Source organism: Amphiura filiformis, chromosome 15 (assembly GCF_039555335.1).
Source record: "Amphiura filiformis chromosome 15, Afil_fr2py, whole genome shotgun sequence".
Classification (NCBI taxonomy): domain Eukaryota; kingdom Metazoa; phylum Echinodermata; class Ophiuroidea; order Amphilepidida; family Amphiuridae; genus Amphiura; species Amphiura filiformis.
The window spans coordinates 34,313,960-34,386,048 of record NC_092642.1 but is presented as its reverse complement, the minus strand read 5'-3'; the positions used below and the strand labels follow the sequence as shown (position 1 = coordinate 34,386,048).

General features: G+C 37.3%; 1 protein-coding gene across 1 annotated transcript; it reads left to right on the top strand.

The window, feature by feature from the left end:
* The first annotated feature begins 15,887 nt into the window (after nucleotides 1–15,887).
* LOC140170909 (uncharacterized) lies at nucleotides 15,888–61,231 on the top strand. The gene is made up of 29 exons (XM_072194109.1): nucleotides 15,888–15,906; nucleotides 17,194–17,254; nucleotides 20,743–20,803; nucleotides 21,061–21,138; nucleotides 22,341–22,430; nucleotides 24,300–24,365; nucleotides 33,386–33,484; nucleotides 34,468–34,504; nucleotides 35,134–35,226; nucleotides 36,303–36,465; nucleotides 37,391–37,491; nucleotides 38,150–38,280; nucleotides 39,649–39,703; nucleotides 41,454–41,650; nucleotides 43,437–43,499; nucleotides 44,146–44,337; nucleotides 45,067–45,174; nucleotides 47,346–47,489; nucleotides 48,394–48,597; nucleotides 50,759–50,872; nucleotides 51,086–51,154; nucleotides 51,844–51,982; nucleotides 53,551–53,705; nucleotides 54,095–54,172; nucleotides 54,887–55,130; nucleotides 55,942–56,232; nucleotides 57,058–57,210; nucleotides 58,297–58,437; nucleotides 59,451–61,231. Exons 1-29 carry the CDS (start codon nucleotides 15,888–15,890, stop codon nucleotides 60,068–60,070), a joined length of 3,966 nt encoding a protein of 1,321 aa, XP_072050210.1. The 3' UTR covers nucleotides 60,071–61,231.
* Nucleotides 61,232–72,089: the final 10,858 nt, after the last annotated feature.

Here is a 72,089-nt window from a genome sequence, read left to right as displayed (position 1 = left end):
AAAAAAATCAAAGCGGAACTTGCTAAAACGAAGGGCTTGGAAGGATCCTTCACAGAGCCCCCCAGTGAAAGGAAGAAGCTCGTAGAAGAACGAGAAAAAGCAGCGCACAATGGGAAAGTCGAGGTCGTGTTCACTTTTGTGTGGATGGCTTGTCTCGCGGCAAAATTTTGGTGGTTGAAGTAGGGAGCAATTTTTTTACACCCATGCAGATTGCCGAGGTTTTTTTTTTGTCGTAAATTTACTTCGCAGAAGTGTACAAAATTCCACCGACGGCAAGGGCAAATACCCAAAGGTGCTCGCCCAAAAATCCTGCTGCTGATCCGGCTGCTTTCAAAACAAAGTTCACGACGGCTCCGATGATTGCCGGCAACGCGACCAACGCTTTGTCCCCGAGTTTTGCGAGAAGATTTTTGATTTTTCGCAGCTGATCTTTGAACCAATCTGCCCAAGTTTTTGGCTCTGGCGGCTTTGGAGACGGACCTGGTTCTGGCGAAGGACCGGGACCAGGGTCTGGCTTTGGAGGCGCTGGCTTTGGCGCGGCTGAAACTGCCGATAAAAACCCAGTACAACGGAAAAAGCAACATCGTGTACGACAGAGTCGTTAGACACAGCAAGGAAAGCCTGAACAAATCGGACACCATTTGGAATATCAACATGGCCCGCGCCCCTATCCATGAAGGGCATACTCATTCTTTTTGAGGATCCTGCCGACGGTGGAGTGAGTTACGCTCGGGACTCCAAAATCAAAAAATCAAAAAAGTTTCCGCGATGATTGATGGAGTCCCGAACCAATTATCGACGCGACGATTGGGGATATTGCCAGTCCGATGGCTGTGATCAAAGATGCGATGGTGACTCCCTCTCGTCTAAACAACGCGCTGATTCGATCGTGCAAACTATCGTCGCTTTCGATGAAATTTTCGACCGATTGCCGCAAACGCACGAGGGAATTTCTGACTTTGGCATCTTGGTCGGCTATGGCCTGGTCAAATTTTTCAATTTCCTCTTCCAGTTCTCTAGCTTTCTCGGCATCTTTTTCGCTTACGGGTAGAATGGGTTCCCCTTCGTCGCCTTCGTAGGTTGGGTTAACGAAGCTAACTGAACTGCGACCTTGGGATTTCAGATTTGCTAACTCTTTCGCTTTTTCGTCTCTTCTTTTCACCAAGTGCTCGTAAACATCGGAGAGTTTTTTGAGCCGTCCCTCTTGCTGCGTCCAAAAATTCCTGACTTCCTCTTGGTTAGCAACGGGATCGCTCGCAAGGTCTACTCCCAGCCCCTCCATGTCAGCATTCGCCATTTGAAGCCCTAGTAACGCTCGAGCCGTGCCTGGTCTCCCTGTTGGAGTTGTCTGCAAGGCGTCTCTCACACTCATCGACGCCCTCACTGCTTGTTGTTGCGTTTTCTTACTGGTACTTTTGTAATCCGCAACTCCTAGCGTCTCCCGTAAAAACGAAGAAGCTCCCTGTCCATATCTTCCTTTAATAGTTTGAAGAGCGAGAAATTTTTGCGGATTTCCTTCTACGGTAAGCCTAGTTCTTTTACCCTCGCGTTCAACAAAAATAGTATCATCCTCAAGCAACCAGTTTGTGTCCTTGCGAAATGTGCGCCCTTCTATCGCAACGTCGTCGAGAGCGAATTTTTTCCCTTGACTCTCGACATATTCTTTCCAACGCGTGGAAAGTTTCGCGTTAATATCTACCTGTGTTTTAATGTATATTGACGACTCTGGAATTCCTCTTTTAATATCACTGGCGCGAATAGATTTGAGTCGGCGTTCTAAACCTGCCACGCTGTTGATGTCATCTTCAGTAAGATTATTTTCCCATTCGACACTTCCTCTGCGTCTGGTTTCGATCCTCCCACCTCCATAGTCCGACTCTTCCTGCGTCTGCCCACCAACTGCTCCAGTTGTACCGTCAACCGTTGACTCAAACGAGTCTTCTTCTTCGTCAACGCGATCCATCGGTATTTCTTCGCCGAAGTCCGCCATTTTTGATTTCTTTTTTTATTGAAGCGCATTGTAAATAAAGAATGGCAAGTAATTACGGTTACAAATTGGATCCTCACCGCCAACTTCGCAAAACACGGGGGGTCAAAGGAATTCGGAGAACGATGCGAAATACGCATGTTCCCAGCGAGATCGATGAGAACGACATTCTCACAGTGCGATTCCCTAATCTCGGAAGCAACGATGTTATCGTGCCCGGGACCAGCAAGCTCTCTTTCAAGGTGGACCTGTCTTCGACCGGTGGAAACGCGGACGTGAACAGGAAGATCGTAAATAACCTCGGAAGAGCGATCGTGAGCAAGATAGAAGTGAAGCTCGAGGGACAAAGCGTTTTTAGTCTGAACGACGCGGATATCTTCTTGTGCTACCAGGACCTCTGGAAAACTTCCAAAGAGCGGGAGAATGCGGCTTACCAAGGCATCCAGTCGGAGGCCGTGCGAAAAATCAGGATCAACGCGGGGACAAGGGGACAAACGCCGCCCGACGTCAGCGATCGGAACCGCTCTGGGCAACATGTTCTTCATCCCTCTTGACTTCGAAATGCTCTCCTCGCACAACCCCTTTTTCCAGTATGAATTGAAAGCCCGACTCTCCTACGAGCTCACTTTCAATCGCTACGGACGGGTTGTCACGAGCACCGACACGGATGCTTCGATTCGGTGAGCAACATCCATCTGGAGTTCGAGGTAGTGAGCTCTTCTGAGCTGACCACAGCGATAAAAACCCAGTACAACGGAAAAAGCAACATCGCAGTATGCGACAGAGTCGTTAGACACAGCAAGGAAAGCCTGAACAAATCGGACACCATTTGGAATATCAACATGGCCCGCGTGCCCTATCCATGAAGGGCATACTCATTCTTTTGAGGATCCTGCCGACGGTGGAGTGAGTTACGCTCGGGACTCCAAAATCAAAAAATCAAAAAAGTTTCCGCGATGATTGATGGAGTCCCGAACCAAATCTTCGCTAGTGGGATGCTTCCTCATCAGCACTTCGAGGAAATTCAAAAACATTTTGCCGATTGGAAGCATCGCACGACCCCGCACTTCATCAAGGAAGCCGAGCTGTCGGACGTGACCTTCCCGAGTACCTCACCACGAAATCACGGGCTCTGGATCGACTTGCGCTCGATCGATGATGATTCCCTGCATGGGTCCGGTAGAAAGGTTGAAGGAGTCAGCCAAAGCATCCAAATCGAGATGGAGAGGGATGCCGAGACTGCCGGCGCGCTGAATGCCTACGTTTTCTACGTCCAAGATGCCCAGCTGAACTTTGAGAATGGTCGGCTGATGAAATGCGTGTTCTAGTGGGGGGGCAAGCCCCCATTCAGGACGCGTGCTTGGGCATTGAAAATGGGAGACTGGTCGACGTGGCATTCTAGCGGTAAAAATAAAAATGTTTCCTCAGAAAGCGCACTCGCGATAATTTGCGGAGCTACCGGCTGCGGCAAATCCGAATTCGTTTTGGACTTGCTCGAAACGGAGTACAAAGGATTCTGCGAGTATATAATCGTTATCTGCCCCACTTGGATGCACAACAAAGCCTATTTGAATAGACCTTGGTTTTCCAAGGATGATTGCGTCATTCCGATGGATCCCAGCTGGTCTACCGGAGACGATTGGTTGAACGATTCTTTGACATTTGCTTACAAAACGTTTGGGATTCAAGACGGTCACGTTCTTTTCATCATCGACGACTGCAGCGCCGACCGCTCGATGACCAAAAAAAACCAGATGCTGTCGGAACTGGCTTTTTCTGGCAGGCACATGGATTGCTCCATTTGGGTTCTCACTCAAAAGTACAATTCCGTCCTGACCGATCTCCGAGAGCAAACCAAATGGACGGCGTTGTTTTACACAAAGGATCGCGACAGTTTCATCGAAACTCTGAGAGAAAATGACGTGATCTCAACTTCGGATGTCTTCCTCGAGGCGCTCCACAAAAATCTGAGCCACGTCCTCGTCTTCCGATCTTTTGGTATACACGACCGGGTCTTGCCTGTACAGCGAGTCATCGAAGCATTTGATGTAGTAGCAAAATCCCGAAGGGTCGTGCTTCTGGTACTTTTGCGTGTAGCTGCCGTTGGGATCGGGCTGACGGGTGTGGATGGACTTCGTGAAGGACTCGAAGTCGGCGTAGACGACAAAGGGAACATTTTGCGATCTGTGATGGTTCTTAAACTCCTGAACGGAGTCCTTTTTAGACATCTCGATCCTCACCGATTCGTGCAACCGGCAGAGATCCGTGTGCACAGCCAGTCGCTCCTTAGAGGTGTAGGACGCGTAGCACCGCTGGCAAAAGTGGCGAGCGTGTCCCTTTTTTGACACTTGAGTGCTCAACAATCTGCTCAAACTTTTCACGACGCAGTAGTGTTGCTTTTCTTCGTCGGATATGAGAAGCAAATCAACCTCGCGTTGACAATCAAGATCGCTGATCCGAAGAGGGTAAACTTTCTTTCCGTCAAAACCGTGCACGTTCACCGAAATGGTCGGATTCCTTCTCTCGAATTTGCCGATGTCAGAAAGGGGAGTCGGAAATGTCACACCGTCCCAATTCAGCTCGGTGGCTTTTTCTCGAAGGGCCTTGTCGATTCGTTCCAGATTCACGCCAACCATGTGCGTCGCCCTTGTGACGGCCCACTTGAAGCATGCGTCGTCATCATTTTTGAGATTGACGATCGCTTTCTTTTTCGCTAAAAACTCCGGGAGAGGGATGTACGAGGAGCCGCCCAACGGCTCGTACTCCACCGTGTGAAGCTCAAGGCTCTGAATCGACTCAAACACCCACCCGCTTCCTATGTTTATAAAGGTAAAAATGTTCTCGAGAATTCTGGCCGACCAGGTATCGTAGACCTCGCCAAGGTCGGTGGCCTCTAGAATAATCGTTTGTTCAGAATGAAATACGGCTTCCTTTCTGACTTCTAGCCCAGTCACAAGTCTGGTCTTCACCATCCAGCAGCGAAGAATCATCTTCGCTTTTATCCCGCGGTTTTCTACAAGGACACCAAGGACAATTAGTACCCGAGCCTCTTGCAAAAATATCTCCGGCGCAAAGCCAGGCAGCCCCGGCACCGTGTACTGAATCGCAAACTGTCTTAGCGCGGACTCCGATTCTTCAATACTGGATAAGTCAAAAAACTCCTGCTCTGGGTTTAAAAGCTCCGGCGCTGGGTGGAGACTCCGATATATCGCGTACTCGATAGGCTCCTGATCCAAGTCAAAAAGCTCCTGCTCTTGGCGTAAAAGCTCTGGATCTGGGTGTACAGGCACCCAATCTATCTGGTAGTCGAAGGGCTCCTGCTCCAAGTCAAAAAGCTCCTGCGCTGGGTGTAAAGGCTCCCGCTCTATCGCGTAGTTATCTCGCAAAAATTGAACCAACTCCGCTTTCCGCAAGCGAGAATAACCTCGAAGGCCGGCATCCCTCGCCTGTTTCCGCAGATCTTGAACCGTAGGGGGGTTGGGTCCAAAACGTCTCGGACGCATTTCCCTTCTCCGCTGATTAATTTGAGCTCGCTGCTCCTGAATTCGCCAACGCCGTCGCTCCTCGGAGGTCGGAAACGGAAAATGATTCTCGTCCATTTCTTAGATGTTTCAATTTTTTTAAACCAATTTTTTCTAGGCTCGCGAAAATCTTAAGCCAATTTTTTTTGCGGAGTGCGGGCGTTTTTCTAGGCTCTCGCAAATCCTAAGCCAATTTTTTCGCGGGGCGCGACAACCTCCGCAGCTGCTGCCGCAGGGGCTTCCGACGGGAATGCTTTCCGACGGAATTTTCCCGTTTGGTCGGGAAAAAGTGTCGGGCACGTTTTTTCGCAAAGGAGGTGTTAGGCGGGGCTCCTGAGTAAAGATGCTTCTGACAGGGATTTCCCGTTAGTCGAGGTAAATGAGCTGGGTGCTTCTGACAGGGATTTCCCGTTAGTCGAGGTAAAATGAGCTGGGTGCTTCTGACAGGGATTTCCCGTTAGTCGAGGTAAAATGAGCTAGAATCGGCCTTATACAACTACTCGTTCCAATGAATGCACGGGAATATTTAACAAATTTCTGTGGGTGTGTGTGTGTGGGGGGGGGTATGTGTGTGCGTTTTGATAAAATTGAGGCCCCTACCGTCCGCGTCCCGGTGTAGATTATGTTCGGTTTTTAACACACCGTGCTGATGTGATTATAACAATATTTTTAAATATTTTAATATGTGTATCTTGAAACATTTTTTCAACATGCATTTTAATAATTTGATAACTTCGTGTTAAAGTGTGTTATACGTGAATTTTATGAAGATAATTAAAATATGACAGTCTTAATTTTCTTAATACCATTGATTGTTAAAACTTTCATCCTCTTTTAATAACTTGATAACGTGATAAAGTGTTTAAAATAAATTTCGGCCATTTTCAGCGAGCAGGGCCTGTGCTGTGCGTTTCGCCCCTTTTTACACCGCAGGTATTTGCTGCCGACGATTGCTTGACAAGTCCCCTGCGTGACCGCCAGCCAAACCACGGAATGGCCCGGAAATGGAATATATTGGATACGTTGCGTGCTACGGTGACAGTGCCATTGATTTACCCATGTCATACCCGGCGATTTCGCGGAAGTCTTTACTTGCCAGCGTGTTGGAGGGCGGGTAGTGTGCGCAAACAAAAATTTGTAATTGCGGGCGTGTTAAAACATGTTTGTGCTTGTAAGTCCGTACCATGCACACGAAGACGAAGGAAAGCCATTGAATTATGATACAAAATCATAAGGGTAATGAAAGTTGATTCCAAGTTTCCCATCATCGGCATCACTTTTTTACATTACATGTATATTAGCTTATATTTTCACGAACAATAATTAATTTAATATGTCCGTAATTTAGGCCTTATAAATGTATTTTTATGTTAAATCCTTAGGCCTATGTATTTTATTTTTACAGGTATGTTTTCATGAACAAAAGAATCAATTAGGCCCTATTATATTTATATGTGTTATTTTATTTTACAAATTATGTTTATACTACATTATAAGTTCATACTTTTTAGTGTTAAATTAATTATGGCCAGTATGGCCTAATAATTTATATAATATGGCCAAAAAAAAAAGCGCTTACGAGTTTTGTGTATTTTTATTTAATTAACCTAATCATTCATTTTACCGGCTCAAACTCACTTAAAATAAAGTTTGAGATGTTCAAAACTTTTAAAACTTGCAGTCCTATAATATAAAAGATATTTGCAGTCCTATAAAAGATATTAGAGAGCTTGCGGAATGAAGTTACTGGAACTTTAACGGCAACTTCAAAAATATCGATTCGATTTCTTGCTCAACTTCACTTCAACGCTAACGTCAGATTGGTTTCTGTACCAACAGCGTCTTGTTGTTTAAACTAGGGAAGTGTATCAATGGGTGATCAAAAGAAGGGTATGTAAAAGCGACTGCATCACATTTCTCCTTTTGTTTGCTGGCGTGGTTTGTTGGTAACAATTATTACAATAGGCGCTTAGTTTGAATAAACATGGATTACATCTCTTGGCGATGGCCAATGCAATGGGAATTAGGCCTATGTTATGAGCTATACGCTAATATTATACTTCTAAACATGTTTCAATTAAATATTCTTGTGGTATGCCTATATTATTGTCCCGGATTATTATAATAAAAGCTCAATTATTATTCCAGTAAACGTCAGCTTTGTCAATTTTATCATGATTTCCATCAGGACACAAGCCCATTTTATCTGTTTGCTCTCCCTAGCCCCCCCCCCCCACCATCACCACCTCTCCATATCATCACCTCCCTCCATCTATTCATCTATCCTCACTTTCCCACTCCCCAGTGGCGTTGCCAGGAGTTTTCTTTTAGGAGGGCAAGGACTCCTCTTTGCATTCTGATCGAATTAAATATATCTCCCCAAATGATCCTCATTTTGTTCTTTAAAAACTCCCAGAATTTTGAATTTCAACCAACATATTTCTGGATGCTCCTTTTCTGACCTTCTTATTTTTTGTAACAAATAGGCCTCCTCTTTTAATAATGAATAATTTAGTTGACATACAATACCCATAGGCCTATAATATGCGTATAATAGCGTGGCACATGTTAGACCAGCTTTCTGCTGAATTGGGGTACATAATGTAGGCCTAAATGAATAAAATAATAATTAAATAAAATACCTGAACAGTACAAACATATTTGGTTATATAGAGGTGTAATTATAAGACACGCAACGTTGAAAAAAAATGTTCACAGTAGCTGCAATTACAGAAGTTCACTACACTGCTGGGTCCCGTAAAATCAGTCCATTTTACTGGAACTTAATCCCCTTAGCGTTGAAGTCAAGCCAAAAACTTGGTTCCGCAAGCTGATTTGGTGTACGTCATGAGCACACACAAATGTATATATCAAGTGTGACGTTTGGAACAAAATTTATTTTGATCTAATTCAATCAGTAATTTTAGCATCATGTGGCATGTTTTTTACCCAAACCAAATTAGATTTCCAATAATTGGTCTATTAACTAGACAATACATAAGTGGTAATTATGTAGTCTATGAGGAAATATGCAAACCATTGTTTTAATTATGACGTATTTTCATCATAATTTACGGCACACTATAGATTCTGGCGTTAACTTTAACTTCAAGCGGCTTTAATGGCAGAGTGGTTTTGAATACATAATCCTCTATAATCCTCTAGACGTTAAAGTTAAAGTTAAAGTAACTTCATTCCGCAAGCTCTCTATTAAATCAGAGGTCTTCTTTGACATATAGCCTAATGAAACAATTAAGGGGAAAAAATATTTGCCAAATTTTTCAAAGACAAATGCGCACAACTAGCAAAACAAACGCCAGCAGCATGCAGCTTTGAGATATTTTGTGGGGTGCTGTGCATTTTTGCACCGCGTGTTAACGGCGGATATTAGCTACCACTTCATACACGAAAACGCCGGGTGTGATTATGTTCAATCAATGGTACCGTGATCCAAGCACGCAAAAATGCCAGAATACACCGATGTACCTTCCTTGACAAGGCCGGGCCATGGCATACACACTGATGTACGATCGATTGCTTGACAAGTCCCAGGTCAAGTATGCTCTCAGTTTGGTTAAGACCCCGAGAATTATATGGGCCGTGTTTTGTCTGTGCTTGCGACGTAGGCCTATCGGAGGCACTCGAAGAAGAAAGAGTAGCAAATGTTTGCAAAACTGGTTAATACTAAATACGATTTCGGTAAAATTTTAATTTGGGGTTATTCTTAATCAAATATTATAATTAACGTGCTCCCTTATAGGTCTACACATCCAAAGACCCATCATTTTCTTATTGTTTTCACGCAAAAGGCCAGAAGTCCTAAGTTTTAGAATATGGCCCAGAAAGAACTCTTTTTTTTTGGAGGGGGGTCTTCCTCGAAAGGCCTCATTTGTTAGCAACTGCCCTCGAAAGACCTCTTTTTGGATCCTACTCCTATTTATTGCACAATTTTGCCCCGAAATACCTTATGGTAGCGAAAATTAAAATGTTACTTTTATGCCGCATAAAACTGAATCTGGAATCTGTGTTTTGTTTTCTTTCTCCTATAATTCTATAATGACTTTGGTTTGTTTATTTGCTCTATGTCCACTCACCCCTCGCATACACACCCCACCTAACACTCCATACACACCCCTTCCTGATCACATCTCGAAGAATCAAGCACGGAAATTGAAAATGTTACTTTTGCGCGCATAAATCCGAATTTGAATTTTTTGTTTTGTTTGACGGTGGTGTTTGTTAGAAATCAGTAAAGAAATATGATGTGTAAATGAATAATATACAAGAAGGTATACACATGATAAATGAAAGAAAGATAATAATTATAATAATAGAATCAAGGAAAGAATTATTTTAGACAAGTGTTAATTGTATGTATACGACATCCGAGTAATCCGAGCTTCCAAATCTAGGTGTTTGATAAGCCTAGATAGGGAAGACCTATTCGTAGACGGTGTGCACATGAACAGGCAAAATACGGGGCAAAATAATGATTTATATGAAGTTTAAAATGAAATCATGCATGGTATTTGATAGACCTAGAAGACGCGGTGCGCGTGTTAACAGCATCTAGGACAAATAACGAGTTATATGAAGTTTAAAAACGAATCATACCTGTATATAAAGCCAAACAACCTACATCTTCCAAATCTGGGGAAAATAACGAGTTACGTGAAGTTTCAAATTAAATCACAGCTCGTATATCAATAAACACATTTACTGCACAAAATGTTTCCATTTATTTGAAATTTTTATGTAGCTCCGATGTCTTACAAACATAATGAATTTGATTCCAATGTATACTCAGTGGACATGTTAAAACATCACAATACCAAAAAATCAGCATGATCAGGGTTGAAACGTTTTATGTAAAACGATCGAAGGCCTACACTATATGGTTTTATCTCATGGCCCCGGCTCTTGACAATTCAGTTTCGGCACACTAAATTAATACTAGGAGAAACTTAAGAAATAAGCGGAAGGATTCGACTTTGAGCTTGTCACCAAGAAATTTAAGAAAGAAGGACTCCGGGAAGGCCCGAATAGACTTTGAGCATTGGTCATCAAAAGGCCCTTCCATCATGAGACGACCATCTACATGTATATACATGTTGCGTAGAGAAACGTAACACTTGCAGCTGTAAATGCGTAGGTCTTTTAGTTTTATAGCTTAGTCTTTCACATGTCATTTCAGTGCACCATCATAATCATTTTTTCTCTTTCCCGTCCAATTATGCTTGTTTTGTACTCCGTCGGTAATCACATGGTTCAAACTATAAACGAATACCGTATTAGATTGTTAAACCCGGTTTCCTCCTTCAGGCATAAGGCCAAAGTCTTTCTTTCCTTATGTCCTTAATTTTTCTTTATTCAATCCTGTTCTTTCTTGATGCCTATGCCTAATTCTTTTTCCCCTTTGATACGTTATTGTATTGTCAATGGTCATGTCATATACATAAATAATTCGAACTTTCTGACTTTGGTTTAAGCTGAGACTAAAATACGTAAAGCCTTACTTGCATTTGAATCAAATAAATATATTACCGGTATATAGGATACATGCTAAATACTTGAAGCCAAAGCAATTAAGTATCAGATCATGCTGACGGTGTTTATGCTACATCATATGCGCAGGTGCTCCTTTGTTAAAAGGGAAATCCCTGATGAGGAACGGTCAAAGAGTAGTTCTCGCCAGTCAAGAAAGATAAACTGTGAAAGTCCACTAACCGCCCCACCCGAAAAGGAACTTTCACCAGTTCGTCTACATGGTCTTTCTTACGCCATGTGAGATACTAGTAGTGATCATATATTCTGAGCTAAGCATAGCCTAGTTTGGTAACTATAAAGGAAAAAAGCCCCACTCGTCCGAATGTCAAAAAGCTTAGACTGTTAAATAATAGCATTGCATGAGTACGACACTCATAGAATACTAGCTTAAACATATAAATCATCATTATCAGTTTGTTTTATAAAGTTTCAACACCCGTATAAATTATACGACATGCATGAATAAAGTGCACATGACATATATAGGCCTACGTATCTTCCAAATAGGTTTATCAAACTCCCAGATTTGGAAGTTATATGAAGGACAAAACACAAATAACTTAAGACAAAAAGATAGAAAGAATAAAAAACAACATACACAACACAAATACAAAAGCATCTCTAACATTATAATATATGACTAGTAAATATTAATGCATATTTTTAAATTCGTTTTATACTTCGTTTGTCCGTGGGCACACGAGAAAGACAATAATATGTTATATTTATGTAATTACTAATTTTCTTACACAAAACATTCCCATTTCATACGAAGTGGTCCTTCAATAATGTGTGATTTGCATAAAAAATAGCTTCCTATTTAAATGATAGTTTTCACTGATAGCTCTTATATATTAGCTCGTACTGATCGCAATATCCCCTTTTAATTTCGAGCCAAACAAATGAGGTAAATTTAAAACGAAGAAAATTGCTATTTCATTCCAGCACCTACAATCTGTGTGACCGCTCGCGGTTATTCCTTCATGTAATTTTACACGAAATTAGGGTTAGGGTTAGGGTTAAGGTTAGGGTTAGTTTGTTTGTTTGTTTGTTTGTTTGTTTTATTTCTTCTTTTGCCTGGGTTACTCATTCAGTGGATGTTTTAAGGTATCCTCTGTTCTTCCATGAGGCCCAGGGGTCACATAAAATATACATTAAAATACATCAAAATAATGAAACAAAATATTTAAATACATAGGATACATAAATATATAAGCATACACAATCATAAATTTAAAATGGGGAAACTAACCCATATTTTACATATTATAAAATACATAATTATAAAATACATAACCAACACAGCGCATCAAATTTAACAACAAATTGTTTTTATCAAAATATAGAATTCAGAATTCAGAATTTTTTCAAGAAAGAAATTTAAGATTTCAGATTTCCATTATACTTGCCAAAATACAGCATAAAAGACATGTTTTGGAAACTAAATAATTTACACGGTTTCAGATTTGTGACACAATAGAATTTACATAACAAGAAAATTTAGTATTTGAATTAAATAAACATATTTCTCAAATTATAAAACAGTTTAGGGTTAGGATTAATGTTAGGATTAGGGTTAGGGTTATGATTATGATTAGGGTTAGGGTTAGGATTAGGGTTAGAGTTAGGATTAGATTACACGAAATAATTACATGAAGGATCGACCTAGCTCGCCGATCCTATTATTATCGGGCGGGAGCTAAAGGAAAATTATAAAAGACCAACTTGGACCCAAACCATACCGATCAGATAGGGCCTACCGCGAGTCAGACTCAGATGCCAACAACAACCCACCAGGAACCACGGAAATCCATCCAAAAGTGGCAATATAATAATAAGAAGTTAAGAACACATGCAGTAAAACATAAAATCAGACCAAATAAAAGAGGCGAATAAAAGTAAAACAAAATTGTGACTAAAAATTTTTTTTTTTTTTTATAACCATAACAAAACAATAACATAACACATAACAAAAAGTAGAAAAACAAACATAAAAATAGAACAAAAAGGCCTAAATCCAAAAGAAAGCATGACCAAAGAAAAGCATATGCAAAAAAAATAATAATAATAAATTAAAGAAAAACATAAAAATGGAAAAACAAAAATAGGACAAAAAAAAACCCAACCCCAAACATGTCAGAAAACAATACCAAATAAACAAAATCAAAAGGAAACAGTACAAAATACAGACAGACAGAATATATTAATTGATACAGACAAAATAAAACAAACAAAAACGCATAATATACAAAAAACAATACGATCGTACCAAATTAGTATGTAGTAGGCTACAAAACATTACAAAATAAAGAAAAGGATAACCAAACCAAAACGAGCCAAAATATAACTAGAAACGTAACAAAAACAAGCAAAAAGCCATAGACCTATCCCAAACAAAGAAAAGAGCATAAACAATACACTAATTAAAGGAAAAAAACTAAATTGAAAATATGATATAACCAAAAACCCACTCAGACAAAGCTCTAATAAATCCAAATGAAGAAAAACAAATAAACATTAAACAACATAACAAATTATAACAAGAACCAAGAACAACAACAAAGCCAAACACTAAAAAAACATTATGAAATATAAAAGAAGAATATTACAAATTACCCAATAAAGAAAACATGCAAAAGTCCAAAAGACTATTAAAAAAACGGTACCATAGGAAACGTAGGCCTATTACATTTTGATGCACTATACTTTCCTTATTTCGGAAACGCAAATTAGGTGAGGGGAAATACAACTATACTTCTCAACTTCAAATCACCACAGCACCTAGTCCGAATAATCAGACCCAGAACAAAATATTAATTTCTGACATGATCGTGTACTTGGTCTGAACTGTTTCCATATGAAATCTTGATGGCAAATTGGACAATAGAAGCACATGGTTCTACGTGACAGCTTTTTAATCCCTATTCAGGTTACGTGAATCACGCTATTGTGGACCATCCTTCTGATACTTGAGTGTTTGGACAAGCGGAACGGTTTTTTGTCTACCTCTCTGTTTGTAAACAAACCAGGAGGTCGAAATCGTCCTCCTCGCCAATCACGAAAGTCAGCGTAATAGTACGGCACTGCACAGCACCATCATCAAAAACAATCCCCGGAAACAATCATCACCTATCGACACCGGGCTATTCTCAAGACTACAACAGGACGTGGTCACTATATTCTCGTCCATTCAATGGGGGCGATTTAATGAATACATTATTGATAGTACGATCTGAATACACACACATAAAGTGCGCATCAATCGTATACATCCACGATGCCATTGCGTTGCATTGCCGCAATAGCTAATTAGGGGCGAGATGGCACGTAGGCGAAATGGCGTGTAGGCGAAGTACATTGTGGGCGAAGTGTCCTGTATTCCTTAGTGCCGTACTATTACGCTGACTTTCGTATTCGGCGAGGAGGACGATTTCGACCTCCTGGTTTGTTTACAAACAGAGAGGTAGACAAAAGACCCCGCAAAAGACCGTTCTGCTTGTCCAAACACTGTATCAGAAGGATGGTCCACAATAGCGTGATTCACGTAACATGAATAGGGATTAAAAAGCTGTCACGTAGAACCATGTGCTTCTATTGTCCAAGTTGCCATCAAGATTTCATATGGAAACAGTTCAGACCCAGTACACGATCATGTCAGAAATTAATATTTTGTTCTGGGTCTGATTATTCGGACTATGAAGGTCTGAGACTCCTGAGCCTACCTGGTCCAGGGTACACATAAAATTCCACTTTTTCTCATAAATACCACTTCCTACCATTCCTCACGTGAAGATGAGACTTAAACAAAACATATTTGGTGCATGTTCGTGAATTTTGAGCACATTTAAGGATGTAAAAGACCAGACTTGTGACTGTTATCGTCGCCGTGTTTTGAATTCTTAAATATAGATGCCGTCAGTGTGACGTCATCACTGCGACGTGAGTTCACGGTGCCCCGTTTCTACGTTTCGAACAGCGCCCTCACGATTTGACTTTTAAGCCTTCCAAATTTGGCACATTTGCAGTACATGCAATCATAAGAAAATGGTCAACTTTGGGCTTGTCGTTTTATATGAAGTCAACCTAGACAATTACTGGGACTTAGCAAAGTATATATATATAAGACTAGTAGTCATATAAAAGTGATGTTTTATAAATTTTGAAGGTGGACCACATCGACTTTGGGGCCCCTGAAAATGTTGAATTTGGAATAAATTTCATCTTCGTGAGGGCGCTGTTTGAAATGTAAATGAATTGTGAGCTCAATTTTTTTGGGTATGCATTGTATTTATCCTATATATAGCATCAGTGACAACAAAAATTATTAATCTGACAACAAATGTAAATTTAGGGGGCTAAACTTGCCAGTTTACAAAACATTAATTTTTTTTTTTTTTTTTTAATGACCCCGTGACACAACGAGCAATTACTGGAATTTTGTATTTTTTTACTTTTTGACAGATTGGGCATGCAGTTAGTGTGTATGCAAGGTTTCAGACATCTCTCTCTTTTTATAAAGAAGACACAGACTCCCAAAGATGAAATTTATTTAAAGGGCAACTTTTGGGTCCAAATTTAGCCTCCCCTTCTCCAACTTTAAATGGCTCACCCCTGCCACAGAAAATCTGTACGAGGGCTAAGAGCTACAGACCTCAAACTTGCAGGTTTTTAATATTTTTCAGGTACAACATATGAGTAAAATATGAAGCAAATCTGGGGGGGTCAGGTGGGGAGCCTCCTTGATATGATATGGAGTGACCCAAAAGGCTATTAAAGTATGATCATATCGCGACCTCTCTCGGTATAGGGTATGTCACCGGTTGGATAGTACCATGTCACAGTATGTCCACGGTAAGGCGACTCACTGCTGAAACTTGGTGTCCTCGGCAGTGGCGTAACCAGTGGGGGACAGGGGGGATGGAGCCCCCCATTTTGAACCCTTGCCCCTGTTTGCCCCCCCAAATGAAAAAAGTTAAAGTAGGCCTACTTTTGAGAGTTATTAATTAACCTCATATCTGGTAATTTTAACCTTAAAAAACACCAATTTTGCGCGCATTTATTCCACTTTTTTACCTTAAATTAATATCACCAGTTTAGCTTCATTATATGCCAAAAAATTTCGCGCACTTCGCACGCATTTGTACCATAAACTTCTTTTGTCGCCAAAAGGTGCTGGATTCCTGCCCCTCATTTATTGTCTCACCTGATAAGGCAGGAGAATATATAATCACGTTTCCGTATGTAAGTGTGTGGGGTGTGCGCGCTTGTTTTCACCTGCAAACATGGACTTTGAGTCCACACTTATGTAGTGAAAAACCATAAACTGCGAAACGTGGACGTCCACAGTCGTAGGACAGCAGCAGAGGGTGCTATATACAGCATAACTTTGCATATGGGGTAGGGTTAGTGGTGAAATATCAAAGAAGTCCACGATTGGATTATGATAATGTCTGTGTGTGTGGGTCCACGGTTTCACTGTTAACAACCACACACACATTAAGGGTCCACGGTTGTCGGTGAAGGCGTGTAGGGGTGTGTGTGTGTGTGTATGTGACAAATTTGGTGAAAGTTTTGGTTAAAGTTTGCTTTCCACCTATTTTCTCGGAGACTATGAGTCGCACGTTCCTCAAACTTGGTGGGTGGGTGCATCTTGATCCGAGGTCACTTAGGTCATCTAGGGGTCATCTGAGGTCAAATTAGTAAAAACTGTTGTATGGCCATGAAACTTCGTGGGTCCAGTCAACATTTAAAGCCAAATTTTTGGCCCGGGATTTTTGGAAGGTCATTTCGAGGTCACCAGAGGTCATCTGAGGTCAAATTAGTAAAAACTGTCATATGGGCATGAAACTTGGTGCGTACAGTCAACATTTAAAGCCAAATTTTCGGAAGGTCATTTCGAACTGGACCTCTGTGCAAATTAAAGCTCAATGACCTTTTCCCACTAAAAATTGAGGAACTGTGAAATGCCTCCATATATAGTCTAGATGAATTATAAAAAAGTAATTTAGCATTTTATTTTTCTCTGGGGTTAGAAATAATTTTTCCTATTAAAACAACCCCTTCATTTTTGCATTGCAGGCATTAAAATTTGATACAGATATAAATTGTGTTATTTTTTTTCCTATTATTATATTGCAGGAGTTGATTTCAAAATCATAACAATTGAAATAGATGGTAAAATCGTTAAATTGCAGATATGGTAAGTCGATCTTCTTTGTTATTATTTCTGTCTCCAATGTACTGCACTTGTAATGTTTTGTGCTTGGCTAATTTTGAACTGTTTCAATTGTTTTTAAATGTGCAATTCTAATGCTGGTTTCATACTTTCCTGCCGCTTTTAGCTCTGACACAATTTTGCTTCACTGCGCAGTCGCACTAGAAATGGTAGTGGTGACCAGTGGCAAGCCGATATATATCGATCACTCCACTGCTTTGCCCAAAGCGGCAGATGATCCGCAGATGGCTAGTAACTCGGGAGCGGCGCCGCTCTGATGTATGAGAACATGAAAATATTTTTGGCGGTGCTGTGCGGCAACATTGGCTTTCATAGTCATGCCACTGCCCACAGTGGCGGCGCTACTGGGGGGGCAAGGGGCATTTTCCCCAAATATTTTTTTTGCCCCCCACTTTTGAGGTAAAACCCCAAAAATCACGATTTGCACTTTTTGCGGCAATTTTGCACAAAATTTGCCAATTTTGCCCCCTGAAAAACACTTTGCCCCCCCCGAAAAAAATTCCTGGCTCTGCCACTGGCTGCCCAAGGAAAGAGATACGAAAAGCGAACGTCTAGAGTCATTTAAATTAAATTCTGTCCTCCATACACGGTAACACTGGGCAATTCGCATGATAATACAATAAAACAGGTGATAAGTATGAATGGTTGTGGAATCGATCTAGAGACCTGTCTCTCTGTCAGTATCTTAGAACTGTCCTCCAACATGCCTGCCACTTCAATTGTTATACCATTGGTTTAGTACATACACTCTATATGTGACCATCCAGCACAACTGAGCCCTCAAGTCGCCAATCATCATTTTTGAGATATTCAACCAAAATATTCTGCTTGAAATTAGCTTTAAAATGATGTATATCATGTCTATAGTACTTGACATTTAAGTAGTGAAAAATCAATAAAACAGTCAATAAATCCTTTGTTTCCTATTGTTTATTGTTAAGTTCAATGGAGCATATCTCAATAGTGGCACTGGCGACATCCAGGCTCAGTTGTGCTGGATGGTCACATATTATAATATCAGCATGATCATATGCAGTGCAGCTAGGGTAAATGCATTGTAATGGCATACCAGACCAAGTAAGCTTAAATTAAGGTGGTTATGGAGGCATTATAAAAGTGCTCTAAGCATGTTTTAAACAGATTAATTGAGTAGAGCAAAGTACACTGATCAATATGCCTTTTGTTTCTTATTGTTTTTATCAATAATCAATAAAGTTAATGAGCTAAAATGACTGGAGAAACTCATTAACATATAATTTTTGCCAATATTTTGCAAAAAATCCATGCATAAATGTTCAAGGTACTTTTATTTTGCATACTTTTGCCCTGAAACTTGGTCAAAGTGTTTCTAATATGTTCTAATGTATTATGTAGTGAAACCACCCCCTAATTTGCATATTTGCATAATTAATTAGCATTTATGCAAATTAGCTCATTAATTATACAGATATGCAAATTAGAGGGTGGCTTCACTACATAATACATTAGAACATATTAGAAACACTTTGACCAAGTTTCAGGGCAAAAGTATGCAAAATAAAAGTACCCTGAACATTTATGCATTGATTTTAGCAAAATATTGGCAAAATTACATATTAATGAGCCTTTCCAGTCCTCGAGCTCATTAACTATATTGATTATTGACAAAAACAATAGGATACAAAGAAAATATAAATTAATGTATTATGGAAACCGTATGTCCGATTTGCTCCAAACAAAAGGCATATCGCTCATTCTACAAAATCCGGTGCCAATAGCCTTTTTTCCATTCTTTGGTCCACAAAAACTTTGTTGAGCATTTAGGGCATCAAATATGTTGTTTTTCTGGTAGAACTCAACAAGATCTACACGGACATATATAGTTTTCCATACTTTAAATGCTTTCTTCAGCCTGATTAACCCTTGCAAAGGCTCAAAAATCGCTAAAAATGTGTTTCCACAGCTCAAGTGTCACATCTAACCCTAAATATTTTCTTTGAATAAATGCGATTTCTTTACATATTTGTTGTTTTTTAATTAGATAACGCACCATCATATTGTTTATCAACATTATTTTTTAGTGATTAAAATGTCTTTGTGTAATTCTAAAATAAATTGCACTTTCCACCAAAACGCTGTGAGCTACGTTACCCCTTTTCAACACACGTTATTGGAAAGAAGTAAAACAGAGGTATCAATGTAATTTGTGGTTTTGAAAGGAAACACTCATAGGTTTTTAAAAATCACAGTAGAAATCGTGATGCTGTAGCATTTTTGGCATAGAAATGTTGTAAACATTGAAATTTCGACCGACCATGTTAAGATTGGTGAGCTACGTTACCAGGATTCTATAGTATGCACTTGTATTACATGTACTTCCTAATAATATGTGAAAGCTACCAGTGGTCGAACCCCATTTATATTAGAATTAACCGACATAACGTTCTAACGTTCAAAAATCACATTAAAAACATTAAAAACCAGTGAACTACGTTACTGTGAGCTACGTTACACACTCATTTACGCATCTTCAAAACTTCTATGGAATGGTGAAATCTGTTTTACATTTCACTCAAGTGATCTTTAATTTGCTTTTATGACCTTGGATTGTGTAAAAACAGCCCATTTTATAGTCGGTAACGTAGCTCACATTACATTGAGTTTTAGTGTTAAAAAACATCATGACTTCCTGAAAGAAAAATATGCAAGTGGTGTTGGCAATTTTTACATCTGAAAGTAGTGATACATTTACTTTTAAAAAACACAAAAAGCAGGTCTTTTTGAACAACTTTTATTTTTTCAATTTTTTTAGTGGATTGGCACCGGATTTTGTAGAATGAGCGATATTGATCAGTGTACTTTACCCTACTCAATTAATCTGTTTAATGCATGCTCAAAGCATTTTCTAATTTCTAGAAAATGCATCCAATACCACCTTAATTTGCACTACCTTCTCCAACTTCATCATGCCAAACATGAAAAGTTCATTGCATCACAGTATGACACAATAATTACATAACTATCAAAAAATCAGCTCTTACCTTCAAGAATGGGGGAAATTTCCTCTAATCACCAGCGAGATAACAGATCATACAATTCCGCCATGCTTGCAACTCGGCTGGTATACGCATGGGTCGACAAAGGACCGGTGCATACGATTGTAATTGATGCGAAGTACCTCTTCCTGTCACTGCGTCAAAGTGCCAGTTAACGCAGCGTTGAGCTAGACTTTACTCGAAACATGATTTTCACGGCTTTGCTCGGGTGATGGGTTATACGTAATTTGTGTTTTACTCTTTGTTGACTAAATATTTACTCAACATATTACTCAACACGCTTTACTCCCCACTCTGAGTAAAATAATCTTTAGAGTGTACTTGTTTGTTCATTGAAAACAATTCCTAGTGCCACTATATACTGGCCTTGGTTGTTCATTGTTTTGCATCTTGGGACATGTTTCTCTTTTTATGCAGGGACACTAATGGCCTTGAATCGTTCCGACCCATCACAAGACCTTACTACAGAGGGGCATCGGTGAGTTGGAAATGTAAATGGTCGTGTGTCTTATATTGAGCGGAGTGACATTTTTCTTGAAAAGATTGTACATTATTTGTAGCAACTAAATAATTATGTACTTTGTGTAATCTCATTAATTAGACTAACAATAGGCATGTCCAATAAAAATTGAAGTATGTTTAAATTGATTCAGACCTAACTTATTGGCTGGGACTTGATGAAAGAAACATTTTGGTGTTTAAATAATCGTAATCGGGCGTTCCATTCCATTGCAGGGTGTTATGATGGTATACAATATTACAGAGGAGAAAACATTTGAGCACATCACAAGCTGGCATGAGGACGTTTTGAAGGTATGTATGGGTGGGTCTACTCAAATGCCCCGCCAAATGCACGGTGGCTGTGACGGTGGCAATGAACCTTGTGTTGCATTATTTCACGTAAACACGTAAACCTTGTGTTGCATTATTTCACGTAAACAGCTTGCTCAGGAATTGGCATTCGAAGGGGTACTAGTAGAGGGTACATAGATTATGTCATGAAAAGGATATTTATATTAAAACATTAACTTAGATTATTATCAAAAAGCTATGTGTAACCTTTTTTTGCGACACCCGGTTAAGCCTATGATGACAAGCTGTAAACAAGCTAGACGACAAGAGATGATGATAACGATGGTCAAAGGGTCAGTGTCCCCTTAATTTATTTTTTAGAGACACTATTTAGTATTAGCATGGTAGGTATTATAGAAGGAGGTTCCACAGAAAAATCCTAATCCACTCAATAGGGTTAAGCCGATTACGCTATTCAATGCGAGTCATCACTTGAATGGATTTAATCAGTGCATTCCCTCACACACTTTGATGTTTATGATCGTTATGCGACAATTTCGATCATCTATTTAAAAATTTAATTTAAACAGACCCCCAGGTGACCCGGTACCGGAAATGGATGGTATTAGTGCCCTTTTGCATCGGTCACATGATCTTCCATTGCGTCATTGTGTTTCCGAGTTCAAGTTGATTTACTAGCGAATACCTGATCGAATTCCCTCATTTCCTTCCAAAGTTACGGTGAATTTATGTATTTTTTCTGTCTGCGGGACTTTTAAACCAGTGGAAATGATTTGGAAAGGTTTTCCAAGACTGGCAATGTTGTTTCTATGATCCGCCAAGCTTGGCCATTAGAAATATTAGCGTTATAAAATTACCGAAGTAAATTGTTTTCCTTTGTTTATGGTCACGGCCACAATGCTTTGTGGGTAAAAATGGCGTCATTGTGCTTAGAAGTCGCAATAACGGTGGTTCATAACCGGCCAAGCTCAATAGATAAGAAGCGTATCAAATCGATAGTGCACCATTCATACCTGATTGCTCAGTATCGACTCATAACGATCATAGTACAAAGGGAACTGGGTTCGTGAATTCTCCTTCTATAATACCTACCATGGTATTAGTAACTAAACATTATTAAAATAATAATACAGTATTGGTACAATTACTTCAAAGCATAATTTAATTAGGTTATCATACTGCGTGTTTATGTTATATTGCAGTATGCCAATCCTGGTACCATGGTGATGCTAATAGGAAATTGGTGCGACATGGAGGACAGGAGGATGGTTTCAAAACTTCAAGCAGAACAAGTAAGGAATTGAAACAGAAAACAGATATATCTTCAGCACTGAAAGGTTGCTGTTCTAGACATTTTAAAGCTAAAGGGGTAATGTTGTGAATACTCTCAATCATCTGGGAATCGTAAACGAGAAATTTAGATTCAATCTAGTCAACCAGATTTGTCCGCATACCTCGGAGCAACCAACATTGCAACCAGTACCACTGACCTTCAGCTGGGTTGTGATGTTTTAAAAACACCTTGACTCCAATGTGACATCATTTATTGGGGAGGTAGAGTTCTGATGGTTCTGTCCCAGGCATGTGAGAGATTGTTTCTGAGGTAAATTATTAAAACCTTGTTATTTCAGCTTAAAATGGACAGAAATCCTTCCCAACAGTTATTACTAGTATTATTTCAGCATTTTGAATATAGAATAACAAATTTGGAATTGTGAAGAATATCATACATTAGGCCTATGGCTTTTTCAGACGCAGAGTGGATTAATGAAAATGTAGGCAAAATATGCAAAGCTCATTTCATGACACACAAAACTATACATCACATCAGACCACCACATCCTATCACCATAGCATGTTTGAAGTTGATTGGTTATTGCGTTTAAACTGCAGAGTGTATTAAGGTTTTGCTTCCGTCCGGACAAACAAACAAAGAACCGGACACTTTGAATAAGTTCATCAGGATTGTTTGGAATCAATTAATGGTAAATTGTGCTTTACAAATCCACTTGTATGTCCCTTCATCGCGGTTGATAACGTTGGCCCCCCGTTTCCTGATCCACATGGCTTCTCTGATCCGTCTAGTTTGCTTGCAAGAGTCTTTGTCAATTACTTTGGCTCCATCCCAATCAATAACATGATTTTCTTGTGACACTCAATCATGTATATGACCAGCTACTGCAAAGAACTGTGCACTCTGGAGATGAGAGTAGGAGTGTTGCTGGTTCATCACATTACTGATGAAGTCTTCCGTAGGAAGATGAAACGTCTAAAAACGTGAGTAATCAAGTGGATTTGTAAAGCACAATTTACCATTAAAAGAACCGGACAGCCAAACAAACAATCATTTGGATAACATATATAAGTCCCACATATGTGTGTGGGCAAAAAACCCCCTTACATGTACAACTGATCCTGAATTTCGAGCTTTAAGGGGTGGGGTATGAACGTTTGGACAGTATTTATTAATTGTGAGACATTAGAGCACATCAGACATATCGAATTGAATTCTGAATACGAAAAATGTCCTTCTGATATCAAATAATTTTGATTTTTGAAATTTGCAATGTAATACACATTTTATGGCAAATGATTAAAAATTGATATTTTTGATATTTAACAGTACTCGGTAAACTTTATAAATCTGATGATTTATACTTAAAGTGTATGTAGGTGGGATGAAAAGCCGACGATCAATTGAAAATTCTGACCTTTCGAAGATATGGATTTTTTCGCAAAACACCAAAAAAAATTAGGTCTTTTGGGAAAAAAAATCCATATCTTCAATATAAAAGGTCAAAATTTTCAATTGATCGTCGGCCTTTTCCTCCCAGCTACATACACTTTAAGAATATATCATTAGATTTATGAAATTTACTTTGAAGACTGTTATATATCAAAATGTGAAAAATATCAAATTTTAATAATTTGTCATAAAATTGTATTAAATCGTGAATTTCCAAAAATGAAAATTATTTGATATCAGAAAGACATTCTTCGTATTCAGAATGCAATTCGATACGTCTGAGGTGCTCTCATGTCCCACAAAAAATACTGTCGAAACACAATAAACGCTCAAAACGCTCATTCCAGATCCCTATAAGGGCAATACAAACTTTTTTATGCCTTACACCTTATGCATATTCATATTTATTTTACAGTTTGCCAATGAACACGGTATGAAGTATATAGAGACAAGTGCCACACGTAACATAAATGTGGCAATGGTAAGTAAACATTTTTGTACATTTTATTTTTGGGAGCAATTTTACCATATTTAGTTTTTATTTGTTAATTAAATCCAGAAAAAATTATATTTCCAAGCAAAAAATGATGAAACATTTTTCAAAATATTTTTTTTGTCATACATATTGTTTATAAGCATTATGAAATCATTAAATATCCAATGAAAATCAATGTATAATTTTCCTAAAACTTTGTGGCTCACATACATTTTATAGACTGGTTCTATTTTGGAAATATGTGGTTATTTAAGCATCAAGCTGGCAACTAATTCGCATATGCTGAATTCACAAATTTGTTTGCCAAAATATTGGCATGTCCAGGATCTGTTCCTGCGGGGGTCAGAGTTATGCGGGGGGCTTAATGGCTAAAATCGCCAAAAAACGACTGATTTTACATGATTTTTAACAAAGTGCTTGGGGCTTCAGCCCCCAAAGCACCCCCTGGAAACGATCCCTGTGACCCTAAAAAAAACCCAACCCCTACATGATCATACAGGGGGCAAGAATTAAACATGCTCCAAATTCACTAAAAAACATGTCAAATTATTCATCTGAGCCTAAGGATCACAAAAATGTAATATATTTGCACGTAAGACATATATCTGCTAAGTTATGAGGCTCAACAGGTTCAAATTAAATAGTTGCATGATATATAGCATGCTTTAGGCATGCTATTTGGGCACAAATAATTATATGGGTAAAGAAAATTTTTATGGGATTTGGATTCTTCAGTCGGGTATTCACTGTAGAACAGAAATTTTTACTTTTATCTTGGAATTCCATGAGGATTTGTATTAATTTTCCCCTGGATTTGCTTTGGGATTCAGATTCCTCAGTAGTGTTACTGTGGAACAGAAATTGGGTTGAGCATTTTGCTTTCATCTTGGAATCTCAAATATCCTTGTTGATATAAAATAGCAAATAAATGATAAGCTCCCGACATGCGCGGTCAAAATTCATTATAATGCTATTGTTTATATATAATATAGCAGCATAAAATTTAACTGCAGCTTATTGCATTATTACAACATCTAACATAGAAAGGAGTCCTCACAGAAGACAGACTTATTGATCAAGAGTTAAACATGTCATGTTTAATTACATATAATACTTAGAGGACAAGTTATATACATGTATTAAACAAGGAGATGTTTGTTTTCTTTTATCTTGCATCTTCCACTTATATGCACCTGTATCTCTATATTTCATATTAATATCAGTTAATACTGTATGCACTAATTATATAATGAAAAACTGATAGAGTGGAAAGTTTCAGCCATTATAAAAATCCCTTTGTCGGGTTATTTGTGGGCTCCACATTCCTCAGTAATGCTTACTGTAGAATAGAAATTGGGTTGAGCAGCTTTGCTCTTATTCTGGAGTTCCCCTTTGAATTTGCGATTGGGATTCATGATTCCTCAGTTGGTTTACTGTCGAACAGAAATTGGGTTGAGTATTTTTACTTTGATCTTGGAATCCCATCCTTTTGATTTTTCCCTTTTTGAACTTGCTTGATTTGGGAGTCATGATTCCTCAGTTGGTTTACTGTCGAACAGAAATTGGGTTGAGTATTTTACTTTTATCTTGGAATCCCATCCTTTCTGATTTCATTCCAGGGTTGTGTACAAACCCTTTGCTTGTAATGATATAATGGCTGAAATCTTTGTTTATGAAAATAAAATTATTGTCTATCCTGATGGCCAATAAGTATTGCCAAAAATTGCTGTTGCCGTGTGTCATTGTCTCCGTCTGGGGTTAATTAGCTGGTTTTACACAATTAACACAATTTTCCCAAAATAGAACCAGTTTATCCCTAACAAAAATAATTTAGCTCTTGTTCCATGTTCCGGACTAATGCCAGAGTTCATACAGAGTTTGTCCAGAGCAGTATCCTCTGGAAACTCAGGTTTCCAGCAAGAGAGGCATAATTTCAAAAGAAAACTCAGGCATACTCAGGCATATTCACTGGAAACTCAGGCCAGAGTCCTACCTGAGCTCAGGTAAACACCAGAGCCTACCAAAATGTCAATCATTAAATGCTTAACAATAAGCTCAGTAACACATGCTGTCAATCACTGGTCTCAAGTACTATCAATAAAGGTCTGTGGATGCTTTAACCATGGAAATAGTACATGAAACTATTTCAATGCTTTAAAACCCAGCAATGTTTATTGATGCCCTGTGCTGTGTGGTAGTGTTCATGAGGTCTTCATGGTCTTTCATGATCCAACGAGCTCTATAATAGTGATATTCTAATGATCTTCACATGTAGAGGGATAATGATCTTCAGTTGCATGCATCATTTGCATTGGCAACATTGCTGTTCAACTTGAAAATCACCCACTATCAGTGTTGCCAAAACTTTTCAGTGTCAAGGCGCGGCGCATTGACTCGCCAGGCCGCGGTAAAGGATTCTCAAGTAGCCCAATTTTTTAAGCTTCCATAAAAGCGCCTAATACCGGATATTTGGGCGGATTTACCCAATTTAGAACGCAAAAACACCCAATTGGGCGGAAAAGCACTTGACTTTGAAACTTCCGGTACTTACTGGGAAGTTACTGACCGATCAATAAATGGTCACAAAACCCATTGTCATTTCAATTTGGAGCTTCAAAGACTCAAAACCTTTATAAATCGGCTAAATTGAAAGGAAAATACATCAAATTAGTGCCGCGGCCTGAGACTGGCAAAAGTAGCCCAATTTTAGACAAGTAGCGGTATGCTTTTTTGAGTAGCGGCAAGTGATCGCCAAGTAGCCCAATTGTGCGCCTAAGGCGCGGCGTTGGCATCACTGCCCACTATTAATAACTCAGTGTTCAAAGAGTTCAGGGTATGTATTAATTTAATTCTTAATACATGGAATGTAGTAACAGATTTTTATTATAGTATATTACATCTTCTCTGAGTAAATATTTTAATCTTAATGATTTTGATGTACTTAAATGTACTTTAATCCGTGATGTGTATTGTAAAATTGTTGCATTTAAGTTTTCTTTATACTGCTATGACAATTTGTTTGAAATGAAATGAATGTAATAAAATGATAAATATTAATTTTACTACATTCATATTATGAATATCAATAATACTAAATGAAAATAATATATCGCAATATTTATGAAATCATATAGGCATTTTTTATAGATCTATATTAATTAGCAGTATTATTCATTATCAATTATTATTGTATAAAGATTTGACAGTAATTTCTGTAAGCTTAATGCCAAAAGCCATTTCCTTCGCTGTCCAACAGCCCCACAGAGAACACTGTTGGTGGGAACTAAGTCTAAAAAAATAAAACAGTAAAGCTTGAAAAGTAGCTATTAATCATCATAATATTTTGCCCCCCTCCCCAATTTTTTTTTTTTCCAATTATTTTTTATTTTTATATATTTTTCCTCCACTTTATTATTTTAGTTTTATTTCCTATTTACATCTATCATTTTGTAATTTGTTCATGTAGTTGCCATTCATTTTCATATTTCTACTCAGCCCATTGTCTTCATTCATATCCTTATCCCTCTTACTTCCATTCATGACATCCCACTTCCTGCCCCTATTGATATTTCCCAAGAAACACTTATGTCTTCTATTGTCTTGTTAATTTCCTTTTCCTTTATGTGCATGTCCCTATATGCATGTTTGTGTGTTTGCTTCCATTTAGACTTTAAAAAATAACTTGATATTAGGCCTATACGGCAGCAGTACAGCATCATCTCAAACATCCATCATTAATACATGTTACACGCTACTAACCTAATTCATTGAGGAAAAAAGAGATGAGTTTTAGACCGTGACACAAAACCGTTGACACGATCAGTGTTGGTCCCATGGAAACAGGCTCAATAAAGTCAAGATTTGACGACCACATGCATGATAAATGAGTACCATTATCTAGTCGAGTCATCCAGCCAGGGTTCTGAGGGATTTTTAATTTAAAATTGCAAATAGGCCTACATGAGTCCAGAAAGAGTCACCATCTTTTGGTTAAGTTCCGACCGTAAATGTACGAACTGTTATTGCATAAAACCTGAGACTAGTAACTAAGGGCGAATGGGGCATAAACGACTGTCGACTTTCGGTTATTTTAGCTCCTAATATATATATATAGGCCTACCATATATAGGACAACTTTTACTGCCCCAGATTTGAAAAATTTTCCCGCTTTACTTGCCCCCCCCTTCCCACTCAGGAACCATGCCACTGATACTCCGGCATGCTCCGCAGTCCTCCGTCAAGAAACAAAAGATTCCACCCACAGAGAGCCCAAATTAACGGAGTCTCTCAACCATTATGTGTATTCCTATGGTGGCTTATTTGACAGAGCTCCGTCAATAACGGAGCAAGAACAAAAGAATACGCCCAGTGAACTCTGGCATGTAGCCCAAATCTGACGGAGTATCTCTGTAAACATGACCAACAACAGAGTATGAATGCCTAAACATTCTAAATGCATGGGGGTATACTCTGTTTGTGTTGAAATAAATGCAAAGATCCAGATGTGCCTATCATGTAGGCCCCTCTTGTGGAAAACAGTATATTTCTGGACTCGAAAAATCTTTAATGACAAAATCTTGTAATTCAAGCTAAAACCCCGGGTTAAACCTTTAGAAAATATTATAATTTTAAATGTAAATTTAAGGACTTGCATAATAAAGGGATCATGGAAATTTTATTAAAGTCTTACAGTTTAATCATCTTTAAATTTATCTAGGGAATTGCAAAATGTACATGTACTAGCAAAATAGGCTTACGCTAAAAGTTGATACGGATATCATTACAAGTCTTTTTGTGTTTGTTTTTTCTGTCCTTTATTTTTATGTTTCCTTCTTCCTGAACAAACAATTATTCAACAGTCCCGAAGGCTATTATTTCACCGTATTTAGTACGGTAAAACATGAAAAATACGGTAGCACGGTCACCCAAAAAAAAAAAAAACCCCCGGAATTCCAGAATTTTGACCAAAATAATAAATGTTGTGTCTTAAAAAGATAAACAGCTGCAAGATTAGACTACCGCCTGAATTACTGATATCATTTGACCACTTTCTTGGTCTGATAAAGTGGTTGCCTACATCGTTTTTCTCTCGACTTTCCATGACGCATGCACATTAAAAAAATATTATTTAATAGGCCTACACGGTGCTTTCCGAAATAATTTTCTTCTGACTTGCAGATTTTTCATGCGCATTAATATTATTCACCTAATGCTAGTATATGTTATGTCTTCTGAAGGTATTTAGCATGTTTAGTTAACTGTTTAGCTCTATTGGTGCAAAAGAATAAGCATTAAGATGGTTTCCGATCTCCTTTTACTTCCGACTTTCATACCATGCAGCGCATGCACATTAAATAGAAATACGGTATTTAACAAATGTTTAATATGCCTACAAGATGGTTTCCGAAATAATTTTCTTCTGACTAAGTTGCAGATTTTTCATGCACATTAATATTTTTTTTAACCGCCTAATGCTATGTCTTCTGAAGGTATTTAGTTTTACTCTTTAGCTCTATTGGTGCAAATAAGCATACAAGAAGATTTCCGACCTCATTTTACTTCCGACTTTCGCACCATGCATGCACATTAAAGAAATATTTAAAAGGTCTAAAATATGGTTTCCGAAATAATCTTCTCCTGACTTGCAGATTTTTAATGCACATTAATATTTTTTATTAACCACCTAATGCTATGTCTTCTGAAGGTATTTAGTTAACTATCCTACAAGAAGGTTTCCGGCCTACTTTTACTTCCGACTTTCGCACCATGCATGCACATTAAAGAAATATTTAATAGGCCTAAAAGATGGTTTCCGAAATAATCTTCTCCTGATTTTTCATGCACATTAATATTTATTATATATTTAAGCACTCTTCATCTAACTGCTACACATGCTGTGTCTTCTGGAGGTATTTAGTTCACTATTTAGGTCTGCAAAAGAACAAGTCTGCAAGATGCTTTCCGACTTTGTTTTCTCAATGGTGCACCAGTGGCACATTAATATTTTTAATATTTGTACTATTTTTCTTAAACCATGCTTAGACTCTCTACTATATAGGCCTACCCAGTACAGTCTTCTAATTGACATTGACATTAACCTGTTTAATTTTTTTGGAATACATGAACAAAACCCGATGTTAGGCCTACCAATTGATACTATAATGATGATGATGATGATCAATGATTTTCTGAACTTGGAAAGTTTTAACAAAGCATGCTTCTATACATTAGAAGTAACAAAACCAAATGTTTCCAGAAATATATCAGTTTGTTTCCTCTACATACTTTATCCAATTTGGTGAGGTCAAAGGTCACATACAAGGTCAAAGGTCGACTGAGGTCACCAAATCTTTTAATAATTAATTTTTAACTGTGCATCACATATCTGAAAATCAGATATGATCAGTCATGTGATTATGGAAATATGACGACTTTAAGATGGCGCTTTCCATGCAAAGTATAGCAAAGTAGCACTTTCAATGAGTGATAACTTGTAAAGGAAGCATCTTTCTGTATTGATTTATTACTTAGATGGAATGTTTCTTTCATTGCCAAATTTGATTGCAAATTCATAAAGCGAGCCCCTGAACCCCGCCGTTCGTGCTCGGTCGCACAAGTGCTCCTTCGCAATTATGTGTTCCACTTTGGAGTTGGCAGGTACATATTTGAAAAATACGGGTTTAGGGTGCAAAATACGGAATTTTGTTCTTCTGAGTATGGAAATCTGGATTTCAAAGTTGGCATGTCTGCTGATGGGTGTGTGCAGTACTCCCTCAAAAGAATGAAAATCCTAACAAATTCCCAATTTTTATGCTGGATGATTGTGTAATTATGTAAGGGATGATAGCTGTACTATTACTTTAATATATTTCGGGTTACTTGATCAACAATGGATTGTGGCTCTTTAGTTTTTGTCCAGTAAGGAAACCTAACAATATATATCTAATAAATAAAAAATAAAATGAAAAAAAAATTCATCGGGATAGTATGCCAAGTCAGGACAAAAAGGTCCAAAATTTTATTCTTGAAATAGGTAAGGCAAAAAAAAAGGTTTGTCTCAAATCTCACAAGTTGTTTGAAAACAAATGCGAAATGCGATTTTTTTTCTAAATTCCCGACTTGGTATTTTTATGGTATTTTGAGAAAAAAAATCTGATTTTCGCCAACTTTTTTCCGGAAAAATTTTGGAAAAAAAAATCTGCAATTTTTCAAATTCAAATGCATGCGATTTTACAAATGCGCCCATGAGCTTTGAGACAAACTTTTTTTTTTACCTAATTAAATAACAGCTTGAAATAATAAAACTGTCAACTTAAAACAGGTAAAAAATATCAACTGTAGAAAACAAGTAATAAATATCAACATGAAAGGTTAAAAATTAAAATTGAAACGGTTAAAAATATCAAATTGAAGTAGGTAAAAATATCAACTTGGAACTGTCAAAAAATATCAACTTAAAACAGTTACAACTTGAATGATACAGGCAGACAGGAAAGTCAACTTTCCTGATATAGAGCACTAAATGGAGATACATAGTGGTTCATAGGTAATCAATAAGTGCCTATTGTGGAACAAGTAAAGTATAAAGTGGGTGGAGAAGTGGGAGGAGGAAGTTGGCCATGTATTGTATAGAGGACAATGGATGATGTATAACTGTTGACAGTTATGTCACTGAGTTTCTCTGGAATACTCCAGCAAGTTCCTGAGATGCCTGAGTTTCTTTTGTAATACTGATCCAAGTTCCTGAGTTTTTTCTCTGTACTGTCTCCGGACAAACTCTGTAACCCATTGTTCTTTACTCTGGACAGAGTTTACAGAGTTACCTGAGGTTAATATTTTTACTATATTACACATGCCCACTGCTTACCCACCACTGCTGCCTCCACCACTCCAATCAATGTTTAAGATACAACTAGTAATATCTCAACCAAATAACAGCATTCATACATTCATGACATTTAACCAGCAAATAACAGCAAGTTTAACCTTTGAAATGAGTTAATTGTGGGATAGGCTTTTACGTCAGGAATTCATAACAATTAGCGGGTTCGCCATCGGACAAGTTTAGTACTGTCAAGCTTTCGTCATGAGTAGCTCTGACTTCTTCAGGACAAAGTACCTAGGAATGAGACATGTAGACCGCCCCTTGCCTACTGATGGCTCTGTCCGATGGCGTACCCGCTAAAAACCCACTAATTGCTTTGAAAAGAGACCATGTGCAAGGATACAGAATCGCACCCTCAATTCCTTAAATAATTGTGCGCGCTCCGACCTCGAAAGGTTGCACAAATACTAATTTTGCCTTTCATCGCAGGGTGCAGAATCGATTTAGGGGGTGCTGAATGGTTTCAAAACCCCCCCAATACAGCACCCAGGGCATGTGCTCTCAGTATATGCCACTGAATGCACATTCATGTAATTGTAGCTTTATGTTGTTCTCAAGTTATGCAAACTTAATTACCAAGAGATGCAAAAATGCAGGACACCACCCCATAAACACCCCAAAACAGTGCTTTAGTATAGTATTTGGCTATTTTCATTTCAATAATTGCAAAACAAAGTTGGAAGAGGCATTCAACCAATCTGTGTTTGTCCATTATGTGTAAATACATATAACCCTTGTGATGCCTAATTTTCAGTTCATTTTCATCTTCATTTCATTTGTTTCATTTGATTTTTTAAACTTTGGGGCAACCTGCAACCACAATTCATATGTCATGTTTTCTCAGTAAATATGATATTTATGCTTTTATGCTGTTTTCACCATTTGCATTTAGGGTAGGAAATTGTATTTTCCCACCCAAAATAATGCAATTGCCATTAATTAGCTGAGTTAAATGAAACAAGCACAGGCTTTATTTAGATTCATAATCATGATGAGAGGCTTTTTCCAAAAAAACGTTCCTTGACCAATCTGGCCTCTCTGGGTATGGATGAACATATTTTGAGAATGTTAAAAAACACCTGAATCTTTAACTTTTAATTATTGTCCTTTCACATGCCAGGCCTTTATCACACTAGCAAGGGACCTGAAGACAAAACAAGATGTACTGAACAATCAAAAAGGAGAAGAGGCGAACGATGAGTTTCCAGATTACAGCCAAGTAAGCATCACAGCTACAAAACTAGAGATGTAAAATCACAGTAGTTTGTAGTATAAAAGGCCAGGGCAAGTAGGCCTATAATGGGTAACGGGTGTTGGGTAATTAGAGATAGTCACAAGAACCACCCAACCCGAGAACCGCAAAATACCTGTGGGCTATGAAAATGAGCCAAACAAATGGCATATATTGTAGCAATCTGATTAAAGAAAATATCTGCCAATCACAATGGAGTTGTGGTAATTTTTATGATCACTTCAGTTAGTTGTTCGGCTAAATGGAAATGAAAAATGTATGGCTGCATTTATAACATGGGCCTTTACAAGTTCTCTAATTTTTCCATGCAGTCTCATTAAGGGGGTACTACACCCCTGTGGTAAATTTGTGACTATTTTTGCATTTTTCTCAAAAATAATAACACACTGGTAATCAAAATTATGTATATTATTGGGGCAAGGAATCCAATTACTACACTGAAATTTCAGTGACTCAAGACAAGCGGTTTAGTATATATGATAGGAAGCGAGGTACATGCTAGCTGTACCTTATTTCTTATCATAAATAACAAACCACTTGTCTTGGGTCACTGAAATTTCAGTGTAGTAATTGGATTCCTTGCCCCTATAATATACATAACTTTTGTTACCACTGTGTTATTAGTTTTTGAGAAAAACGCAAAAAAATAGGCACAAATTTATCGAGGGGTGTAGCACCCCCTTAACTTACTGCCCTGCTTAAATTTTGATTCTAGTTTCTGTTTGCTGTGGGTGGATTACACCACAACTAACCAATTTGCTGCCAACTTTGTCTTGGCATTTTGGTTTCTCAGCAGAACAAACATGGTTTCATACGTTCTCCAACCCACCAATTGAACATGTCAATCAAATCTTGGACTTCATAGTAGGACAAACAAAACTAAAACATTATGCCAAATGTATTATATTGTTACAAATTCATGCACATTACATGGTTGTCTTTTCTTTTAGGTACTGTCATCAAGTGCTATAAAGCTAGCAGAACCAGGTTAGATACTTTTACCAGTTATTGTTTAGTTCTTATTATTGCACTTTGGGCGTGGTGTAAATTTGACATCCTAGAATTTCAAGGTCAAAGTTAACATAAAGGGAAAAAATCTGCTAATATTGTGTCAAAAAGTATGCCCCAATACTCCTCGGGTCACACAGATTTAGTGATGTACATAACATAGTTATACCAACAAAAGCCATACCATGACAAAATTATAAGCAAAATGGTCAAAAGATCAATTTTGACTCTAGTTTAAGACATAAGCAATGCTCTGATGTTGATGAAAATGATCCCAAATGTGTTGGTCACAATACATATAGTGGCGTATGTGAAAGACAAAATTTGTTTCTGAGAAAAACATGTTTGAAGGATATGTTACTATAGTACATACATTTCAAGTCGCGGGTAACCAGTATTTAAAAAAGGGTGTAGCTTTGAGTTGATGTGATGGGATTCAATTTTATTCAACATCTATACCGACTGACAGATCGTTCTAGAGTTTGCCGATACATTGAGACAAACAGCATGCATGTGAAATGTTCCAAAGGTTAGCGATCGAATATTCTGGTATGTAAGAGCGGTATATCATATTGCAGGTCATAAAATTCTCTTCACTGTTTTTTCAGCCGATCCATTTTCAGGATTCCAAATATTCAGCAAGGGTTTCATGAGTCTGCTAGGTTTTGGAAGTAGCAAGGATGATGGAACCACACAAGGAGGTAATTATATATATATAAAGTCTGCACAAAAAGTAACACAGCTGTTATAAATACGCCTATAGCTTCAGAACTAATAATTGTTTTCACAAATATTTCAACATAGAAAGAAGGGTGATTTATTTACGTGCATTTTGATACCCCATTTGTCAAATGTCATTCAATATTAACAACACATTAGTGCTTTAAACAAAAACACCCAAATTTAAAAGTTGCGTAAAACCCTCCATTTATATCTTTGCACTGACTTCAAATCAATACAAATAGATGCAACTTTTAAATTCGGGTATCTTTCTTTAAAAACACTGCTGTGTTGTTAATATTGAATGAAATTGGACGAATGTGGTATCAAAATCCGCATAAATAAATCATCCTTCTTTCTATGTTTCAATATTGTGAAAACAAATATTAATTCTGAAGCTATAGGCAGATTTGTAACAGATGTGTTACTTATTGTGCAGTGTTTATATATTTTGAACTTATTAGTGTCCTGGTCATAGGGGCAATTATTGGAGACTACTTTTTGTAAGTCACATACATAAGCACAACAATTAGTCAGATTTTATATTTTCATTTACAATTTTGCATACGGTATTGCTATTTTCCTTCATACCGGGGGTACTCAGTACAAATGACCATACGGGACGTGCTGCAAACATGGGTAGCATTTTCGCCTTCTGGTATATCAATGACCCCTTTTTCATTTTTTATTTTGGTATATGAATGGGTCCTTTTTTCAATATTTTCTCTTTTTTTTTGAAAAATAGCCTTTTTTTTCCTTAATCTAGCAAAAATTTTCAAGTAGGGAAAATTTGTAAAAACTAAGACAATTTTGGTTAAATTCGGCCGAAAATGTTGACTTTTGGTATATCAATGGGTCCAAATTTCTTGAAAAATTGGTATATTTATGGGTCCACTTCCAAAATCTCAGTGGCACGTCCCTACCAAAACCAAACTTGAGTACCCCCGGGCTTCATACAACAATTTTGGAACAAGTGTTTCATCTGGCATAGCAGTATATAATTTTCTGTTTTTATATCTTCTAAATATAATATCTTCTTTCTTTGATTGTATTGCAGAGGTCACCCCATATGAAATAAGGGCCAGAGGACCAGCTGCAGTATCTGCCTACATGATAGCGATAGAGTCTGGGAAGAAAGCAGTGTATAGAACACGATTGATGTTTATGGGACAAGAAAGGGCTGGCAAAACTAGTCTTAAGAAAAGATTAATGGGAGAAAGGTAGGCTGTACATTTATAAATTTAACTTATGCGAAGGTGTATTATTATACAGCCCTTGCCCCTATTTGTAGGTTCTCTTAGCATAGAAAGTTATGTTGGCATTATTTACTTGCAAGGATATACTGTAGTTTGATGAGCAAAAACTTTCTATTGTCTAGTTTGCTTCGTCGAAAGAGTGACATGACTATAATCAAATTAGGCAATTCTTGGCCAAACTGGAACATGCGCGTTGCGTCCATGTAGTGTAATAAGCGTGTACGCAGTGTAAGGCGCGTGTATACTTTCTTCTGTACCGCGCTATATTCGCGTGTGTTTATCGCGGAGCACTAGCGTTCACAGTGTTCCAGTTTGGCCAAGAATTACTTAATTTGATTATAGTTGTTTGAGCATGTAAAAAAGTTTGTTCCCCTTGCAAAAATCGGAGAAGGTAAGTAATGCCGGTCTTGGGTATATATTGATTTCACCTACAAACATGGACTTTGAGTCCACACTGATGTAGTGAAAAATCACATGTAGCGAACCGTGGATGTCAAGGTCGTAAGACAGCGGCAGATGGTGCTATACAGTATACTTTGCATGTGGCATAGGGTCCTCTATCGTAGGTGTAATACCAGGTCCACAGTTAGCGGTGAAATATCTCAGAAGTCTATGTTTGGATAATGATAGGGGTGTGTGTGTGTGGGTCCACGGTTTCACTGTTAACAACCACACACACAATACGGGTCCACGGTTGTTGGTGAAAACATGTAGGGGTGTTCTTGTCAGTATTGTCTGTATTTTTTAGGTGGGGAGTATATGTATACAGAAAAAAGTTCAAGATTAGATATTATATTGATGTCATACATTCAGTTCTAGTTAAGGTGCTTCTAAATAAATTGTTCAAAATGGTAATTAAATAACCTGTTAATGATTGATACATTTTTAGATTTGACCCCCGAGAGCCTATAACTGATGGCATTGAATCTTCCAATACATGTAGGATTGATATAGATCAATCAGTAAACTGGAAAGTAAACCAGCAGAGTGGTAAGCAAAATATCAATGCTTTTTTTAGTTGATAAGCATATTAGTAAGAAAGTCCTGCTAAAAAGCTTTTTTTTCAAGTATCTGCTTTATGGTTTTCTTTATCAAGTGAAGTGTATATATTTTAATATTTATATAAAGTTCTGGACTTATCACCAAGAACGACCCAAAAACGATGGTTTTTACACCAATTTGACCCCCAAAAGTTTGAGCCAAAATATGACCTCCCCAGGTTCAACTAGCCTGAAAAAACATCTTGAAAATCGATGCTTGAAGACTCCTAAATGTGGAATGTTTGTTCCACGTTCCTTCACATAAAGAGACCCCTTTTGACACATTATTTTGGTCAACCCCACTCTTAACATGGGTCTACTTTTCGGCGTAATGGTAAAATCCTAATAATTCCAGCCAATTACGAGCTGATCAAACTATAATCTAATTGTGTAACTGGGGTCATTATTTAATCGTCTTTCTTTAGTTATGGAACTAACTAGCATTTTTTATTACATTTTTGCCCTGGTAGATAGAACTGGTCTGCTCTGTAAGAGCTGTCGGGGTGGGGGGATTCTGACCACTGACCCCCATGTGCAGCAGCCTTTGGTAGTTTACCGTTTCTTCAACTTGAATATCATAGTGTTTTGTAAATCACTTTTTTTTTCAGAGTCTTCTAGTAAATATGAAGAGGCCCTTGCAGCACATATTGCAAAAGATTTATACAAGCAAGGTGCAAGCAGTTCTTCAACCACCAGCTCCCTGGAGACACATCTTCATGCAGCAACACCTGATCACAAGGTATTTAAGTATAGGTTAATACATGCGTATCACTTGTTTGGAGTGAAATGGAGTGCATTAGACGCATCAACATCTCAGTACAACTGCTGCATTATTTTGTACAATTTCTCGAGCAATAAGTGATACGCAGATATAAATCAACCCGTACTATGCGAAGTGCACCCCTGTGCAATTGTACAACATTAATGCATGGTTTGCATTTTTCCAACGTTTACTCTGATTGGTTCTCGCTATCTTAAGAGTGTATGAAACATATATATATGCAGAAAATGCCGTCATTGGAACTTGTTATATACATGTACATATGTATATTCATTATTTTTACAATTCACCAGGCACTTTCAGCGATTTGTAAAATCAGGACATAAAATAAATCATCATAAATTTAGCTTTGTGCACTTTTGTAAGACCTATTATTTGTAGGTATGCCAACATACTCTGCAAGTGATAAGACCAAAAGTGACCTAATGAAGATAACATTTAACATTTTAGTCAATGTTGGAGGGATCTGTACAGACACTAACTACAATATGCAATTGAATGGAGCTTAATATTTTTCAGCATTGCTGTTTTTTTCTTCTTTTTATCAACTTTTTACATGTATGGAAAAAAACTAATGAGAATTGTAAAAGCTTATTAACTTAAGTTACTGCTTTACAAATTTCAAACATTTGTGTGATTTCACAGGGATCAACGATAGCGCCTTTCCCAATTTTCAGCAGTAACTCACAGTCACAACTGCAAAGAAGTGTTGGTCTGTTTTTTGGGTGAAATTTTTTGACAGTATCAATTATGTTGTGATTTGTGATAATGTGCCATATGTGACCATCCACCACAACTGAGCCTGGATGTCGCCAGTGCCACTTGAGATATGCTCCATTTAACTTAACAATAAACAATAGGAAACAAAGGATTTATTGACTGTTTTATTGATTTTTCACTACTTAAATGCCAAGTACTATAGACATGATATACATCATTTTAAAGCTAATTTCAAGCAGAATATTTTGGTTGAATATCTCAAAAATGATGATTGGCGACTTCAGGGCTCAGTGTGCTGGATGGTCACATATTTGCTGCACAGTGGCGTAGCCAAGAGAGAGCAGCTGCCCCTTGTGGAACATGTTTCCCCCATCCTGTGGGATGCTGGCCATGATATTAAATTTTTATGACCATTTATGTCAAATTTGTCTCCCCCTGAAAGTCAATTCTCCCCCCCCCCCCTCCCACCACCATTCTGGACAAATCATGGCTATGCCATTGATTTGCTAACACTATTGAAAGAACACTTTGATGTCCCAACATTACAGATTGTAATATTTATTTTGCAGTTATTGATGTAGTATGTTGTTTTTCCTTTTTCCTTAGAAAATGTCAGCTATCAAAGAAGTGAAAGATGAACCAGTTTGGCCCGTTGACTTCGGTAAATTAAACTTAACAGTTTTTGAAATTTAAAGGATTATTTTGCGATCCTAGCATTCTCTTTTTATGACATTTTTCAGTAGATTTTCACAAAAAAAGCTTATTCCCAAAATTTCAGTTGATTCTGATTTTGCATTGACGATTGTTCTGGTGTACCAGAACGTGATTCAAATTTCATAATATTTTTGCCAAACAAATTAATCTGCAAGAAATGTTTGTACATAAACATAAATGTGGCCAGAGGTTTCCAGTGGTATAAAAATCTCAACTTTTTTTGAGAAAAGTGGGGAGATGATGCTATAGATCGTGGAATGCTTAAGCCTTAACAGAGGTAAAATTAAATATAATACTAGTATATGGCTTAGAGTTGGATACAAAAATATTACTGTATGGGTAACGAACGAACCCAGCACACAAAAATGTCATCTAGTACAGGGTGAGTCAAAAAAAGTGCAATAGAGAAAAGAATCAATTTTTATTTAAGAACCGAGTTGAACCTTTTAGGTTTTAAAACATTTTATAAATAACATATCCATTAGTGATCATGTGTGAAAAAACCAAGGAATTAGCAGTTATCGTTTTGTTTTTATGACACATTTTATAGCTATCCCAATTTTAATGTTTGTCCAAGAGACCTAAAATTTGAATGTCAACCCACTCTGTATTAGGTAGATTTGGAACAACTGCCAGTTTTTTAACCTCATTGGCACTGAAATAAAATGGAGCACCCAATGTGTTATTGCCCTTGGTCTTGTTTAATTTTCATTTTCCCTTTATTTTAAAGATGTTTATTCTCTATCAAAACCATATAAATTTGTAGGCGGGTTTTTCAAATGTCGAAATGAAATGCGCGCAAATTGGAGTGGAGTGAATTACAAAACATCCAGTAAGTTGGACATATTGGAATTTAAAAAAACTGGAGTTGGAGTCGAGTGAGGTATGAGGGACTTAAAGTAATGTTAGAAAGTTTGTTTGCACAGAAAAAAAGAAATAAAAGTAACGCAATTAACCAACCTTATTTAAGTTAAAATCAGTTTCAGAGCTGGTGCATTTATCGTGCATTGTGAGCTCCCATTCAAAATGCATGGTACCTCGTGGACAAATAATGAAATTGGGTATCGCAGCAAAAGGACTCATAAAAATTAAACGGTAGAAGCGGGTCACTTCATTTTTTCACAGAAGGTGACTATTGAGTGTGGTATTTATAGAAAGTTTCAATAATGGGAAAGTTCAACTTGGTCCTTACATAAATATCGATTCTTTGCTCTATTGCACTTTTTTTGATTCACCCTGTATTAATAATCTGAAGCTGACTTGTCATATTCCGTTAAGGAGAATGCACAAGAATGTTGATTCTTGAATATTAATCCACAACGTGGAGTCATGGGGTGTCATGGTGAGTCAAAGGTTAATATGGTTGGTCAGGGGTGTACTGGGTGGGTCAAAGGGGTTTGACCCACAGGATGGTGTCAAATGAATGAGGTAAAAAACCAAAAACACCTTTAGCTGATTTCAGTGTATTTTGTTATTGTTTTCAGCCTAAAAATCTAATTCACAGAAAATGGTAAAAAAAACATGGGTTTCAGTGGTTTTTTTTTTCAAGACCAGTTTTCGTGCCTGCATAGGAGCATTTGTTAACCTCACAGAAATTTCAATGAGTAACATGGTAAAATATTCATTATTCTTTTTAATTTTGCGTTTGTTTGTTTGTTTGTTTTAATGTGATTTAATAAAAACTCCAAACCAACCAGAGGTAGTTGAAATACCCGATGAATCACCAATGGTCAAAGGTCAACATGAGCAGCCAGAGATTGTGAAGATTCCTGATAAATTATCAAAGGCTGTTGCAGGGAAACTTGAGCAAAGTTTGGACAAATCTGAAGAAAAAGAAGTGAGTTTTGGCATGTGGGATTTTGCAGGTCAGGAACTCTACTACGTTACACACCAGGTGAGACAGATCCCAATTGGTAATTATATATCAATTGAAGATATGATATGGAAAACATGTTACTCTCAGACTCTCATCCTGAATCCCGAAGGCAAAGATTAAGTTGTGTAAGGATCTATTTTTTGTGAATGAAGTTTTTGTTGTTGAGTAATGTTATGTAATGGTTTCCTAAGAAAGTGGATGAAAGTTTGTTAAACTCACCCCTGGATGTGAAAAGTGTGAAAAATTCAGCCAAACCCCTATCCTATGAAATGAGCAAATGATATAGTTCAAAGTAAACATGACAAAAAATGGACCAGGAGTTCAGAGGAGATGATTTCCATGATCAGTCCACTTCTCAAGATTGACTTCAACAGTGATTACAAGCTAATTTCTGCTTAAATTAACCCCGGTAGTAGCAGTATATTTGAATTGTTGTTCTTAATACTTTTACATATTAATGAACATGTAAGTGCAGTACGTACTGAAATGCAAGTAGATAGCTCTTTCCAATAATTTTTTACCAGATCAGTCCATTTTCCAAGATATTTATCCAGAGATATTTAACAATGGACCAATAGACAAAGCGAAAGCATGTAATGCCCTTTGATTTCTATAGTTAACATGGTTAACATGTATATATATATATAGGCCTACATTATATTTCATCAGATTTCTTATGTTAAATGCTGTATTATGATTTTCTTAAATGACATTTAAGTTTCAATGTCAATTCGGGGGTTTGATGATAGCAAAAACATATTTTTCAATATAGATATAGATGGAAAAGCTAAAAGTGCAGTGCACATCTTATGCACAATCACAATAGGCATATACAAAAGAATTTGGCCATTTCTTTTGTGCTTACCTACACACAAGCAGTGTGTGCTATTTCTTGTTACTTCTGGTTGTTACACATTTGGTAGGTCTGATCTTGCTTATGACCATTATTGATACAAATGTATACAAACAAGTATTATTGTAAGACTGATCTATTGTATGGGCACATTTAAGGCTGTTTCGTATTAATTTAGCTTTCATCAAACACTCTACGCTTGTACATGTAGACAAGGTTTTACAGTAGCTTTCCATATGGCAAGAACCCAGGGCTATCTTTCACCAGTAGATCAGCATTGGCATTTTCTGCAAGGCATTTTAAATTTTCTGTTGTTATTTTGATGATAGAGCAAAGCTTGCTTAAAAGTTTAACAGTTAGTTGAAATGCCATTTCAGTGACTTCGCAATTTCTACTCAATTATGATTTGTTTGAACTCAGTCTATTTATCCATCATCAGTCATCGGAGACTGGAATTCTGGATATTAAAGTTTCTTGTTCAACCCTACTGTCCATGTTGTTTTTAATGCACATGCTATTTATGATCGGGAAAGCTTGTTTAACAAGTCTATACTTTGATCAGCTTGTAATTGGCAGGAATTGATAGGCTTTTACCACTACACCGAAAAGTAGACCCACGTTTAAGAGTGATAAAGTTGACCTGTCTTGTCTATATTGTGTGTGATGAATAAAGTAGACAAAGTGTAGGACCTTAATTAATAAATAATGATACTTCTGGCGGCATGTCACAGGACAATTCTCCAAATAAAATATATTGATATTAATCTGCAATGCTATAAGGCCCGCCGATTATAAACAAGCTGATCAAACTATAGAAGACTGTGTTTTCCAGTGTATCCACTGTTACATTGCAATTGTTCATGTATGTCCCCAATTGATGGTGTAAAGCATACAAACAGAGATGTATACAATATTGGCTTAGTAATATATGGTATATTATCTGTATTTCAGGTGTTTATTTCCAGAAGAGCAGTGATGGTTGTAGTTTTCAACCTGGAAGAAGGATTTGCTGAGGTGAGAAAAATAATAATGAACTTCTCGACTTCAAATTATTTTTTTTTACCTTGGGGTGCGCTTTTAAAAGTTTAGTGCAATTTACTATAGCCTTTGCATTGGGGCTTGAGATTGGAATTCCAGTTTCCTTTCTCACGAAGTAACTGAGAACTAAGAGTAAAATAATTGTACAATTGTGTTTGGGAATGGCCTTCTCTCTTTCTTCTTTTCCTTGCTATTTTCTTCCATTTCTTGCTTTGTTTAATCAAAGCTATCTAGGCCAGCATGCATTTTATTAGCCTACACTGGCTATCCATGCTTGTGCTGTTTTATAGTATGAGCTTGGAACGGTTCATGGATTTCCCATGGATTAGCATGTGTCCCTCACGGACCAACCTGTGTAAACAAACAAACAAACAAACATAATCTGATGCAGAGCAATTTGAAGTGTAGTCTCAGACAATCGGCACATAAAGACAGTACAATGTGGTATCACAATTTTGCACCACACTTTTAAAGTTGTATCTCAAAAGGCGAATTTTAGAGTGCAAATTGCACTGTGATAGGGCTTATTTCGAAGGCTGCTATTATCCACTTCTGTCAAAGCTTTAAGATGTATATATGTTACCAGATTTTTATTGTTGTCTTAATAATTTATTTGTTGTAGGGAAAACTGGACAACCATTTTCTAGAAAATCTGGATTTCTGGATGCAATCTATATATGCCTTCACTTCTGCAAGTCACGAGCAGCAAAACGAGAGTATGCCGACTCAGCAGGACCAGTTATCACCCCCAATACTGATCGTTGGTACACATAAGAAAAGTCTTGCCAAAATATCTGCTGTTCAGGATGAGATGGTAAGAATTTTACAGCCCTTTTATTTTGGGCGAGTTGTGCTGGCATCTGCTACTGAATTGTAAAAACAACAATTCCTATATGTTATTCTCATTCTTATCCAGATATTTATTTTAATCGCTAAAAACTTTTCAGAAAAAAATTACCTCGTAAGCTCACGTAAATTCACTCCTGCGTCACGTGATTGATAGGTAAATGAGGTGCTGATGTGATGATAATGCGATTCAATTAGCCAATCAGAACCCGACGTCATGTTTATGCCATAAACTGCACCAAATAAAAACTGAAGGAATTTTGTAAAAGATGATAAGTACGGAAGTTTGTGTGACAATTAAGGCAGTGCGAGTGGAGGTAGTGAAATGATTCTGATATCCATAAAACAGCAGCACTGATTGTGATGAAGTGGCGCTATATAAAAACATGTGTATGTTTGATATTATACTGCAATAAATTAACTCTCTCCACGCTGGTGTCGCCTGCAGACGGCAAGTTAAAAAAAAAATCAAAATTCAAAAAATTTCAGAATTGTAAATTTTCATGACCACATTTGGAATCAGCATGAAAAATGCATTAAAATGAGTACAAACAAGCCTTGTATTGGTTCAGTGGTTCTTAAGATAGCTCTTGATATTTTGACAAAATATCTCAAAACTGGACATTTTATGTTGAGGCCTATGATCAGCATGCATAGCATTAAACCTCATACTGATGATTCTTTATATTTTCAACAGGTTAGACAGATCTTTTTGACAATTGGAAAGAGTCTGGAGGGGAAATGCTACAGCAAGCATGTTGTCAGGGAGTTCTTTGCCATAGAAAACAGCACTGGTGATAAACGGGTATGTTTTACATGTATGCCTTTATTGAAACAGCAAGTTCCGTAAGCAAAAAGCCTACTATTTTGTCACGGTTGTTTGATATGATCATTTATTAATTTTTCTTACAAAACATTATATAATGTTCAATTCTATACTTTGATCATACCAACAGCTATCACACTAATATAAACACATACACTAAAAAAAAAAAAGTTTCTTTGTGGTTAGGAAATTTACCCACTATTAAAATCTAGCGACCAATTTTGCACGTTTGCTAAATAATCGCATGCGGGAATTGTCCTGCGCATTTTGACACCTCAATCACTACCCTACGACACTTCCGAGAAAAGATATGAATGTTTAAGTAACACGAGGTCGAAAAATAAAAATTGCAAAAAGGCCTATTCCAAGTTTTCAGCATAAAAGAACACAAAAAAACAATAAACATACAGATAATTTTTTGTTTACTTGCTTGAGCACAGTTCAGGCATCATACTGCCGCTTCCAACTTCACTTGAGATTTATCTCTTTCTTTACCAGTCTTTCAGTACTTTGTATGTCCACTTGTACTGTTGGCTTCCCTTATAGCAGCCACACGACATAATGAGGCGTCGAATGTTACCTCGCTCAATCCCGTTCCACTCATTGATAACGATGCGACGGGACCCACCAGAGTTGTATCTGTATCTTCTTGTTGACTAGTCTTTTGAGCTGATCCCAAAGGTTCTCCAAGGGGTTAAGATCAGGGCCTCTGGTGGACCCACAGAATTAGAGAAGGAGAACCGGGACTCCCTATACCGCCACGTACAATCGCGCCGTCAACTATGGGGAGAAAATTGGGGTATTCGGGTCCTTGCCGACGGTGCTTGCGGAGACGAACGAAAACAATTCTAAGGCGTCTCATCTGTAGCGTCTTTGTACTCAAGCAGCAGTCGCATCAAGTCGTCTCTCAAATGCGCCCATTATCTATGTCGCGCCTGCATGACAACGAATGCCTCGAGCGCATTCCGAGGGAAACCGAATACCCCCAATTTTTGCTCCATGCCTGTATGAAGATGGCGGTCGAGTCCTGGTTCTCTGGTTTTAATTCTGTGGGTGGACCACTCAAGTACCAACAATTCTCCATCTGTCATGTTTTGGTAACATATTGAACATACGTATCTGCCAAACTGCTGTAATCATGACCTGTTTTGAATCCCTTTTCCAAACCTATCTCTCAAAACGTTAATGTCTTAGTACCCACTGATCACCTTTGTCTTTGATCATTCATCTGCACAATAAGCAAAGGGTTATCCAACATGCATCAAGGAAAATGCTTTCAATTCAAATTGAAAAGGCGAGAATAATAAAAAATCTTGGATCAGTAAATCAGCTCTAAAACCATTGAATAGGCTTCTTTGCCATTTTTATTTGACGACTTCTTGGTACTTAAACATTCATATCTTTTCTCAGGAGTGTCGTAGGGTAGTGATTGAGTTGTCAAAATGTGCAGGACAAATCCTCGCATGTGATTATTTAGCAAAGAAATGTGCCGGCAAGGGAATCGAACCCACGACCTTACGATCACTAGACAGGCGCCTTATCCATTAGGCTACCAGCAACCATTGATAAACGGTGGTTAAAACTGGGTCTAATGTAAGCAGTCGAGGTATACAATACACACAAACAAATATTACACAAGTACACAAGTGAAGGAGATCATCGTTTCCGCAGTATAATATAAGTAAAGTAGGCAATGGGGATACGCATCCTGCACAAGAACAAACAAACACTATATGGGGAACGATTGCTCGCTACGAGAGGAAACTGAATATATTAAATAAGAAAGAATGAACAGTTTACCAACCCAAAGTGTTACAAATAAACATGACAACAAATAAATACAAATCCCAACCAACCCATATCAAATAAACACATATTTACATATGTAAATATTTATTTATGTAAATATTTACATAATAATATTGCTTTCGAAGAAAATATTTTCGGATATTAGGATGAATTTGTGGAAAAAGGTGGATCTTGAAAAGCTGAAACATGGGGAACTGGGACATGAAGAAGCACAAATTGTGTTTTTTTAAAAAGAAAGTCGCTTGTTTCTTTCGTGTATCTTTTTTTTTTAAATAATGCATAATTATTTCCATACATGCCCAACTGGTTATACATCAAATTTAATTCCATTTATTTAATAGATCACTGAACTACAGCATAAAATATCTGCCATTGTAGAGAAGGAACCATACATGGGAGAAGAAATTCCACTAAGCTGGTTGAAATTTGAAGAAAGTGTTAAAGAAGCAATTCAACAAGGAACTAACTGCTTGACGATAGGAGAGGTAACAAGTGTTTTCTAACATTTGAATGTAAATCAACTTGTAGGTAAGAAGTGTTTTCATGTGAGTGAAAATAAATGTGATAAAAACTAGTTTGTGTTTTCCTCAATTTTCAGTGACTTTGGTCTCTCAGTACCGCCTTCCACTGATGAAAGATGCAGGTAGTGTGGCTGATCGATCAGTGGCGGCACAAAGGGGCCATTTATCCATCCAATCTTTATCTTTGCCCCAGTAAATATAAGAAATATTTAAAAAATTTAACTTAGAGGCCCAAAATGACCAATTTTAGGCACATTTTTGGATTTTGTCCCCCTCTAAAAATTTCTTTCATCCTTTTTTCCCCAGAAAAAAATCATAATGTGGATGCACTTCACTGTTGCATTTATAGCACATCAATAATGTTAGCATGTAGTTTTGTTTGCATGTTATAGCAGATCTCACGGTAGTGCGTCAATTATCGCTTTGCCAGCTTTTGCCAGCCAGGGGAATAACTTGGGGGCTCGGGTGGAATTAGGCCATAAAAAATGAAATTTTATGTGAGATCAGCTCGGCTCCTTTAGACCCTGTTTTTCCCTTGACTGGGACCAATTTCTCAATACCTGGCTTTTGCCCCTCGTAATGACCAGCTGGTTATGTGTCTTGTCCCAACGCTATAGTCCACTCTATGTGCATATTAATAGGATCAGTGATCTGAGCCTAAGGTCACAAAAGTATGATACAATCAATGTCTGCCTGGGATCTCAGGTGATTTGAGCACCAAATTAAAGTAAAGCGCCAAGATTGCAAGAAACAAGCGTTGTTTATTGTTAACTGTGCAAATCGCATGTGCATAAAAAGAATTTAAGAAAGTAGACAATATTGTATATTGCTTTTGTCAATTCTTTTAGTATTATAATGCTTTTGACAGGTGCAAAAGTTAGGTGGTGCAAAAGACATTCCTGCCTCATCTCCTGATGAATTGAAGACAATGCTGCAATTTTACCATGACCTTGGTGTTATACTGTATCATCCACTTGCCAAACCACCTCTCCGAGATCTTGTCATATTGAACCCGCGGTGGCTCATCGATGTATTCAGGAGTGTTATCACTGTTCTTGACCACAAAGAAAAGGTGTGTAGTATTGTTTTATTTTGTTTGTAATAAACAGACTTATATAGTCTGTGAAGCAGAGAATTTTATATAAGATCTTGCTTTATGTGTTCAAATGTCTGCATGGATATGGACCAAATTATCTCATTGAATCAATTTCATTGTACAACCAAACTCGTCCCGGCTTGCGTTCCAACGGACACTACACATCTCTCTGTACCAAAATTCAACCCTAAAGGCCTGCAATCAGCTTTCGACAAGAGTTTTTCTCTCACCGCACCTGCACTCTGGAACTCACTTCCATCTGAACTCCGTACTGCAAATAAATTTCGGCCCTGATTTGGTAAAATGATCTAACTTGAAAATCGCTGTTTTGAGAAAAAGAGCTTTTAAGTTTGAACACTTGACGTTTTTCTTTTTGAATAAGATAAATTATTTAACACATCTAATATCTTAGAAAATATAAAAATCTTTTTATTTGCAAAATTTTGGCTAATTTGGTTGAGTAATTTTGAAATAACAACCATTTTTAGGGAGTTAGATTCTTTTACATTGTTTTCCTCGTAACCAAAATAAACATAACGAGACTCATTAATTTGGTAAAATGATCTATCTTGAGATTGGTTGTTCTGCCATGTTATCATTACGTGTGAGGTTTTGTATGGCGCTCTATAGAGGGTCTTGGCTAATGCGGTAAAATGATCTAACTTTGAGATAGCTTATTTTACCACATTAAATACACCGAAAGTGACAAAAATGTGTCAAGATAGGTTTTCCTATTTTCAAAATGAAGCATGGTGGTGATTTGAGGATGTCACCAATGGAAAGAGCACCCTCACATTACCCAAGATATGGATTTATCTCAAAATGTCAAAATTTCAAGTTAGATCGTTTTACCAAATCAGGGCTGTGCTGTCTCTCTGCCAAGGTTCAAGAAAGGTCTCAAAACCTTCCTGTTCCCACAATAATCTGGTGGCTTTCTTTCAGTTTGCTGTTTTATTTTGCCTTTCAAATGTTTTGTGTTCCATCTTGGCGCCGTGGTCTTTATGAAATGGCGCCCTATAAATGCCTTGTATGTATGTATGTATATAGACTTTGTTATTTGTTGCAACTGATACCATCATTAAAAAGGATGCATAAGGGGCTGTGCAATAATTTTGTGGGGAGGTAAAATTTCGAACGGCCCTCCAAAATCGCTTGGCCCCCTCTCGCCCTGCAAAAAATCACTTCCCCCAGCACGCCAAAAAATCTTTGCCCCTCCTTCACACATGCCAAATTTATGGGATCCCAATTTGCATGGTCTAGATATATGTTTCGAGCACAGGGAGCAGGAAAATTTGCATATTAAAGCATTTCCGTGCTGTTTTCCTGAGCCTTTTTAGAGTGTTTTATTTAAAAAGCGCCCCATGAATGTGTGCCAAAATTTGCTTGCTCCTCCCCCCTTGGCTGGCCAAAATTTCTCCCCCAATATTGCCCTCGCAGAGGGCTCATAATTATTGCACAGAGTGATGTTTGGTGACCCTGAATATGTTCCAAAACAGCCAATGATAAATTACTATAGATTGTGAGATGTTTAGTACACGTGGTAAAATGTCAAATTTTAAGGTCATTTTAATGTTATGAGAGGCCATTTGAGGTCAAATAACTAAAGAGTTGGATTTCATTGGAGGAGATTATATTAATCAACCTTTCAAAGTCAACATTCTTTTACAAGTAATTTCAAGGTCATCTGGGGTGAAAATTGTTCTATTTTCATGAAACTTGATGAAAATGATTAAGTTTGTTACTAACCAGCATCTCCAGGTTAACAACCCTGCCAGGGATGGGCGATTTGCAAATTTACATGCTGTATTTTCTATGTAAAAAAGATCATATGAAGTCAAAGTTCAAGAGTTTGGTTACAGGGGTTGATGATGAGAGCAACAAAAACAATATATGTGACCGTACAGCACGAATGAGCCGTAAATGTCCTCAATTGTATTCTGAGTTACAGTGTAAAATGGGCATGACATTCGAGCACCTCAAATTGAGGTACCTATGAATACGACCTTCATGCCCATTTTACACTGTAACTCAGAATACAATTGAGGACATTTACGTGCTCATTCAGTATGTAAAATGGTCACATATGAGGAAATGTGTTAATAATCTTGTAAATATTTGATTTTGTACTTCAATTCAGAGAGCTATAGATGGAGATGCATGGGCAAGGCTAGAACATGAAGGTGTCCTGGAGGATAGCCTCATCACCTACATGTGGAGGAAATTCATTGGAGGAGATGACTCAGGGAAGAAGGTAACTCTTGAAAAACGTGATACTGTCATATGATCAGTATTAGAAATAGAACTGGCCCTCTGGCCATTTGAAAATTGACAGGTGCTATTAATAAGATTCTCAGACCTTGGCCCTAAACAGATTTTGCTTATGAAAACATTAAAAAAACCAAATGAAAACATGATTTTTTTTTTTTTACTTATGCGCCAATATTACATCATTTGTATGTTGCAGAAAGCCGCTTTGTTGGAGCTGATGGAAAAATATGACTTGCTAGTGAAACAAGATTCATCATGTCAAAAGGTAATTTGAGAAGTATTATTACATTCAGTACAGTCAGACAGCAGGTCACTCTTTGTGGTAAGCCAGGACTGCACTTGTAACCTGCTGGTTGACTGGGCTTGTGATGTGATTATTTGCGTGTCTCTGTACATCATGTACACAGTGATTTATCGCCTTGAATGACTGGACATTATAGTAGTGAAGTACTTACCTGTAAGAAATAACTAGAGGCAATTTGTGCACATAGTGTGCGACCCTTAGCCATTGACCTTTGACCTTGAGATGAGATAACATTTAGACACTGGCTATACCTGATGCATGTATACAACTGACATCTTTGTGCTATGCCATTTGTGGAAAGAACAGGATTTTTAGTGAAAATAGCATATGTTTGGCTATTGATCAGAAATGACCATTGAATGACCTTTGACCCCAATTCTGTGTTAAACTTTTAGACACTGGCTATATAGATGATGCATGTGTGCAAGTGACATTACACTGCTATGTGGAAAGAGTAGCAATTTTAGTGAAAATCATGTTTTTGGCTATTGCAGAGGGTGATATATAGACCCAGTTTGGGACAGAAAAAAAGTTTTTTCAACATTTACCCCATTTTAGCGATTGCTTTCTTTGTTTTTTAGCATTGTTTCATTTTGAACCTCTGAACTAGCCCTTGTGGGAATTGTTGATTATTTTTGTGTTTACTACAGAATGAAGCCAGCTCAAAGCCGCCCACTGTATGTTACTACGTACCATCAAGACTTCAAGTATCTACACACAGGCATGCAGATCCAGTCATCTCCGAAGGAAGCAGTGTGTTTTTCATCAATTTCTTTTCCTTCTTACCAGGTAGCTATATGTTATTTTTCTTTCATATATTTTCCCTATTAAGGCAGGTTGGAGGGGAGCATGACCTGACAGTGTTTGCACTCAAATATTGAGACAAAGAAAGCTGACACACAAGAGAAATGGTATGGTTCTAGTGCAAGGCTTGATATAAGGGGTGTCATGATTTTTCTTTGGAGTGGGAAAATGCCCAAAACTTTTGCTTTGATATACCGGTGTCCCAAAAAAAGGTTACATGTAGATTTTTGAAAATAATCTAAGTTAATGTTAACATATATAAATATCCTATTCATGGCATAATTTATGTACCCTCTACTAGTACCCCTGTGAATGTCAAGTTCACAACCTACGTACTTAGTCCGCATTCCAGACATTCCTGACCAAGCTCTTTACGTGACATAATGCAACACGAGGCTCATTATACCGTCACAGCCACCGTGCATATGGCGGGGCAGTTGAGTAGGCCCAGCCATAGCATGGCAGATGCAGTATTTTATTCTGATAAAGAAAGAATAAAACGTGTTCAGTTTTTATTTCCAAGAGTTCAGTCAGAAATGTAAAAATAACCAGCAGCGATTTCAAGTCAGCAAAATCCAAACAAGGCCTAAATGCAAAAGATTGTTATTCATTTGACTATGTTGACGACATGAGATACACCGTGCAGAACTGCTTTTACCAAAAACGTGTTCTTCTCTAATGACCATCTTTCTTTATTTGTTATCACCAAGAGTCAAGAAGCTCTAAAACTGATTTATTTTCAGTGTACAATATCTAATTTTTCAATATGTTTCTTTTGTGCAATAAGTTCAACAATGAAAAATAAGAGAAACATAAAAAGTAATAAAGAAAAAATCTGAAAAAAAGGTGTGCATGTGTTCAACTTTTGTTGTGCGATATTTTGATGGTTTGCCACTCTTGACACCCCTGTCATCTTGCGCTCATAAGTTAAGTTGCTTTTAAAATACGGACTTGAAACTTGGCAGACAGTTACAAGAAGAGTGAATGAATAATATATGAAAAAGTGACATTGTTTTGTTGTACCATCACAAAATGCGGTTCATTTTCTACATGTAACCTTTTTATGGGACACCTTGTATTATTAGCCTTAGCTCAAGAACCGCAAGACCTATGTAAATGTAAATGCGATTATTGTCTTTCTTGACTCATTTCATAAGATCAGTGCATTAATATTGAAAAGTACACTGCAGTACATCCCACTCGCCTACTTAAGCATTATCTTAGGAACTAATCCTTATTCATACACTCTTAGATAGCGATAATCAATCAGAGCAGGCGTTAGAAAAATCCAAATCATGCATTGATTGTGTATAATGTGCTTTCCGCGTACTACGCGCAGTGCTTGCACACGCGTTTGCGTCGGGTTACGTCAATCAAACAATTTTTTTAGGTCTTACTCTCTGTTTGCAAATTATTCATGTATTTAGATTTTGATGTCTGTTTTGCCTACATTAATTATCAATATTGATACTTTTCAATCTGAGTTCATTTTCAGCATTCTCAACCTTTTTAATGATGTTTTTCCTGGTATTTGTTTTCTGATAAATTTTCAGGTGGAATCGTATGCAGACTAATGGCCCGTGCACTAGAATGGTCTCAAAGACAAGGCGATGCAGTGCATTCCCCTGCTTTGGGACGTGTTTCAAGTACTTTCTATGCAGATGATCAACATCAGTTTAGACTTCAAGTCATCTCTAAACACATTATGGTAGGCATTAGGCAAGATATGATTATAATTCTTAACAAGACTGCATGTAGTCTCAAAAAATACTTTGAAGAATATTGTTTTCTAAAATTAATTCCATGTTTGCTCAATAAAACAGCCCTCTAATAAATGCCCCCCCCCCCCATATATCCATGAAAAGTAACAAAAATGATAACTTGCTAGGGTGAAAAGAGTATGATGACCTCATGTGCTGTGTAGTTTTTGTCATATGTTATTTGCACATTAATACATTGTAGTAAGATTAATGACAAGGTATTTATTATTGACAGTACAGTATATTGATGTCAAATTTGCCATGCCACAATTGATTGATACCATATTGTGAAACAATATGATGTACTTGAAATTAACATTAGAATATTATCTGTTAGGTGTCTGTTGTACCTGAAGAAATAGTAGGGGATGCCTCGAGTACTAGAACAACTGCCAATCCAAACACAACAGCTAAAGTAAGTATCAAGTTGGTAGGAAGATTTCTGAAACGACTCGACAAGAATATCATCCACCACATTACGTTTCACTTCCTGGAGAGAATTGATCAAAAATTGAATTCCCTCCTGAGGTTCGTATCTGTCAATGAGTTGACCAGATCACAAGGATATCATTATAGCTAGAGGCAGTATGTTCCATAAAAATGACCTTGTGTGGTATTTGTTTCCCAGGAAGTGAGTTTTGCCTGAGGCAATTTGTGGTTAAATGTTGATCCCTCACTACAAGCATTATTACCATCGATTTGGTTGAAAAAGGAGGTGAGACATGATCGAATCTCTCCAGGTAATAAAATGTAATAAAAAAATAAATGTAAAGAAGGCAGTAATTTAAAAAATCTCCAAGTAAATGGAAACTAAAATCTTTCAGAAAAAAGGCATTCATTTTATAAATAAATAGGCCTAAATATCATGAATATATATTTTGTACTTAAATTAATGAAGGCAACTAAAAACATGAAAATAGCAACAACACAAAATGTTACAATTATATATAACTGAACACAGTTGCAGGATATCCGACCTTATAAGAATATTTTGGGAGAGGAAAAGAATTCTCATCACATAAGGTAAGCCCAAGGCTCAAACTCACCCATCGTATTCTCCCGGCCGACCGCGCAACGACTTAACCGCTCGGCCATCTCATCTCATTATTCCTGTCTTACTAATTTTCAGGTTAAAGACTTCCTTGAAGAGTCTCTGGCAGATATCAAGAAAACATGGGCTCCTAGAATACAGTATACATTCTGCATAGCATGTCCATGTGCAAGTGGAGATCAACATTACATAGATCTGGATAAGTTCCTAACAGATGATTCCAGAAGTGTCCAGTGTTGTAGAGGAAGATTGATTGCCAAAGGGCCTGTCAAGCAGAAGTTTTGTCCGCGTCAAGAAGTCTCTACTAATCCAGCGATTCCAGGTATGTATAAGCACTTGTAGTATTCATATTCATATTCTACCTGCCTATTGTGCATTTTGGTCTGACCGAAGGTAAGAGACTATGTGACAAATTGGATAAAGTTTTGATTAAATCCTCTAGGTGAACAGTTCAAATCCTGGACATGTTGAGACCATTATTATGTTGTGATGAAACCAAGTGTGAAAATATTGGATCCAAAACATAATGGTAAAATTGTATGCTTTATGAGTTTTAAAATATTGGACTTAGTTGACTACGTCTCATCCAATATTTTTAAAAATTCATAGCTCGATCAATAAATATGGGCTCAATCAATCCAAACTTGGGCCGTAGCTACACTAAAGGAACTTTCATGTAATCGCAGTGTTCAAGGTCACACACTAAGCTCAAAGGTCATTTGAGGTCAACTTGTAAAATAGGCTGAAAATGCTGAAAAGACCTATTTGGGACCGCTAGTAACATTAGAACAAAAATATTTTAGTCCCCCTCTATATTATACGTAAACCAAAACTTGGCCAATGACTTGAGTGCACATGCCTTCCTCGGCACGTGAGTTCGGGGCCTCCAAATTGTGGCCTGACCCAGGGCCCCCATAAGGTAAATCCCGCTCTGGTTAAAAGGGCCCATATTGCTCCTTGTCCATGGGCCCCTGATGCTCTTGCTACGCCCCTGTTTGTATGTTGATTTCTTATATTATTTTGAGTGTTATATTTTGTACTGTTCGAAGATATTCGAATTAATATTATTATCATTACTTTTATTGTTATTGTTAATATTATTATTATTATTGTTATTATTATTATTATTATAGAAATGGAGACGGTAAGCGACAAGGACATCAGTGAGGTAGCGAATAAAGCCAGACTTGAATATGAAGATCTAGACAATCTCTACGTAGAACTTGAAATAGAGAGTTCTGATGTCAACAATGCCAAGAGAGTGGCTAATACACTGGATTTTAAAATACAGGCAACTAAAGTGTTGGAGCATTGGCGGAAAACAAATGGCAGTAAGGCAACCAGGAAAGCCATCCTTAATGCTTTACAGGAATGTGACTTGATAGAGGCCAAAGAAATTTTAGAGGAGAAGTGGGGTTTAAAAGGTGAGCATCCTGTTCAAACACAATAGATTAATTAGGTCCTATGTACATTCAACAATTATTTACAACTGGCACTTTGTTTATAACTCTACTAGCTCATAGACTGTATTTCTGCTATTTCCCAAATACATTGATAGTATCCATTTTCCATGTGCCTAAATAGACACCAACATATCTGGTAATGGAAATAAATCGAAACAACAACAATAAAAGATATATTATGTATACCTATAATATGAACTTATCTATTGTGATGTGCCCAGATTAATTTAATTTGATCATTATCTTTGTTTACAATTTAAAGTTGGGAATCCCCTTTTTTCATGTAAAGTAAGTAATGGTGTCTTCAACAGACACAAAACATACCAAGGACCAAAGGATGATACAAGGATACCTAGAATATATAAAAACAGAAAGATTCGAGCCATTTGTGTTTACTTTGTCTACCATCCCTGTGGTTGTTGATTGTTTTCCAGTGCAGTAACAGTGTACACCATTCTGGTTTACATACTACATATATTGGTATTAATCTTGTCTTTGTCTTTGTTCCCCACACCAAGTTTGTATTCCTGGCTCGAATCTTTCTGTTTTTTCTTGTAATCACGGTAAACAAAGTCAGGACTAAATTATGGATTGGGAATCCCAGAAATGTGAAAGGTTAATGTTATAATTAGGCTCGGAGGCTTTTCAGAGATTATTACAGTGTTCTCTATTCCTCATTTTTAACAAATCTTATTTAATACTTGTCACAATTGCTAATTACAATGAAAGCTTGCAAATATAAACAATAATCATGAGTATTTTTAACCAAATGTATTGTTGTTTTAGACGATGATGATGAGCCACAAATAGCAGCAACACCCAAAGCAATAGAGCCCAGTGAACCAGTGCGAAGATATGATGATATTGGTCCACCAGACCAACCACTACCAGCAGCAGGAGCTGGTACCGAAGAAGTACCTGTGTATGAAGCTCCAAATGGTAAGTGTACATAAGAGTGTACATGTACCTCAAAAAAACTAGTGGAAGTGAAGGTAAAAAAACCACAGTTCTATCATTACCAAGCAAGTAGACGGCTTACCAGCAAACTCACATTATTAAAATGTTGTAAACAGGTTATAAACATGTTTTAGGTTTTGGTCAAAAAAGACTACAACGGTTTTGAAATGTAAAAATGTTATTGTAAAATATATTTTGGCAAACATTTTGGTCAACACTTGACTAACATCATGTTAGAATTCTTTGAAGCATGTTGTCAAAATTTTTTTTTATAATATAATTGAAACGTTTCATTCCCTCTATGTGGCCATTATATAACCAGACATTTAAAAGTCTTCTTTAAACCCTTTGTGTTTGCTGGATTGCTAGATAGGAGAGGAGACATTATAATTTCACCACAAATAGGCCCTTCAAAGACTCATTCACACTTTTTAAGATGATCATTCCCCGGGTATCACTCCATTCGATCGCACTGTGTTGACTGTACTCAATGTATGTAGCTTTGGAATTGTTGCAAATGTTTTATTTACCAGCTGGTCAAGCATAAAAATTTCACTTCTATGAGTGAATAAAATATGAGATTGTGACTTTCATGTTTGTCTGGTTTTAAGTCTCAAAATGTCTGAAAGATTATACAGCCAAGCTAACTTTACTTTACAAAGTCTCTGCAGTCAAAATTAGCTAATTAATTAATAATTAATTAAATTTGGTGTATGGTTACAAAGTGAAATTTGTGTTTTCCACTTTTTATACATATTTTATAATAGTAAAATAGGCATAAAATGAAGTGGGATTCGAACCCACAACTTTCCAATCATCAGACAGATGTCCTCACCATTAGGCCAACAGATAAACAGTGGTTTATGTACAGGATGCTAATTAGCCCCATTACCTATTTATCTAGCAAATAATAATTTAAATCCCTTACCTCCTTTAGTTTATCTGACCAAGCTTATCCAACCTTTATTGCTGTTATATATATATAAACATAAAAAGAATAAAACACAAAGATTGTTCTAATCAACTATAGCGTAATAGACATTTACCTTTTCATTGTCTCTGCAACAGATCCCAGAAGAGGAGACAATTGCTACAATCTCTGTCATACTCCTCGTGGCATGTGTTGTATAATTGACAACATGAACTTTCAATTGGCAAGGAATCAGAACAGGCAACTTTCTGATAGAGGAGGTTCAGACAAGGATTCAGGTAGGTGAAAATTATGATGTGGAGTGTAATAGGTAAAATAGGCATGATATAATAATTTTCTACATCTGGCTTTCTGCACTTTAATTATAGACCACACAATTTTTCAAATGCTTTTCAAACACTTTGAGGTTGATGCTCTTATTGTTCCCTCTTTTTTCTCTATATATCTTTCTCACCAAATCGTAATAGTGGGGACATGGCCAAAAATCGGGTCCCCAGTCCGTGCTAACCATATCATATGTCCTATAGATAGCTATAGTAAATACCAGATAACTTCAGCGGTGGCTTTTTCTAACATCGCGTCACAGTAAACACGGAAGTGAGGTTCTGTTTGGCTAATTATAATTAGCTACGACTAGTCGGAACCTGATCTGTGTCTGATTGGCCGTTTTCCTGCCATGACAACAGAGTCAGTGACTGTAATGCAGGGCGCGCGTGTATACATTTACATGCAACATCATGCCACCGCTGAAGTTCTCTGGTATTTACTATAGCATTGTTTTGATAACACTAGTTGATATAGTGCACCCTATTTCTATTTGACATACCCCTCTCTCTTCTTACTTAAAAAGTTGAGAGACCAAAATACTCTCAAAACAAAATGGGGTAATTTTTTGTGTCCCCACTTTCAAAAAACTCAAACCCCCCTCTCAATACCCTCTCTCTCTATGCATGTAAAACGTGGGGACCCCTACCTATATAGTCCCCACTCTGTAAAACAGTGTGATCTCAAATTTCTGGCATACCGTAATTGTGGGTACTTGACCATGTCTACACTTTGTAATTTATGTCCCCACTTATACAGTGAAAAGCCGTGTCATGTCTCCACAGTTACGGTTGGGCGAAAGCTCTCCCCCTCTCTCGCTTTCTTGTAAAGCAATCAAGGAAAGGGATTACTTGTATTTGCAGATAAAATTTAATAGTAAGGTTGGTAATTATACTTCCATTGTTAGTTTAAACTTCTCTATTTGTATCATTGATGTGGATATGTATTTTACTTTTCAAATAAACAGAAGAATTGCACAAGACATTTACAAACTTGGGCTTTGAGGTGGATGTAGCCATAGATCTTGGAGCAGCTGATATGGTGAGATATCTCCGTGGAAAAGCAGATGCACATGATAGAAAGAAAGTTGACTGCTTTGTTTGCTGCATCTTAACACATGGAGGACTTGGGAAACTATACGGAGTTGATGGTGAAACAGTTGAAATTCTAGAAGTTACCGCCATCTTCAAGGGTGTAGGATGTCCTGCTCTCATTGGGAAGCCAAAGCTGTTTTTCATTCAAGCATGTCGAGGTTCTGACCGGCAGGTTGGAGTACCTAATGTGGAAGAAGATGCCCCTGAGGAAATTCGACAAGAGAAGACGCTACCAAATGAAGCCGACTTCCTTCTCGGTTATGCCACAGTGCCCGGGTATGTGTCATACCGAGATACAAAAAGAGGATCATGGTATATCAGGACATTAACAGATACGATCAACAAGTACAGTGCGGTGTTACATATACTAGACATACTGACCCGGGTAAATAATGAACTCAGTGAGAAGAAAGCCAGGGAATATAAACAAATAGCAGCTCCAGTCTTTACACTCCGCAAATCCTTGTTCCTTGCCAATCCTGGAGTTCACTGAAGTGGTATTGTGTTTATGGACTCTGTGAAGATTGCTATTAAGCCTTAGGCCTTACTTCACTTTAAATGTGTCCATCACTATTCTCTCAGTCGAAGCTGTTACATCTGGTGCACTTACCCATTTCTCATGTCTGTCAAAGGGGACACCTGGCCAAATCCCTATCTAGTGGTTTGTACAGGGCCTTTCCATTCCAGTCAATTTTCTAAGCAGAGAAAATACCAAATTTCTTTTTCTTTTATAATTATTAAAAGTTAGCAATCAATTCACCCATTGCACATTTCCGCCATATGCAAGGAGAGCCTCAATCTGACAGCATGCATGAATGGGAATTGAACCAGTCATATAACATTGTGTTAAGTTATGTAATATTTCCTTTCATATCTATTGCCAGTTCGAGGCTCTCCCGTATTATGGTGGAATTGTGCAATAGGCTAATGCGATGAAGCAATCTATCGCAAGTGATGTCATGCTCACCCACCAAATACAAATTATTATACTAATTCTGCAATTTTAGCATTAGTGATGCATGGATAACTATATACCAGAAAATATTTCCATAACAATGCGGGAGCTTTGAGACAAACATTTAAATTAATATAGCCTTATGTAATTAATATATAGTAATGGCCACAGGCATTGCAATATATGTTGCATTGCCAGCATACTATATTTTATATACAGTAAGCCAAAAAATTAAGGTACCAGTTATGTTCACCTCCTGTATATCCTAAACGAAGACAGATATGTCATAATTGGAACCAGCAGCCAATAGCTGCATCTTTTAACTCGAATTTAAGACCTCATTCGTTGAAATTGTTCAAGAAATAAAGACACTGCGATCCCAAAACCCAAGGAAGATACCAATTTAAAATTTGCAGTTTGCTGCATTAAATGCCCTATTGGTTTGTACACAAAGCGTTCGTGAACAAGAGAACTAGCACTGCGCTTCCAATGATTAGCATGTTAAAACCAGCGTCGTGCTTCATTGATTAGAACACAAAAGTGCAAATTTTGATTTTGTTTCTTCATTAGGTATTAGATCACTGCTTCTTTAATTCTCAACCAATTTCAACAAGTAAGGTCTTAAATTAGAGCTAAAGACTTTAGTACATGTATTGGCTGCTTGTTTTAATTTTGACATATTCGTCTTTATTTAGGTAATACAGGGGTGAACATAACTGGTACCTTAATTTTTTGGCTATGTACTCCTGATGGTAGTTCATTTATAATGGTGGTGCAATGCCACAGGCATTGTAATATGTTGCATCGATGAGGACTATATTCTACAATGTATATTCTCCTTATGTATATAAACATCTCAAAAAAAGTAACTACCCCCCTTAAATAATGGCCATTATTCAAAAAGAGGCTATGATATTGCAAATCTGTAAAATGCGTTGGAAGCCGAATTTATTTCTGCGCATTTTGACACCTCATTTGATACGATAGCTCAGAAAACAATAAAACACCGGTCAATTTAATGTAGTGAGGTCCAGATTTGAAAGTTGCACTTACATACAAATTTTTACATTACAAAAACACTCAGATATCATTACACAGATTTCCTTTCATAAATCAATAGAATTTACTGCAACTTTCAGATCTTGGGCTACATTGATTTAAATGTACGCTGTGATGTCAATATTTAGTCAATTGCTACAAATGAGGTATCAAAATGTGCAGAAATAAATTCTGCTTCCAACTCATTTTACAGATTTGTAATACAATTACCCGTTTTTGAATAATGGTCATTATTTAAGGGGGGTCAGTTACTTTTTTTGAGATGTTTAGTTCATTTATAAGGGTGATGCAATGCCACAGGCATTGCAATATGTTGCATCGCCACATAAATATATTTATATTATAGTTCATTTATAATGGTGGTGCAATGCCACAGGCATAATGCAATATGTTGCATCGCCACATACTATATTTTATTTTCTCCTTATGTATATAGTATAGTTCATTTATATTGGTGATGCAGATGCAATGCCACAGGCATTGCAATATGTTGCATCACTACATATTATATTCTCCTGATGGTAGTTCATTTATAATGGTAATGCAAGGCCACCGGCATTGCAATATGTTGCATTGCAATGTACATGTACTATACCGTAAAACCTTGTCTACAAGCATATATGTGTACATCCATATCAAAACGATGCACTTGTCGGCTGCTACATGTGTCTCATTTCACATAATAGTTAGGAATAAATACCAGACTCATCTTCAAAGTGGAGGTCACTTCAAATCATCCCAAGTCACATGGTTTAGGAATACAGAGAACATTCCTTAGGGATGATTTGAATTGACCTACACTTGATATGAGTCTGGTATTTATTCCTAGCTATTATGTGAAATGAGACACATGTAGCAGTTTTGATAAGTTAACTTTAAGATTGGTCTGAACCCTGGATTATGGAAACTTTTTGATCATAACTTCTAAATTGTTGGTCTAAAGTATATAAAAGTATACATATTTAGAATGGCAAAGACTTGATAAGTTCATCTGAGAGGTCAAATTTGGGCCAAAATGGCACTTTTGGCCCGAAATCCTAAAATAATAGTTTTGGCCCACTTCTTTTTTTTGTGCACCGTAACAAAAAAATTCTTGAGCCAAAATTTTTTGAAACTAATTTTAAAAAACTAAATCAAAATATATAAGACCAGTTTTTTCATTTTTAAGAATTTTGACAAAATTCACCAAAAATATTTGAAATTTGCGAAAAAAAAAAAAAAAAAAAGCCCGATTTTGGCACAAATTTCAAATATTTTTGGTGAAATTGGTCAAAATTCAAAAAAATGAAAAAACGGGTCCTAGATATTTTAATCTAGTTTTTAAAATTAGTTTCAAAAAAACTTTTGGCCAAGAATTTTTTTGTTACGGTGCACAAAAAAGAAGTGGGCCAAAAACCGTTATTTTTGGGATTTTGGGCCAAAAGTGCCATTTTGGCCCAAATTTGACCTCACAGATGAACTTATCAAGTCTTTGCCATTCTAAATATGTATACTTTTATATACTTTAGACCAACAATTTAGAAGTTATGAGGCCCGAAAGTTTCCATAATTCCAGGGTTCAGACCAACCTTAAGGAAACAGGCGTATATATACCAATACAATATATTGGTCTTACAATAATACTTGTTTTTATATGCTTGGATCTGTAATTTATTTGCTCAAATTCCATAATGGCGTCTGGAATAATTTAGCTTTCAACAGAAGCACTTTATATGCTTGTAGACGGGGTTTTACGGTATTTGATATTCTCCTGATGGTAGGTCATTTATAATGGTGATGCAATGCGACAGGCATTGTAATATGTTGCATCGCCATCACATTTTATGCTTCCTATCTGTATTGGTGTCGCAATGCAAGCATTGGAATATGTTGCATCACCATGCACCATATTTTATATACTCCTAGCAATTCAGTTAATTTGTAATGGTGGTGCAATGCCTAGTTGCAATATTTTATGCTTCCTAGTGGTGCAACATCAGAGACATTGCAGTATGTTTCATCACTACCAGCCCATCCCACTACCTGCCCAGGAAACGCTATCTAAACAGTGCGGACCAGGCAGCATGTTGTCTGGTAGGCAACAAACAGGCCTTTGTAAGTCTTTCAAATTTGGCAGACTTAAGCCCAAATTTGATCAGGCCAAAAAAAAAAAAAGTTTGTCTTAAAGCTCACGAGGAATTTAAAAACAAATGCGAAATGCGATTTTTTTTTTTTTTTTTTTATTTTTTTTTATTCCCGACTTTTTTTTATGGTAATTTAAAAAAAAAGTCTAATTTTCGATGATTTTTTATAAAAAAAAATAAAAAAATAAAAATTTTTGAAATAAAAAAAAAATTCTCATTTGTTTTTTGTCAAATCGTGGGATTTTACAAACGTCTTGTAAGCTTTGAGACGAACCTTTTTTTGGCCTCATGGTGACTTTAATAAATATTTTGCATTTGCACTCTTGAGCTACATCTATTTTGACAATTTTTCACTGGGCGAAAAAAAAAATCAACCGTAGGAATTTAAATAACAACAAACCAATTTCTATTCTTTTTTTTATTGAAAATATGATTTAAATATGCAAATTCCCTTTATTTGAGTTAAAATTGATGAAAAATTGATGAAAATTTTATATCAATTGATAATATTATATATTTCTAAACCAGAAATAATGATCTATTAAAGGATACTCTATTTGAAATAGAGCATTGTGTTGTGGGGTACCATGTTGCCTGCATGCAGCTACATGCTGCCTGGTCAGGAATTGTTTCCTGGCCAGGCAGACTACCATAATTTGGGCATGAAAAATCTCCTATGTACCTGTGGCCCTTAAACATGTTTAAAACAAAACTGCCAAGAAGTTATATATGAGGTTTAGCTTTAAAACATGTTCAGGGGTCAATGACACATTGCCCAACAACGATATGCTCCTTATGTAGTTACTTATAATGATGGTTCAGTGCCGCAGGCATTGCTTTCATAAAGATCATGCATAAATAACATGTTACTGCTGTGCATGATTTTTAAGGTGATACACCTATTCAAAGTGCTCCATTTTTTGTGATTCTAGCATCTTTTTTTATTGAATGCTTCAGTAGATATCAATGAAAAAAGCATATTCCCAAAATTTCAGTTGATTCTGATTTTGTGTTTATGAGTTAATCATGCTTATGCATGATTACTAGTATGTGTCTTAGGCAATAGAAACAAATATTAGTGGTTGGTCGATCATTGATATTTATGAAATCAATTAATTAACATATGAATCTTTCCCTGTATTAAAATTGTCCAATATAAATTTTGCATTAATTCTGATTAATTAGTTGTTACTTCATTAATATCAAGCATGGAAGCAGAATCGACTGTTGATCCAAAGATTGAGCAAATTTGTTTCTGGTGCCTTACATATTACTCAATATGCCACTGTCTTGTAATTTTGTTCTGTAACAGACCGTACATATAATAATGCAAATTTGATGATATTTTTGCCAAGCGAATAAATCTGCAAGAAATTGTTTTGCACACAAACATATGTAGTCTAGAGAGTCTTTTAATGGAAGAGTTTGGGATGAGGGTGTGGATCACAAACTGTCCCTGTAAGTATTATCAAAACTATTGCAAAATCTACATTGCCATTAAGTGCCTTAAACACTGCAATTTGTCCAGCAGTGCTCTGAAAATGAAAATGATGAACATCTACATTGCCAATTAGTGCCTTAATGCATTGTTGGTCGAAGCAGCCAAAAATATCGATTTTCATTTTCAAAATCAATATATTATTGAAAAATAACACTTTGATGTTTTGCAATAGTTCATTCTACAAATCATATATATTGAAAACTTGCTTGATTTATTGTTGTTAATGATCGAGTTATGTAAAGTGTTGTTGTTTCAGCCCTCTTTACAACATAACTTGGGGCCTACAAAAGTATATACCATGTTTGAGACTAATTCAACATCTTTTTGATGATATCTTTGGAAATACACTGAACTTCTAATTTCATTATGTTAATGAGAAAAATAGGATCTTTCATTTGATATCAATATAATAAAAACACTGTTGACTACCAGTATCAAGCTGTATAAATGTCAGTAATTCTGTAAGGAGTTAGTCACAGTTACAAGGAACATTTATATGTTCTTTTTGTATGAATGCTTGAAAGGGACAACATTTTGTTTTATGCAAGTTTCAGGTTTAGCGTGACTTAAATCAATTGGTTTAAATCACAATTTAAATCAAATGATTTTTTAAAAGAAATCACTGATTTCAATCAACTTTTTCTTCATTTTTTACCATTTGTCAAATGTAAGTTGATTCCTTTCTTAAATTGAATGTTTTGCTTCATTCCTAATTAATGCTTCTTCAACTTTTAGATACAATTAAAATACCTCTATGATGTCATTTTATCTATTGCTAAAAATCATCTTCAACTTAGGTGCAGAATTCAAGGATTTTTAGGTTTTCCCCATGATTTTACCAAATTTTTTCTTTGAAATTTTCACATGTAAAAACACGTTTTGATTTGTTGTAAATACCTGATAGGATTGCACATTATGTCTAGCATTCCACTGGTCTCTTTTGACTCGATCATGGGACATCGCAGTTCTTTGAATCAGAAAAAGCGATTTAAATAAAAAAATCCGATTTAAATCATTACTCGTTGACTGCCGATAAACGTCCCAATAAATCGGACTTAGTCACCGGTCAGTTCTCATGATAGATATCCATGGCTAACGATGGTTAACTATGAAAACATGTTAAAGGACATCAAGAAAATTTTCTAAGTTATTTATTTTGAGCTCTTTCGAGTATCGACGAGTAATGGATATATTCTGTAGATTTAGGTTTTGTCTGTGACTGCTAATGTGAGGCGGGGCGGGGCTCAAACTCGGTGGGTGGGTGTAGTTCTGTCCTGGCAAGAAGAAGTTTATGTTCGTTAAGTCATCCGACCCCGGGCCCCTCCCAGGGGTCATTTGAGGTCAAATGACTAAAAACTGTCATATGGGCATGAAACTAGGTCGTACGGGACTCAAACTCGGTGGGTGGGTGTAGTTCTGTCCTGGCAAGAAGATGTTTATGTTCGTTAAGTCGTCCGACCCCGGGCTCCCTCCCAGGGGTCATTTGAGGTCAAATGACTAAAAACTGTCATATGGGCATGAAACTAGGTCCTCCGGGGCTCAAACTCGGTGGGTGGGTGTAGTTCTGTCCTGGCAAGAAGATGTCTATGTTCGTTAAGTCATCCGACCCCGGGGCCCCCTCCCAGGGGTCATTTGAGGTCAAATGACTAAAAACTGTCATATGGGCATGAAACTAGGTCGTACGGGACTCAAACTCGGTGGGTGGGTGTAGTTCTGTCCTGGCAAGAAGATGTTTATGTTCGTTAAGTCGTCCGACCCCAGGGCTCCCTCCCAGGGGTCATTTGAGGTCAAATGACTAAAAACTGTCATATGGGCATGAAACTAGGTCCTACAGGGCTCAAACTCGGTGGGTGGGTGTAGTTCTGTCCTGGCAAGAAGATGTCTATGTTCGTTAAGTCATCCGACCACGGGGCCCCCCCCCTCCCAGGGGTCATTTGAGGTCAAATGACTAAAAACTGTCATATGGGCATGAAACTAGGTCGTACGGGGCTCAAACTCGGTGGGTGGGTATAGTTCTGTGCTGGCAAGAAGATGTTTATGTTCGTTAAGTCATCTGACCACGGGGCCCCCTCCCAGGGGTCATCTAAGGTCAAATTACTAAAAAGTGTCGTATGGGCATGAAACTTGGTAGGTACAGTCAACATTTAAAGCAGCATTTTTTGAAGGTCATTTTGGGGTCATCCAAGGTCACCACGGGTCCTCTGAGGTCAAATTAGTAAAAGCTCATATATGGGCATGAAACTTGGTAGGTACAGTCAACATTTAGAGTTATAAGTTTAGGTCATTTTGGGGTCATCCAATGTCACCCTGGGGTCATCTGAGGTCAAATTAGTAAAAATTGTCATATGGGCATGTCACCATCAGCCTGGTAATCGCGCCCAGCCGAGAACCGCCAAATATGGGTAACCGCCTAGTCTATTTTAAAACTGATGCATCAATGACTATGTTCATCATGTCATATAGAGGCCTTGCATGCGACGTATCATCCCATAAATATGGCGGACTACTCAAATGCATTCAACAAAAGCATGATTGCAATCTACCGTGACAGTTCGTCTCACACACATAATCCTGCACTACGATCAAATAGGTTGATGACAACATTTGATTAAATGGACTGCACTCCGCCATAACTACGGTGAAGGACACCGGTTGAAAACCTTTGTTTGGAGCCAATCAATAATTTCATGCAGGGCCTCTATTGTATCATTCTCACATAGATATAGAAATACTAAATTCGTTCACTATCTATATTTTTACTTCTAGTAGAGCTCCAATCTAAGGGTTAAAGTTATGTTTTAGGTTAGGTTAGGATTTTTTAAAAGTACCCAGTACAGTGAACCTTATGGTACAAATGCGCGCGAAAATTTTAGCATAGGCCTATTGAAACTAAACTAGTGAAATATGGGACAAAAGTGGAATAAATTCGCGCAAAGCGCTAAAAATGGCATTTTGTGGCTATAAAATGTGATGCGATCAAGCAAAATCAGTCGGAACTCGGAAATATTAAATTTTCAGTTTCTTATAGGATAGTAAAAAGCATTTACAAAGCTGGATTTTGAAGAAAACCCCATTGAAATTGAACAACCTGATCCAAAGATATTAGCAATTAAAGAGTTTCCAAAACAAAAGGAAACATAAGGAAATATTGCCTTTGTTTGGCTATATCTCAAAATCAATATTTCCGAGTTCCGACTGATTTTGCTTGATCGCATCACAAATGGCCAAATATGAGGTTAATTTCGACACAAACCAATACACAGGCGTCAATATTGGGGGTGATTATATTGAACATCCCCATGGCAAAATATTGTGGCATTTATCCCCCCCCCCCGATCTACGCCTATGTAATTCATAAAACCTGGGAACCAAGGGAGAACAGTGCCAGTGCATTGATTGGTCACCCCAGGTTAAATAAGAAATAAATAAATAAATAAATTAGAGCTCTGTGACTCCATCGGTCTCCCTCCCTCTCTCTCCTTCCCCCCCTCCTTCCTTTTTTTCTTCCTCCCCTTGGCGGAAACTCTAATAGGCACAAAGGACCAATATGCGATACGTAATCTATTTCCTCTTCTTTCTATATCTAACCTCCTTGGGCCTACATATTAGTACTGATATATCATACGCTGGCGAAATTACGTAATTAATCGGATTAATTAACATATTGAGCAATAGGTGAAAACAATTTTGACAAAAAGAGTTGTCCTTGTCAATTTGTAGACATGTACTTTTGATTATTTACATAGCTTCTTCTCCAATCACTGTGTAAAACATCCATCAAAAAATCTGATTGCTATTATTATATGGATGAATGGACATATCACAAAAGGATTGCTTATCTCAATAGGGCATGTAGGCCTACTTAAGCATTTTTTTAAACTGACCGGCGTTATTGGGCGTTTTATCGGAGGTCACCGAGTAATGCCGAAGATCAAAATCGATTTTATGTATTGTGTATGTATCATAGGACGCTCGTATTAATTGTCTCTATGCGCTTGAGAATTCAACAATATAAATAATGGTAGCTCTATTATAATACACATTAATGTTTTAAGCAGATAAAATTCCAAAATATAATACGTTTTCTGCCTTTGCTTGTCACGTGGTAGGCCTATGTTGAAGTTGCGATTATATTTTTAAATAAGTTTCAGCTGAATAACAAGAAGACAAGTGGCCTAGTGGTCTAAGGCGCTAGGCTCATAGAGTACTAAGCGTTGCGCCGTGAGTTCGAACCCCGCCTCTGCCAAACTTTAAAAGAAGTAAATTAAAATTTGACTTTTTTAATTTCATATTTGGGAAATGTGACTGGGAGAATTTATGTATGGTGTGGAGTGGTGTGATAGGGCATGTACTTTAACTGGCCGGCGCGGTCCGGTGACTAAGTCTTTATTGGGCGTTTTATCGGCAGTCAACGAGTAATGTCATAAATTTACTTTTTTTTAATTTCTTTTTAAATAATAATAATTTTAAAAAAATCGCCAACCCTGGTAACTTTTAAAGAATCCCATTTTTCAAATATATTGGGTCACCTTCCTTTAAAAGATGCAAGAAATAAATTGATGAAGATTGTATGTAAATTATGTAGATGATGATTACATCAAGAGCTGATTTTGAACATATACATTCCTAAGTAGTGCACACATCTTTGATCCTTAGCTACAACACTAAGAGATTATAATACCCTCATTCACATCCTTGATCCTCAGCTAAAAACAATAAGAGATTATAATACCCTGATTCACATCCTTGATCTTCAGCTACCACACTAGGAGATTATGATACCCTTATTCACATCCTTGATGTTCAGCTACTACACTAATTGTCTTACACTATAGAATAGCTGTAAGACTAAGAACGCTGTTGTCTGTCCATTTGTCCGTGTGAAATTATAGGCCTATCCACATTCTCAATCTGTGTTTGCAGTCGCTATTAAACAGGAATAAATGTAATAAAGTTGGTATCATTGTGCAACGTTTTTATTACAAGTTTGCTAAACAGAAAAATTATATTGGATTATGTTTTACTTTTGATGTTATAATCATATTTGTTAATTGGTTTTAATGGTTAAAGTTTTTTAAGTTGAAAAAAAAACATTGATTTAGAAACCCTGTATATAATTGTTCCTGATTTTTCAATTGAGTAAACACTCTGTATCTACAAGTTATTAGCACCTATTGTTATAAAGAAGTCAAAAACTTACTCCGAGTAAACAAAATGAGAGCTAATACAACGAATTACGCCAGGCAAACTTGTTGGAAAGTATAATAACATATAATAATACTTACAAGGAATCTAAATTCTGATGATCCCATCATGCAGTGGGAGTTTTCGGGATATTTTGCCAAATGTAAACACCACCTGCACCTATTATATAGGTCACCTTACTCAATTTGCATTGTGGGATATGGTGCCATCAATCCCATGTCTATCCACTAATCTACAGTTGATGAACATAAAACTTTATACATGTAATGTCAAATTGGGGGGAGGGGGGGACATGGGCGGGTATCATTTTTTCAATCCATTTTGTGTCCTTTATATCATCTGATATTGTGTCGTTATTAAAGAAAAAGGGGGACGAGATGGTTACAGGAATTTCTTTCGGAATACAAGGTACAATTTCCATCAGTGGCAGTGCATCGTAAAAAGGTGAACATTATGCTTTCTGCAAAGTTCATCGCTGTGATTTGTACACGGAGACGACAGACACAATATTAGAAATACATAATATGCCTGTAGTAAAGGCTAAACACATAAAAAATGCCAAAGCAGAAGAAAGCTGTTGGTGAAAATCTTTACGTCAATCTGATTCATAGACATAGTGAACCTGGGTAGTGTACAAACCTGGATTTTAAAATGTATTCCTTGGTGACCAAAAATGTGTTGCAGGAAACCAGCTTGTCTGGGCAATTTATACATTCTAATTTCAAGTAGCTTTGCGGGGCGCTGGCCACACCGTGCCCCTGGACCCTCAAAGATGGGCCCTGAACCCCACTCATTAATCAATCTAGCAGAGAGAGGCTTAGGAAAGATACCCGGTTTCCCTAAATAATACAATAATATATTAACTTCCATGCCCTAAGATGATCGCCAATAGAAACTGCGCAACAAAGCGTCGCGCAAGCCTGCGATCTCCTTGCAATGTAAACCGCACAAAATTGCATTGCACAAGCCACTGATCTCCTTGCAATACAAACCGCGCAAAATAGTGTACACGTTAGGCGATCTGCTTGTTGATAATACTCTCAATAACATCCTTGATCCTCAGCTACCACATCCTCGATCTTTAGCTACCACTTTAGGAGATTATAGTAGGCCTACCTTCATTTCACGTCCTTGATCCTCAGCTACCACACTAAGAGATTATAATACCCTCATTCATATCCGTGATCCTCAGCTGCCACACTAAGAGATTATAATACCCTCATTCACATCCGTGATCCTCAGCTACCACACTAAGAGATTATAATACCCTCCTTCACATCCTTGAATCTCAGCTACCACACTAAGAGATTATAATACCCTCCTTCACATCCTTGAATCTCAGCTTCCACACTAAGATATTATAATACCCTCCTTCACATCCTTGAATCTCAGCTACCACACTAAGATTATAATACCCTCCTTCACATCCTTGAATCTCAGCTACCACACTAAGAGATTATAATACCCTCCTTCACATCCTTGAATCTCAGCTACCACACTAAGAGATTATAATACACTCCTTCACATCCTTGAATCTCAGCTACCACACTAAGAGATTATAATACCCTCCTTCACATCCTTGAATCTCAGCTACCACACTAAGAGATTATAATACCCTCCTTCACATCCTTGAATCTCAGCTACCACACTAAGAGATTATAATACCCTC

What these genes read in the sequence shown, in the direction of transcription:
- LOC140170909 (XM_072194109.1), top strand. An exon ending in AGTTTCCAGATTACAGCCAA is followed by an intron (nt 33,485 to 34,467) that starts GTAAGCATCACA and finishes CTTTTCTTTTAG; the next exon opens with GTACTGTCATCAAGTGCTAT. An exon ending in AGTTTGGCCCGTTGACTTCG is followed by an intron (nt 39,704 to 41,453) that starts GTAAATTAAACT and finishes CAAACCAACCAG; the next exon opens with AGGTAGTTGAAATACCCGAT.